The 72,089-nt window shown below is 34.4% G+C and overlaps 2 protein-coding genes across 2 annotated transcripts; one reads left to right on the forward strand and one right to left on the reverse strand.

Moving 5' to 3' along the window:
* Positions 1-31,262: 31,262 nt before the first annotated feature.
* Positions 31,263-35,331, reverse strand: LOC130966010 (auxin efflux carrier component 2-like). The gene is made up of 6 exons (XM_057890755.1): positions 34,374-35,331; positions 33,855-34,083; positions 32,841-32,926; positions 32,591-32,748; positions 31,768-31,844; positions 31,263-31,455 (listed from the first exon to the last, which is right to left on the reverse strand). The coding sequence occupies exons 1-6, from the start codon at positions 35,329-35,331 to the stop codon at positions 31,389-31,391; spliced, it is 1,575 nt and encodes a 524-aa protein (XP_057746738.1). The 3' UTR covers positions 31,263-31,388.
* Positions 35,332-42,814: 7,483 nt separating this feature from the next.
* LOC130966011 (protein FAR1-RELATED SEQUENCE 5-like) lies at positions 42,815-43,318 on the forward strand. The gene has a single exon (XM_057890756.1). It carries the CDS (start codon positions 42,815-42,817, stop codon positions 43,316-43,318), a length of 504 nt encoding a protein of 167 aa, XP_057746739.1.
* The last annotated feature ends 28,771 nt before the right edge of the window (positions 43,319-72,089 follow it).

Raw genomic sequence — 72,089 nt, forward strand, 5'->3', positions numbered from 1 at the left:
TCAGGTTCATACTTTGATCATGGTTCCTATTGATCCATGCATTAGCATAGAACACTTGAACCATTAAGATTCTGACTTGTTGAATGGGGTTGATGAGAACTTTCCAACCTCTTCTTCGGATCTCATGTCAGATCTCCGGATACTCATTTTTCTTGAGCATGAAAGGGACCTCAGGGATCACCTTCATCTTGGCCACAACTTCATAGAAGCGGTCTTGATGGACCTTTGAGATAAATCTCTCCATCTCCCATGACTCGAGGGTGGAAGCTTTTGCCTTCCCTTTCCCCTTTCTAGAGGTTTCTCTGGCCTTAGGTGCCCTAAATGGTTATAGAAAAATAAAAAATAATGTTTTTACCACACCAAACTTAAAAGGTTTGCTCGTCCTCGAGCAAAAGAAGAAAGAAAGAAGGGGAAAAAGAAGAAAATGGAGGAGATGGAGGGTTATAGGAGGTTCGGCCAAGAGGGGAGAAAGGTGTTTGTGTTGTGTGAATATGAAGGAGTAGTGAGGGGTTTATATAGGGGTGAGGGGAGGGTTGAATTTCGGTCATTAAGGTTGGGTTTGGGAGGGAAAAGTGTTTGAATTTTTAAAGTGAGGTGGGTGGGGTTTTTAGGGAAGAGGTATGGAGGTGATTGGTGAAAAGAATATAGGGAAGAAGATATGATTTGATTGGTGAGTGAGAGAGAAAGAGAGGTAGGGTAAGTGGGGATCCTGTGGGGTCCACAGATCCTGAGGGGTCAAGGATTTCATCCATGCTACTTTTAGGCGAGCAAAACGCCCTTATTGTGCAATCCTGGCGTTTAACGCCAGACTGCTGCTTGTTTCTGGCGTTAAACGCTAGCTTTTATTCCTTTCCTGGCATTAAACGCCAGGCTGTAACTTGTTTCTGGCGTTTAACGCCAGATTGTAGCCTGTTTCTGGCGTTTAACGCCAGTCTGGTGGTTCTTTCTGGCGTTTAACGCTCAGAATGGTGCCAGACTGGGTGTTAAACGCCCATTTTGCTACACTTACTGGCGTTTAAACGCCAGTAAGTTTCTCCTCCAGGGTGTTCTATTTTTTATTTTTCTTTAATTTTTGCAGTTATTTTTGTGACTCTACATGATCATCAACCTAAGAAAAAGAAAATAACATAGATAAATAAAATTGGGTTGCCTCCCAATAAGCACTTCTTTAATGTCAATAGCTTGACAGTGAGCTCTCATGGAGCTTCACAGATGTTCAGAGCATTGTTGGGACCTCCCAACACCAAACTTAGAGTTTGAATATGGGGGTTCAACACCAAACTTATAGTTTGATTGTGGCCTCCCAACACCAAACTTAGAGTTTGACTGTCGAGGCTTTGTTTGACTCTGTATTGAGAGAAGCTTTTCTTGCTTCCTCTTCATGGTTACAGAGGGAGATCCTTGAGTTTTAAACACAAGGTAGTCCTCATTCAATTGAATGATCAACTCTCCACTGTCCATATCAATCATAGCTTTTGCTGTAGCTAGGAAGGGTCTTCCAAGGATGATGGATTCATCCTCATCCTTCCCAGTGTCTAGGATTATGAAATCAGCAGGGATGTAAAGGCCTTTGACCTTTACTAGCACGTCCTCTACCTGTCCATAAGCCTTTTTCATGGATTTGTCTACCATCTCTAATGAGAATGTGGTAGCCTGTACCTCAAAGATTTCCAGTTTCTCCATTACAAAGACTGGCATGAGGTTTATGCCTGACCCCAGGTCACACAGAGCCTTCTCAAAGGTTATGGTGCCTATGGTACAAGGTATTAAAAATCTTCTGGGATCCTCTTTCTTTTGAGGTAATGTCTGCCTAATCAAGTTATTCAGTTCATTGGTGAGCAAGGGGGTTCATCCACCCAAGTCTCATTACCAAATAACTTAGCATTCAACATCATGATTGCTCCAAGGTACTTAGCAACTTGGTCTTCAGTAATCTCTTCATCCTCTTCAGATGAGGAATACTCATCCGAGCTCATGAATGGTAGAAGTAGGTTCAATGGAATCTTTATGGTCTCTAGATGAGCCTCAGATTCCTTAGGTTCCTCAAATGGGAACTCCTTTTTGTCCAGAGGACGTCCTATGAGGTCTTCCTCACTAGGATTCACGTCCTCCTCCTCCTCTCTAGGTTCGGCCACACCAAGTAAGGTTATGGCCTTGCACTCTCTTTTTGAATTCTCTTCTGTATTGCTTGGGAGAGTACTATGAGGAGTTTCAGTGACTCTTTTACTCAGATGGCCCACTTGTGCCTCCAAATTTCTAATGGAGGACCTTGTTTCATTCATGAAACTTAGAGTGGCCTTAGATAGATCAGAGACTATATTTGTTAAGCTAGAGGGGCTCTACTCAGAATTCTCTATCTGTTGTTGAGAGGATGATGGAAAAGGCTTGCTATTGCTAAACATGTTTCTTCCACCATTATTAAAGCCTTGTTGAGGCTTTTGTTGATCCTTCTATGAGAAATTTGAATGATTTGTCCATGAGAGATTATAGGTGTTTCCATAGGCTTCACCCATGTAATTCACCTCTACCATTGCAGGGTTCTTAGGATCATAAGCTTCTTCTTCAGAAGATGCTTCTTTAGTACTGTTGGATGCATTTTGCAATCCATTCAGACTCTTAGAAATTATATTGACTTGCTGAGTCAACATTTTGTTCTGAGCCAATATGGCATTCAGAGCATCAATTTTAAGAACTCCCTTCCTCTGAGGCGTCCCATTACTCACAGGATTCCTTTCAGAAGTGTACATGAACTGGTTATTTGCAACCATGTCAATGAGTTCCTGAGCTTCTGCAGGTGTTTTCTTCAGGTAAATAGATCCACCTGCAGAATGGTCCAATGATATCTTAGACAATTTAGATAGACCATCATAGAATATATCTAGGATGGTCCATTCTGAAAGCATGTCAGAAGGACACTTTTTGGTTAGTTGCTTGTATCTTTCCTAAGCTTCATAGAGGGATTCACTTTCTTTCTACCTGAAGGTTTGAACATCCACTCTAAGCTTGCTTAGCTTTTGAGGAGGAAAGAACTTGGCTAAGAAAGTCATGACCAGCTTATCCCAAGAGTTCAGCCTATCTCTAAGTTGAGAGCCCAACCATGTTCTAGCTCTGTCTCTTACATCAAAAGGGAAAAGCATAAGCTTATAGACCTCAGGATCAACTCCATTGGTCTTAACAGTATCATATATCTGCAAGAATTCAGTTAAGAACTGAAAAGGATCTTCTGATGGAAGTCCATGAAACTTACAATTCTGTTGTATTAGAGAAACTAATTGAGACTTTAGCTCAAAATTGTTTGCTCCAATGGCAGGGATTGAGATGCTTCTTCCATGGAAGTTAGAATTTGGTGCAGTGAAGTCACCAAGCATCTTCCTTGCATTGTTGTTGGGTTCGGCCATTACTTCTTTTTCGAGATTCTCTGTAAGGTTTTCTCTGGATTGTTGTGCTTTAGCTTCTCTTAGCTTCTTCTTCAGAGTCCTTTCAGGTTCAGGATATGCTTCAACAAGAATGTCCTTGGCCTTGCTCCTGCTCATGTGAAAAAGAAGAGAACATAAAAGAAGAGGAATCCTCTATGTCACAGTATAGGGATTCCTTTATGTGAGTAGAAGAGAAGAAGAATAAGAATGAAGAAGGAAGAAGAAGAATTTGAACACAGAAAGGGAAAAGAGGGTTCGAATTATGAGTAGAAGAGAAGTGTTAGTAGATAAATAAAATAAATAGAAAGAGATGAGAGAGAGAGTTTTCGAAAATAATTAAAAGGAAAAGGAAAATATTTTTGTTTTTATTTTAAAATTTTGTTTAGAATTCGAAAATTAAGAGAAGAAATAAAATTAAAATTAAAATTTGAAACAATTAGTTAATTAAAAGAATTTTGAAAAAGGATGAAGAATTTTCGAAAATTAAGAGAGAAAAGTAGTTAGGAGGTTTTGAAAAAGATAAGAAATAGTAAAACAAACAAAAAGTCAATTAGTTAATTGAAAAAGATTTGAAAATCAATTTTGAAAAGATAAGAAGTTAGAAAGATTTTTGAAATTAATGTTTGAAAAAAATATGATTTGAAAAAGATTTAATTTTTAAAATCAGAATTAATGACTTGACTCACAAGAAATCAAAAGATATGATTCTAAAATTTAAAGTTTGAATCTTTCTTAACAAGAAAGTAACAAACTTGAAATTTTTGAATCAAAACATTAATTGTTAGTATTAATTTTGAAAATAAAAGATAAAATTAAGAAAAAGATTTTTGAAAATTAATTTTAAAGAATTTTCGAAAATAATAAAAGGAAAAAGAAAAGATTTGATTTTGAAAAGATATGATTTTTAAAATTGAAATCTTGACTTGACTAACAAGAAACAACTTATTTTAAAATTTTTTGACTAATTCAACCCAAAGATTCGAAAATTATGAGAGAAATAAGGAAAAGATGTTATTATTATTTTTTTATTTTTAAATTTTAATGAGAAGAGAGAAAAACACAAAGATGAAGCAAAACACAAAAATCATGAATCAAAACAACTAATGCATGCAAGAACACTATGAATGTTAAGATGAACAACAAGAACACTTTGAAGATCATGATGAACATCAAGAACTTATTTTTGAAAATTTTTCAAGAAAAGAAAACATGCAATACACCAAACTTAGAAAATTTTAATATTTAGACTCTAAGAATTCAAGAATGCATATGAAAAACAAGAAAAGACACAAAACAAGAAATATGAAGATCAAACAAGAAGACTTGTCAAGAACAACTTGAAGATCATGAAGAATGCAATGCATGAATTTTTTTCGAAAAATGCACAAATTTTAAAAACATGCAATTGACACCAAACTTAAAAATTGACACTAGACTCAAACAAGAAACACAAAATATTTTTTTTGGTTTTTATGATTTTATTAAATCTTTTGGATTTTTTCGAAAATTTCTTTTTGGAAAAAACAAAAAGAAAGAAAAAATTTTTGAAAGATTTTTGAAAACTTTTTGAAAAGAAAATAAAACAAGAAGAAAATTACCTAATCTGAGCAACAAGATGAACCGTCAGTTGTCCAAACTTGAACAATCCCCGGCAACGGCGCCAAAAACTTGGTGCACGAAATTGTGATCTCAATGGTGCCAACAACTTGGTACGCACAATTGTAATCTCAACTCTTTTTCACAACTTCGCACAACTAACCAGCAAGTGCACTGGGTCGTCCAAGTAATAAACCTTACGTGAGTAAGGGTCGATCCCACGGAGATTGTCGGCTTGAAGCAAGCTATGGTCATCTTATAAATCTCATTCAGGTGGATTCAAATGGTTATAGAGTTTTAATAATTTAAAAGATAAATAAGCATAAAATAAAGATAGAGATACTTATGTAATTCATTGGTGGGAATTTCAGATAAGCGTATGGAGATGCGTTGTTCCTTCTGAATCTCTGCTTTCCTACTGCCTTCATCCAATCTTTCATACTCCTTTCTATGGCAAGCTGTATGTTGGGCGTCACCGTTGTCAATGGCTACTTCCCATCCTCTCAGTGAAAATGGTCCTCTACGGTTTTCCGCATGGCTAATCAGCTATTGGTTCTCGATCGTGTAGGAATAGGATTTACTATCCTTTTGCGTCTGTCATTACGCCATACAGTCGTGAGTTTGAAACTCGTCACAGTCATCCCATCCCAAATCTTACTCGAAATACCACAGACAAGTTTAGACTTTCCGAATCTCAAGAATGCTGCCAATTGATTCTAGCTTATACCACGAAGACTCTGATCTCACGGAATGGAAGGCTCTGTTGTCAGGAGAGGCAACCATGCGTCGTGGGCCAGGAATCCAAGAGATACACACTCTATCTTTCGCAGGTTGAACGGAAGTGTTTGTCAAGCACGCGTTCATAAATGAGAATGGTGATGAGTGTCATGGATCATCACATTCATCAGGTTGAAGTGCGAATGAATATCTTAGAATAAGAATAAGCACGAATTGAATAGAAGAACAATATTACTTTGCATTAATACTCGATGAACAGCAGAGCTCCACACCTTAATCTATGGTGTGTAGAAACTCCACCGTTGAAAATACATAAGTGAAAATAAGGTAGGCATGGCCGAATGGCCAGCCCCCAATGTCTAAGGACTATCCATGATCAAAGATGTTCCAAAGGCTCGTCCAAAGATGTCTAATACAATAGTAAAAAGTTCTATTTATACTAAACTAGTTACTAGGGTTACAGAAATAAGTAAATGATGTAGAAATCTACTTCCGGGCCCACTTGGTGTGTGCTTGGGCTGAGCATCGAAGCTTTCACATGTAGAGGTCTTCCTTGGAGTTAAACGCCAGTTTGTAACTTGTTTTTGGCGTTTGACTCTAGCTTGCAACTTGTTTCTAGCGTTTAACGCCAGAATATGGCAGAAAGCTGGCGTTAAATGCCAATTTGCGTCGTCTAAACTCAGGCAAAGTATGGACTATTATATATTGCTGGAAAGTCCTAGATGTCTACTTTCTAATGCAATTGAGAGCGCGCCATTTGGACTTCTGTAGCCCTAAAAAATCCATTCCGAGTGCAGGGAGTTCAGAATCCAACATCATCAGCAGTCCTTTGTCAGCCTCTGAATCAGATTTTTGCTCAGGTCCCTCAATTTCAACCAGAAAATACCTGAAATCATAGAAAAATACACAAACTCATAGTAAAGTCTAGAAATGTGAATTTTGCTTAAAAACTAATAAAAATATACTAAAAAGTAGTTAGATCCTACTAAAAACTATCTAAAAACAATGCCAAAAACTTTTCCGCTCATCACTTATATGATTGAGGCCTTGTTTCACTCAGCTTACATACCTATATGACCTTACCCTTTCATTACCCTTTGCAAACCAATTTGAGCCTATTTTATCCCATTTGTTCCTTATTTTACCACATCACTAACTCTAAGCAGAAAATAATAATGTTCCTAATTTGAATCCTTGGTTAGCTTAGACTAGTGAGAGTACTCATGAATTAAGTGTAGGGAAAGTGGGTTTGGAAATATTTGGTTTGGGAATTGAGTATGTTAGACTTTCTGTAAAAATGTGAAAAGTGTTGAGAACATGTTTATGCATTCAATACCTTAATCATATGCATTGGGAAAAACAAAAGAAAAAAATAATACAAGAAAATAAAAAAAAAAGAAAAATAAAATAATAATACAAGAAGATAAAGGAAAAAGAAAAGAAAAAGAGCAAATAAATAAAAAGGGGACAAAATGCCTCAAATTAAAGTAATAATATCAATGCATATGAGTTGTACTTAAATTTGGGATGCATGAATATGTGGTAAACATAGTTAATGGGCAGTTAGATCTTGCATTGTAATTACATGGATCGTCTTAAGTTAGGTGGGAAGTTTAGGTTAATTAAGGATTCAGATTTTAGTCCACTTGACCAAATATAATCCTACATTGACCCTAAACCCCATTACAACCCTTAAAAGACCTCATGATATGTGTATATGTGCATTAATTTTTTGTTGATTGTTAGATGAAGAGCAAGTCTTAGAAAGCAAGGTTAGTAGAGAATTGAGAGAATCGAACCTTAAACACTTGAGCGATTAGAGTGTATACACTTCCAGTGAGGGGTTCGATGCTTGATTCTTTGTTCCCGGCTTTCATGAGCTACTTTCTTCTTGCAAGTTATTTGTACTTCATTTTATGATTTGAATTAGTGAAATCCAGTTCATGTCTGTTCTTGGAAGATTTATTTACCTTAACCAAGTAGGTAAAAGCATTTTTGCGTCTAGTTGCATTCATATAAATAGGTTACATTTTATACATCCTACCATTCCTCTTAACTCTTATAGTTTCTCTTAAGCTTAGCATGAGGACATGCTAATGTTTAAGTGTGGGGAGATTGATAAACCACTATTTTACGATTTATCTTGTGCTCAATTGAGTGGATTTTATCAATCTTTCATACACTTGTTCATACAAAATGCATGCTTTACATTCTCCTTTCTGATTTTGTGCTATGATTGAAAACATGCTTCTTTGGCCTTATATTTGCTAATATTAATCCTCTCTTATTACTATTAGATGCCATGATATGTGCGTTAAGTGATTACAGGGATTACAGGGCAGGAATAGCTTAGAGGATGGAAAGGAAGCATGCAAAAGTGGAAGGAATACAAGAAATTGAAGGAATTGCTGAGCTGTCCAACCTGACCCTCTCGCACTAAATCGATCATAACTTGAGCTACAGAGATCCAAATGAGGCGGTTTCAGTTGCGTTGGAAAGCTAACATTCAGGTCTTCGAAATGATATATAATTTGCTATAGTGTCCGTACAGTTAGGCAATGCACACGCGTGATTCACGCGCACACGTCGCAGTAACGAAAAACCAGCGTGGCAGATTTTGCCCCCAGTAATTTCTGGGCTGTTTTTGACCCAGTTTTTGGCCCAAAAAATATAGATTAGAGGCTATAAAGTGGGGGAATACACCCTTTCATCATACAACTTTCATATTCACAATTTTTAGATTTTAGATGTAGTTTCTAGAGAGAGAGACTCTCTCATCTCTCTTAGGATTTAGGATTAGGATTCCTCTTAAAGGTTAGGTTTACTTCTTCTTCATTCCAGGTTCAATGTTCCTTTACGTTAATTTCTCTTCTACTTTTATTTATTCTATTATTTTAGTTTGTTAATATTGGTTTATGAACTCCATGTTAGGATTGATTTTCTTATTTAATACACATTGAGGTATTTCAGATTTAAGATTGCTTTCTTCAAATTCATGTTATTGATGCTTTCAATTTAATTTATATTTTCCCCCTTTTGCTTTGGTTGAGTAATTGGTGACACTTGAGTTATCAAACTCAGCTGTTGATTGAAAATTAGAATTTACTGATTGATTTGGATCCCTCTAAAGCTAGTCTTTTTATAGGAGTTGACTAGGACTTGAGGAATTAAATTGATTAGTCCACTTGACTTTCCTTTATTTAGTAAGGGTTAACTAAGTGGGAGCAATAAACAATTCTCATCACACCTGATAAGGATAACTAGGATGGAATTTCCGTTCTTATACCTTGCACGGGTGTTCATGATAATTAATTTACTTTATTGTTAATTTATTTCCTTGTTCCCTATTTCAAAAACCCAAAAATATACCTTTTTTCCATAACCAATAATAAATCATACTTCCCTGCAATTCCTTGAGAGACGACCCGATGTTTCAATACTTCGGTTATAAATTTTATTGGGTTTGCTTTAGTGACAAACAAATTTTTTATACGAAATGATTTTTGTTGGTTTAGAAGTTATACTTTCAATGAGAGCTTATTTGTAAAATTCTAGACCACGCAAAAATTCGTTCGTCATATCATTCTACACAAATTGAATACACACAAACCTTTTCTCTATTACTCTCTCTTACCTTTTCTAATAATAATAAATACAATTTAATTTAGTTAGAAGTTCATTGTTTTATAGTTTTCTGTAAACATGACAGAATAAAATTGTAAAAATAATCTTTTTATCACTTTGGATATTTTAACTCTTTTTTCTTTTATTTTTTCTCTTTACGTGTAATTTTGTTTTGTGTTAACTTTGTTTATTTAATGATGAAATATACTCATGTTAATTCTATCATATAGTAGTTTGTTTTTCTCCTATATATTTTTATTTGTATAATTACTATTAATCTTACTGTTTTTGTTTTCTTGAATTATTATTCTTTATTTTTTTATGACTAAATAGTTTAAATAAAAAAGCAGCAAAAGAAAAAAACGATGACCAAAGGCAGAGGCTAAAAGGCTAAAGCAACAACATCATTGCTCAACATCATCATCATTATTATTATTATTATTATTATTATTATTATTTTTTTCTAACATTTTATAATATGAGCTTCATTTCTTTTTTATTATTGTTAATACTTTTATTATTTCCTTCTCTAATTACAAATCTCCTGATACTAATTCTTTAATAGAATATTATTTGGTCTAATATATTTTTTTCTTATTTTTTGTCAAAAATAATTTATATTAGGAGAAAAAAAGAAGATACAAATTAAATTTTAAAATTTAAATTTAAATAAGATGTGCAAAGGTAATTATTGAATTCATTTGATAGATTTAAACTCTTTATATTATCGCCATTGAAAATTTTAAATACCATTATAAAATTCTAGATATTTGTTATCTTATTGTTATTAAATTATACATTATACCGTGTATTTGAAAAATTTGATCTTTTTTTAAAATAAGTGTGACATTGTATACTTTTTAGATACAAATTAAAGTTAATAAATTTTCGTTATTTTAATTCTTGCAACTTTTTATTCTAATAATGTATTTCAATTAATGCATTAATATAATTTTAATATTTATATGTCATTAATAATAAAATAATAATAATAATCTCATTTTAAAGTAAGATTTTATCTCCAGTAAATATATATATATATATATATATATATATATATATATAATTATAGAAAATCTACTATTTCTTTATAAAATTAGATTAGACATATTTATATTCAATTTATTTGATTACTTAATTAGAATTAATTATATTAAAAGATTAGATTAAGATTATGGTAGACTAATTATATTGTTATTAATTAATTATATTAAAAGATTAAAATTATGATGGATTATCATTATTTTGTTACTTTTTATTTTTGATAGTAATTCAGATATTTAGTTTTTTTTATTATTTTTTATTCTCTTATTTTATGTGTTTATTCTCATAAATCTTGCTAAATTAAATAAGGTACTGTATATTTTCTTTTTATTCCTCTTTTATATACACATAAAATTTATTAAATTATTTTTTCTGTCTAATAATTTTGTTTCTCTTCTATTTATATTTTTTTTCTTCAATATTTTATTGGTTGTTATTTTTCTAAATTTTACTTTAATTTATATTTTTATTCTTATTACACCTAACATTTTTTATTAATGTATAATATACATTCTTATATATGTTATAAAAATATGATTTGATTACATTAACTTGTCAATTTTTTTTCGAAATATCTAAAGCTAAAGCAACAAAAATATATTTATAGATATTTTACTTTTTTAACTTAAAATTGTAATTTTTTACCATATTTTTTAAAATTCTAAGTTAAATATATGAATATTGATTTTTGAAATAGAATAAATATATATTAATTTTTTTCATCTAAAAATAATATTCTATCAATGTTAGAATTATTTAGATGGATAAGTAACAGTGAATATAGAATTATTTAGGATGGATACAATTAAGTACATTTTTTTTATTGAAAATATGAATTTAAAAATATTATATTCAATTCTCAATAGTCAACTTCTCATTGAACCATTGTATGTTCAAATGATTTTTGAAGAAATGAAATAATTTTAAGTATATATTTTTTTGTAAAATTTAATCAATTCAAGATATTTATTGTCGTTGATTAAAAAAATAAATTGAAATGACAATTTAATATTTCTATACTCTTAAAATATTATTTATTTATTTATTTTTCTAGCATTTGTTATCATCTAATGATCACATTAATATAATTTAATTCAATAAAATTATTTATCATCATTTGATTGAATAAAAATTATATTTTATTTAAAAATTTTATGATTTCTCAACCTCAAGATCATCCATGTTAAATCATTAAGTAATATAATTGAGAGCACGAAAGCGTCCCTTCATTTGAGAGCATGATTGAGATCAGAGAGCTTGGCTCTTGTGATTCTTTGATCTTCGTCAACCAAAACCTTCTATATCCCTGATAGGCTGAATCACAACTCCACTGTGGAAAAAGAGCTACAAAGGCAAGTTTGATGTGTTGGAGACCAAAATCCTGAAGTTATTATTTATATTTGAGTGTAACAGTCATTAAACCCTAAAACTCAAATAAAATAGTATTTATGGTTTTAATCTCATTTATCCAGATCAAAAGTAATAATGATTTATTTAATTCAATATTTATGACAATAAATGAAATCACCGTTATATAAGTCATTTAATGTGAAATTACTTAATTTGTAATTATAATTACAGTCATGCTACACATTCATGTATCCAAGTTGGCCCAAGTCTAAATTCATTTACGCATATTAATGAAGCGTGATTACACGTGCCCGAAACTCCTCGTTACTCATTCACGCTCATTATGAAAAGATATTACTTCTTCCTCAACACAAAATCACTACACGAAACCGCTCTTTCTCTTCGAATCTCTCTCAAAATTACTCAAACTTCACTCACGTTCTCTGTAGAAACCACTACTGGAGAAGAATCGCGAGAAGATTTCGCAAGGAACAAGCAAAAACGATCAAAAACAGCAACAAAGATTGACAAATGTATGAGAAAAACTACTGTTCATTTGAAATCTTGCAATGTAATGTTTCTCCTAGTTGCATTTTAGGTTTGCTAGATTGATTTTCTTCGTTTAATAGATCGACGTATTCTGTTTTCATTTTTACAGTGTAACTAGGGTTTTGAATAAAATTTGTTCTTATTTTCATTCAGTTCAGTAGATAGTGTAACTAGGGCTTTGAACTTGATTGCTACTCTGTTCAATTTTTCTTTTGCATGCAGAAATACTATTCTTGATGATTGAAAGTTTATAATGATTTATTCACTAGATGAATGGTGTTCCGTTCGTTGGGCTTGGTGATTCTCATTCACTTGATATTTAGTGTGTTCAGGGTTTAGGGTTATTTTGATTGCATTTTTACAATGTAACTAGGACTTTGAATAAAATTTGTTCTTATTTTTATTCAATTTAGTGGATAGTGTATGTGAGTAGATAGTGTATGTTAATTTCAACTTGATTGTTACTCTGTTGAGTTGACTTCTTTTGCATGGAGAAATACTATTCTTGATGATTGAAAGTTTATAACGATTTATTCACCAAACGAATGTTGTTCGGTTCGGTGTCCTTGGTGATTCTCATTCACTTGATATTTACTGTGTTCAGGGATTAGGATTATTCTGGTTGCATTTTTACAGTGTAACTAGGGTTTTGAATTAAATTTGTTCTTATTTTTATTCAGTTCAGTGGATAGTGTATGTGAGTAGATAGTGTATGTTAATTTGAACTTGGTTGTTACTCTGTTGAGTTGACTTCTTTTGTATGGAGAAATACTATTCTTGATGATTGAAAGTATAATGATTTATTCACCACATGAATGTTGTTCGGTTCGGTGAGTTTGGTGATTTTCATTCACTTGATATTTAGTGTGTTCAGGGTTTAGGGTTATTCTGATTGCATGCAGCATAGCTATTTTATTATTTATCATGTTTTATTCAGTGCATCAAGAGGGTTCGGTTCAGTGGGTTGGGACATTTATCATTTCAGTTCTTTCATTTATCATTTCAGTTGGGTTCATTTCTTATGTAACTAATTCCTTTCAATTGAAATGTAGGAAGAGATTGATGGCTTCAGGCACGAATATGGTCCGAATATTCTGTTGCATGAAATAAACCAAATCAGAGACCAAGTGATTCAGAAATCTGAAGCAATAAGACTCCCAAAGCCATCTGCTGTACTCTCCAGCCCTTATTGTAAATTCACATCTGGGGATTTAGATAGTTAATAGGATATACTATGATTGACTGGTTGTAATTAATGTAAAACCCAATCAAACTGTAATTAATTAAATAATAAATTAAATAGAAGTGAATATGGTTAGAAAATTTAGCAATCGGAATTTGATAATTTAAATATGATATTTGGACTCAGTGGATTTTTTTGAGTCGAAAAACATAGTTTTCTGTGTAAAAATGCACACTAGAAATTTGACCGACAATACCGGCTGAGATCTATCCGGTACTGCAGCTGAATAAATTAATTATAAGTGAATAAGGTTAGGAAATTAGAAATTATAATTTAGGAAGCTAGAAATATTTAAAATACGATTTAAAACTCTAATCTTAAAGGTTTTGACCCAAAGTTTGGCCAACAGACTAAAACAAGTGAATCGGGCCCAAGTGGGCCCAAGACCTAATATATATGGCCTAATTAAGACCATTCAGGTGCCACACCCCCTCCCCCCCCCCCCCAATTATTGTGTGAAACACGTTGAAGAGAAGAGAGGGAAGAAGAGAGAAAACTTTAGCCTCCTTGAAACTTCAAACCACCATAACTTTCTCTCCGAAACTCCGATTGACGAGCCGTTTGCGACCACACGTCACTCTTCTCATCCTCTACAATTTTATCTAAGTTTTGTAGTGATTATTAGATGAGCAAATAATTTATATACTTTTTGGCATTGTTTTTAGTATGTTTTAGTTAGTTTTTATTATATTTTTATTAGTTTTTAGTTAAAATTCACTTTTCTGGACTTTACTATGAGTTTGTGTATTTTTCTGTGATTTCAGGTATTTTCTGGCTGAAATTGAGGGACCTGAGCAAAAATCTGATTCAGAGGCTGAAAAGGACTGCAGATGCTGTTGGATTCTGACCTCCCTGCACTCGAAGTGGATTTTCTGGAGCTACAGAAGCCCAATTGGCGAGCTCTCAACGGCGTTGGAAAGTAGACATCCTGGGCTTTCCAGCAATGTATAATAGTCCATACTTTGCCCGAGATTTGATGGCCCAAACTGGCGTTCCAAATCAGCTCAAAACTGCCCGGCGTTAAACGCCGGAACTGGCACAAGAATGGGAGTTAAATGTCCAAACTAGCACAAAAGCTGGCGTTTAACTCCAAGAGAAGTCTCTACATGAAAATGCTTCAATGCTCAGCCCAAGCACACACCAAGTGGGCCCGAAAGTGGATTTTTATGTCATTTACTCATTTCTGTAAACCCTAGGCTACTAGTTCTCTACAAATAGGACCTTTTACTATTGTATTTTCATCTTGGTTCTTCTGGTTCCCTCTCTGATACCGAAGCCAATGATCACTTTTGTTCTTATGTATTTTCAACGGTGGAGTTTCTACACACCATAGATTAAGGTGTGGAGCTCTGCTGTACCTCGAGTATTAATGCAATTACTATTGTTCTTCTATTCAATTCAGCTTGTTCTTATTCCAAGATATTCATTCGCACTCAAGAACTTGATGAATGTGATGATTATGTGACGTTCATCATCATTCTCACTTATGAACGCGTGCCTGACAACCACTCCCGTTCTACAAGCAAACAAGGCTTGAATGTTTATCTCTTGGATTCCTTAATCGAAATCTTCGTGGTATAAGCTAGAATTGATGGCGGCATTCAAGAGAATCCGGAAGGTCTAAACCTTGTCTGTGGTATTCTGAGTAGGATTCAATGATTGAATGACTGTGACGAGCTTCAAACACCTGAAGGCTGGGCGTTAGTGACAGACGCAATAGAATCAATGGATTCTATTCCAACCTGATTGAGGACCGACAGATGATTAGCCGTGCCGTGACAGGGTGCGTTGAACATTTTTACTGAGAGGACGGGATTGTAGCCACTGACAACGGTGATGCCCAACATACAGCTTGCCATGGAAAGGAGTAAGAATGATTGGATGAAGACAGTAGGAAAGCAGAGAGACGGAAGGGACAAAGCATCTCCATTCGCTTATCTGAAATTCTCACCAATGAATTACATAAGTATCTCTATATTTATGCTTTATTCATATATCATTCATAACCATTTGAATCTGCCTGACTAAGATTTACAAGATGACCATAGCTTGCTTCATACCAACAATCTCCGTGGGATCGACCCTTACTCGCGTAAGGTTTATTACTTGGACGACCCAGTGCACTTGCTGGTTAGTTGTGCGAAGTTGTGATAAAGAGTTGAGATTGCAATTGAGCGTACCATGTTGATGGCGCCATTGATGATCACAATTTCGTGCACCAAGTTTTTGGCGCCGTTGCCGGGGATTGTTGAGTATGGACAACTGACGGTTCATCTTGTTGCTTAGATTAGGTATTTTTCAGAGTTCTTAATAATGAATTCTAGTGTTTCAAGGTGATGTTCTTATCATCACCAAAGCTGATTGATTCTCATCAATTTAGCTCTTGAATGCAATGTCCTGCTGAAGCTTGGCTAGCCATGTCTAATTTCTTTAGACTGAAGCTTTAGACTAACATTGCATGATTCCTGGAATTCTCATTAAGAATTTTGATATCTTTATTTTCTTTTTCCACTTAATTTTCGAAAAATCCAAAAAAATTACAAAATCATAAAAACCAAAAATATTTTATGTTGAGTCTAGTGTCTCATTTTAAGTTTGGTGTCAATTGCATGTTTCTGTTCTTCTTGCATACATTCATGTGTCTTAAGTGATCTTCAAGATGTTCTTGATGATTTCCTTGCTCTGATCTTTGAATTCTCTTGACTTGAGTGTTTTGTTATATGTATTCTCATTTTGTTAGTGTCAGTAGTATACAAACTACTAAGTTTGGTGTCTTGCATGCATTGTTATTTGATTTTAGTTGCATTTTGATTATTCCTCATTATTAAAAATCCAAAAAAATTTTTAATTTGTGTCTTTTCAAGTCAATAATACAGAGAATTGAAGATTCAGAATATACAGCAGAGGAATTATACAAAAAAAGCTGGGCGTTCAAAACGCCCAGTGAAGAAGGGCAAATTGGCATTTAAACGCCAGCCAGGGTGCCTGGCTGGGTGTTTAACACCCAAAAGGGTAGTGCTTTGGGCGTTAAACACCAGAATGTGCACCATTCTGGGCGTTTAATGCCAGGATGGCACAAGAGGGAAGATTCTGTTTTCAATTCAAATTTTTTTCAAGTTTTCAAAACATTTTTCAAAATCAAATCTTTTTCAAATAAAATCTTTTCAATCAAATCTTTTTCAAAATCAATTTCTTTCCATTTTCAAAAATACTTGCTATTAATTAATGATTTGATTCAACATTTCAAGTATGTTGCCTTTTCTGTTGAGAAAGGTTTAATGTTTGAATCATATCTTTTCTTGTTAGCCAAGTCATTAATTTTTAAAATCAAATCTTTTTAAATTGTTTTTCAAATCATATCTTTTCAATCATATCTTTTTAAAACCATAACTTTTCAATCATATCTTTTTAATCACATCTTTTTCAAAATAGTTTTCAATCATATCTTTTTGATTTCTAATTTCAAAATCTTTTTCAAAAATCACTTGATTTCTTTTCCAATCTTAGTTTTCGAAAATCAATTTCTATTTTTCAAAATGTTTTTAAAATCTCTTACTTTGTTTTCGAAAATTTCTTCCCCTCTTCTCACATCCTTCTATTTATGGACTAACACTATTCCTTAATGCAGAATTCGAAACTCCATCTTTCTTAATAAGTTCGAATCTCTACTTATTTCTTCTATTTTTCTTTTCCTCTGACACCTCAAGGAATCTCTATACTGTGACATAGAGGATTCCATATTTTCTTGTTCTTTTCTCTTTCATATGAGCAGGAGCAAGGACAAAAGTATTCTTGTTGAGCCTGACCCTGAACCTGAAAGGACCTTGAAGCGAAAGCTAAGAGAAGCTAAGGCACAACTCTCTGTAGAGGACCTAACAGAAATCTTCAAACAAGAAGAACCCATGGCAGCCGAAAACAACAACAATGCCAACAATGCAAGGAAGGTGCTGGGTGACTTTACTGCACCTACTCCCGACTTCTATGGGAGAAGCATCTCTATCCCTGCCATTGGAGCAAACAACTTTGAGCTTAAGCCTCAATTAATTTCTCTAATGCAACAGAATTGCAAGTTCCATGGACTTCCATTGGAAGATCCTCATCAATTTTTAGCTGAATTCTTGCAAATCTGTGACACTGTCAAGACCAATGAGGTTGACCCTGAGGTCTACAGACTTATGCTATTCCCTTTTGCTGTAAGAGATAGAGCTAGAATTTGGTTGGACTCACAACCTAAAGAAAGCCTGAACTCTTGGGAAAAGCTAGTCAATGCCTTCTTGGCAAAGTTCTTTCCACCTCAAAAATTGAGTAAGCTTAGAGTGGAAGTCCAAACCTTCAGACAGAAGGAAGGAGAATCCCTCTATGAAGCTTGGAAAAGATACAAACAATTGATCAGAAAGTGTCCCTCTGATATGCTTTCTGAATGGAGCATCATAGGTATTTTCTATGATGGTCTGTCTGAACTGTCCAAGATGTCTTTGGATAGTTCTGCTGGAGGATCTCTTCATCTGAAGAAGACGCCTACAGAAGCTCAAGAACTAATTGAAATGGTTGCAAATAACCAATTCATGTACACTTCTGAAAGGAATCCTGTGAACAATGGGACAAATCAGAAGAAAGGAGTTCTTGAGATTGATACTCTGAATGCCATATTGGCTCAGAACAGAATATTGACTCAGCAAGTCAATTTGATTTCTCAAAGTCTGTCTGAAATGCAAGCTGCACCAGGCAGTACTAAGGACGCTTCATCTGAAGAAGAAGCTTATGATCCTGAGAACCCTTCAATGGAAGAGGTGAATTACATGGGAGAACCCTATGGAAACACCTATAATTCTTCATGGAGAAATCATCCAAATCTCTCATGGAAGGATCAACAGAGACCTCAACAAGGTTTCAACAATAATAATGGTGGAAGAAACAGGTTTAGCAATGGCAAGCCTTTTCCATCATCTTCTCAGCAACAGACAGAGAATTCTAAGCAGAACAACTCTGACTTAGCAACCATGGTCTCTGATCTAATCAAAATCACTCAAAGTTTCATGACTGAAACAAGGTCCTCCATTAGGAATTTGGAGGCACAAGTGGGTCAGCTGAGCAAGAAAATTACTGAACTCCCTCTTAGTACTCTTCCAAGCAATACAGAAGAAAATCCAAAAGGAGAATGTAAGGCCATCAACATGGCCAAACTTGGAGAGGATGAAGAGGCAGTGAGCGCCACTGAGGAAGACCTCAATGGATGTCCACTGGCCTCCAATGAGTTCCCTAATGAGGAACCATGGGAATCTGAGGCTCACACTGAGACCATAGAGATTCCATTGGATTTACTTCTGCCATTCATAAGCTCTGATGAGTATTCTTCCTCTGAAGAGGATGAGTATGCCACTGAAGAGCAAGTTGCTAAATACCTTAGAGCAATCATGAAGCTAAATGACAAGTTATTTGGTAATGAAACTTGGGAGGATGAACCCCCTTTGCTCACCAAAGAACTGGATGACTTGTCTAGGCAGAGATTACCTCAAAAGAGACAAGATCCTGGGAAGTTTTCAATACCTTGTACCATAGGCACCATGACCTTTAAGAAGGCTCTGTGTGACTTAGGGTCAAGTGTAAACCTCATGCCTCTCTCTGTAATGGAGAAGCTAGGAATCTTTGAGGTACAAGCTGCAAGAATCTCACTAGAGATGGCAGATAACTCAAGAAGACAAGCTTATGGACTTGTAGAAGATGTTTTGGTGAAGATTGAAGACCATTACATCCCTGCTGATTTCATAGTCCTAGAGACTGGGAAGTGCATGGATGAATCCATCATCCTTGGCAGACCCTTCCTAGCCACAACAAAGGCTGTGATTGATGTGGACAGAGGAGAATTGATCATTCAAGTGAATGAAGAATCCTTTGTGTTTAAGGCTCAAGGATATCCCTCTGTCACCATGGAGAGGAAGCATGAAGAGCTTCTCTCAAAACAGAGTCAAACAGAGCCCCCACAGTCAAACTCTAAGTTTGGTGTTGGGAGGCCACAACCAACTTCTAAGTTTGGTGTTGAACCCCCACATTCAAACTCTAAGTTTGGTGTTGGGAGGTTCCAATATTGCTCTGAGTATCTGTGAGGCTCCATGAGAGCCCTCTGTCAAGCTACTGACATTAAAGAAGCGCTTGTTGGGAGGCAACCCAATGTTATATTTTATATATTTTCCTTTGTTATTTTATGTTTTTTGTAGGTTGATGATCATGGAAAGTCACAAAATCAATTGAAAAAGCAAAAATAGAATGAAAAACAGAAAGAAAAACAGCACACCCTGGAGGAAGAACCTGCTGGCGTTTAAACGCCAGTAAGGGGCAGCAAATGGGCGTTTAACGCCCAGTCTGGCACCATTCTGGGCATTTAACGCCAGAAAGGGGCACCAGATTGGCGTTAAACGCCAGGAAAGGGCAAGAAGTTGGCGTTAAACGCCAGAAAGGGGCACCAGCCCGGCGTTTAACGCCAGAATTGGCATAGAGAGCATTTTTGCTCGCCACTTGGTGCAGGGATGACTTTTTCTTGACACCTCAGGATCTGTGGACCCCACAGGATCCCCACCTACCCCACCACCCTCTCTCTTCTTCTTCACCCATTCCCTAATCACCTCAACACCTCTTCCCCAAAAACCCCTCACCTATCAAATCCCACTATTCTCTTCACCACTCACATCCATCCATCTCCTCTATTTCTTCTTCTTCTACTCTCTTCTTTCTTCTTTTGCTCGAGGACGAGCAAACCTTTTAAGTTTGGTGTGGTAAAAGCATTGCTTTTTGTTTTTCCATAACCATTTATGGCATCCAAGGCCGGAGAAACCTCTAGAAAGAGGAAAGGGAAGGCAAAAGCTTCCACCTCCGAGTCATGGGAGATGGAGAGATTCATCTCAAGGGTGCATCAAGACCACTTCTATGAAGTTGTGGCCAAGAAGAAGGTGATCCCTGAGGTCCCTTTGAAACTCAAAAAGGGTCAACTTTGATCAAAGGTTGGACCAAGTCCTCATGGATACCACTAGCAACCGGTCTGAAGTTACTCTAGACCGGGCCATCATGATTCATAGCATCATGATCGGAGAGGAAGTAGAAGTTCATGAGGTTATAGCCCAAGAACTTTATAAGGTGGCGGACAAGTCCTCTACCTTGGCAAGATTAGCCTTTCCTCATCTCATTTGTCACCTCTGTTATTCAGTTGGAGTTGACATAGAGGGAGACATCCCCATTGATGAAGACAAGTCCATCACCAAGAAAAGGATGGAGCAAACAAGAGATCCCACTCATCATGAAATCCCTGAGATGCCTCAAGGGATGCACTTTCCTCCACAAAACTATTGGGAGCAAATCAACACCTCCCTAGGAGAATTGAGTTCCAACATGGGACAATTAAGGGTGGAGCACCAAGAACATTCCATCCTCCTCCATGAAATTAGAGAAGATCAAAGAATCATGAGAGAGGAGCAACAAAGGCAAGGAAGAGACATTGAGGAGCTCAAGCACTCCATAAGATCTTCAAGAGGAAGAACAAGCCGCCATCACTAAGGTGGACCCGTTCTTTAATTTCCTTGTTCTTTATTTTTCTGTTTTTCGAAAAATCATGCTTATGTTTATCTATGTTTGTGTCTTGTGATCATTAGTGTCTTAGTGTCTATGACTTAAAGTTATGCATGTCCTATGAATCCATCACCTTTCTTAAATGAAAAACGTTCTTAATTGAAAAAGAGAAGAATTGCATGAATTTTGAATTTTATAACAGATTAATTATTTTGATGTGGCGGCAATACTTTTGTTTTCTGAATGTATGCTTAAACAGTGCATATGTCTTTTGAATTTGTTGTTCATGAATGGTTGGCTCTTGAAAGAATAATGAAAAAGGAGACATGTTACTGAGGATCTGAAAAATCATAAAAATGATTCTTGAAGCAAGAAAAAGCAGTGAATACAAAAAAAAAAGAAAAAAAAAGAGAAAAAGAAAGAAAAAGAAAGAAATAAAGTTGTGATCCAAGGCAAAAAGAGTGTGCTTAAGAACCCTGGACACCTTTAATTGGGGACTCTAGCAAAGCTGAGTCACAATCTGAAAAGGTTCACCCAATTATGTGTCTGTGGCATGTGTGTATCCGGTGGTAATACTGGAAGACAGAGTGCTTTGGGCCACGACCAAGACTCATAAAGTAGCTGTGTTCAAGAATCATCATACTTAACTAGGAGAATTAATAACACTATCTGGATTCTGAGTTCCTATAGAAGCCAATCATTCTGAATTTCAAAGGATATAGTGAGATGCCAAAACTATTCAGAGGCAAAAAGCTAAAAGCCCCGCTCATCTAATTAATACTGATCTTCATAGATGTTTTTGGAATTCATTGCATATTCTCTTCTTTTTATCTTATTTGATTTTCAGTTGCTTGGGGACAAGCAACAATTTAAGTTTGGTGTTGTGATGAGCGGATAATTTATACGCTTTTTGGCTATGTTTTTAGTATGTTTTAGTTAGTTTTTATTATATTTTTATTATTTTTTAGTTAAAATTCACTTTTCTGGACTTTACTATGAGTTTGTGTGTTTTTCTGTGATTTTAGGTATTTTCTGGCTGAAATTGAGGGACCTGAGCAAAAATCTGATTCAGAGGCTGAAAAGGACTGCAGATGCTGTTGGATTCTGACCTCCCTGCACTCGAAGTGGATTTTCTGGAGCTACAGAAGCCCATGGCGAGCTCTCAACTACGTTGGAAAGTAGACATCCTGGGCTTTCCAGCAATGTATAATAGTCCATACTTTGCCCGAGATTTGATGGCCCAAACTGGCGTTCCAAATCAGCTCAAAACTGCCCGACGTTAAACGCCGGAACTGGCACAAGAATGGGAGTTAAATGTCCAAACTGGCACAAAAGCTGGCGTTTAACTCCAAGAGAAGTCTCTACATGAAAATGCTTTAATGCTCAGCTCAAGCACACACCAAGTGGGCCCGGAAGTGGATTTTTATGTCATTTACTCATTTCTGTAAACCCTAGGCTACTAGTTCTCTACAAATAGGACCTTTTACTATTGTATTTTCATCTTGGTTCTTCTGGTTCCCTCTCTGGGACCGAAGCCAATGATCACTTTTGTTCTTATGTATTTTCAACGGTGGAGTTTCTACACACCATAGATTAAGGTGTGGAGCTCTGCTGTACCTCGAGTATTAATGCAATTACTATTGTTCTTCTATTCAATTCAGCTTGTTCTTATTCCAAGATATTCATTCGCACTCAAGAACTTGATGAATGTGATGATTATGTGACGCTCATCATCATTCTCACTTATGAACGCGTGCCTGACAACCACTCCCGTTCTACAAGCAAACAAGGCTTGAATGTTTATCTCTTAGATTCCTTAATCGGAATCTTCGTGGTATAAGCTAGAATTGATGGCGGCATTCAAGAGAATCTGGAAGGTCTAAACCTTGTCTGTGGTATTCTGAGTAGGATTCAATGATTGAATGACTGTGACGAGCTTCAAACACCTGAAGGCTGGGCGTTAGTGACAGACGCAAAAGAATCAATGGATTCTATTCCAACCTGATTGAGGACCGACAGATGATTAGCCGTGCCGTGACAGGGTGTGTTGAACATTTTCACTGAGAGGACGGGATTGTAGCCACTGACAACGGTGATGCCCAACATACAGCTTGCCATGGAAAGGAGTAAGAAGGATTGGATGAAGACAGTAGGAAAGCAGAGAGACGGAAGGGACAAAGCATCTCCATTCGCTTATCTGAAATTCTCACCAATGAATTACATAAGTATCTCTATCTTTATGCTTTATTCATATATCATTCATAACCATTTGAATCTGCCTGACTAAGATTTACAAGATGACCATAGCTTGCTTCATACCAACAATCTCCGTGGCATCGACCCTTACTCGCGTAAGGTTTATTACTTGGACGACCCAGTGCACTTGCTGGTTAGTTGTGCGAAGTTGTGATAAAGAGTTGAGATTGCAATTGAGCGTACCATGTTGATGGCGCCATTGATGATAACAATTTCGTGCACCAGTATTTTACTGTCCTTTGCCCATTTCTCGTTTTCTCCTTAAATTTGAGTATGGTTATGGGTATTGAGTAATTTTATGATTTTGATTATTTAAGAGTGCTCTAGTATGAGCCATTGGTGAATTTCATCAACCAATTTTGTGGGTTAAGGTAAGGAACCCTCTAACCCTTGTGTATTATCAATTTCATGAATCCTAGGTTGATTATAAGTGTGAAAATTGATTATGTTAGAGTATTGGGTGATTTTGGTGCATAATTGGGAGGTTGATATTGCTTGTGGGGCTTTGGTGAGGCTTGGAGCTAAGGATTGGTGGAGACTTTCAAAGAAGAGGCTCAATTAGTTTGGCTCTAAGAGGTACGGTTTAAGTTTTATTTAAGTATCTTGCGGTGTGATGAGAATTCCTAGGCTAGATGCCCTAGGATTAAGTTTGGATTGTGTAAATGGTTGGTACTAAAATATATAGTTGATATGCAATATAAATTAATGATTGGGTTGAGAATTGTGTGAATTTGTATGTTTGGTATGTTGAGAAATTGATAAATTGGATAATGAATATTAGTTTGTGGAATATGCATTTAAATTGTGAATTTGGGCCAAAGGCCGTGAATCTTGGGCCAGAGGCCAGAAAGAGGTAAGGAAGATAAGTGATGTGTGTATTGTGTGATGTCATATGAGATTGAATGGAATTGTGATTGTTGTTATTTGGTTACAAGGGATTGTATGGATTATGTGGTTATTGGTTTTGAGAAAGGAATTGATGTTTTTGTTGATAATGTATGTGAGTTGTATATGATAACATGGATTTATATGTATTGGGGGTAGATGGAATTGGTATTGTTAGAACTTGAGATGTGGAATGAAATATATGATATGATATTTTGTTTGAAATTGAGTTATTTGATTGAGATTGGTCAAAATGGTGGATTGGTGGATTGTAAATTTAATGAGAATGTTGAAAATATGAGTTGAGGAGGCTTGAGGTTGATTTTGGTAAGTTTTGGTTGGTTTTGAAAAGGCTTGAAATTGGTTTGTGTTGAAAATTTAGTTTTTATTGGTTTTTATGAAAGTTGTGATTTTGGTCTACTTTGACGGAGCATAACTTGGTCTCTGAATCCCTGATTTGTATCAAAATTGTTTAGAAATAAAATTGGATCCGAGATGTTTATGCCATTTGAAGAACGGGTGGAAAATGATTTGAAACGAAAAAGTTATGCCCGACGGAAGTTTGGGGTTTAAAAATGTAATCCTGCAGCTTTTTAAACTTAGTAAAATTTTTGGTAAAACGTACTCCGACGCGCACGCATGGCCGACGCGCATGCGTCACTCACGATTTTTACTCTCTCACGCGTGTGCCTGGCCAACGCGTATGCGTCGCTGTATTGATGCAGGTGCGTGGTATAAATTCCAGAGAGTTGTGATGGTAGCGTGCTGGTTTTGTGTGAGGAGCACAAAACGCATCCATGCATACGCGTGGCTGATGCGCACACGTCACCCTACCTCTCTACTTCTCATGCGTGCGCATCTTTTCTTCGCTTCCCATGCGTGCGCGTGGGCGACGCACATGCGTGATCCCATTTTCAGCAAAAAAGTGATTTTTGAGTTTTTAAAGCCAAATTTCAGACTTCTAAGCCTCCATTTTCATCCTTTAAGTCCTAAATTTTTATAGTATGCCTAGTAATGAGAAGAAGTTAGGAAATGTGACAACTTGTTGATGAAGGAAGACTTGGAGTAATGAATTGTGATTGAGGAAGTGCAGAAATGATGATTTAAAAATGAATATGACGTGTGACCCCTGGGTAGTAGGCAGTGGCTTTGTCCACTTGCTCCGAGTATGAGATGGGGAAGGAGAATTTTGATGAATGAGTTTAATTGTGAAGTTTTGAATGAATGTATGTCTGTGATACCTGGGTAGTAGCAAGGGTCGTGGTTCGTCCCGCTTGCTCCGGGTCATTGTTTTAAAATTGGTAATAATGAAGAGTGATTATGAATGAATGTGTATTTGTGATACCTGGGTAGTAGTAAGGGTTGTGGTTTGTCCCGCTTGCTCCAGGTTAATGTTTGAGATTTTATAACAATGATAATTGATTGAGGAAGCTTTAACATATGGCGAGTATGCCGGAGATGCATATATGATTAATGAATGAATGTGGTAAATGAATAATGATGGAAAATATTGAATGTGAGTATGCTTGTGTTTTCTCTCTGGTTGTAAGGGTGACAGGACACCGATACTCTCTAATGGTGACATGGCACATATACCCTCTAATGGTGACAGGACACATATATACCCTCTAATAGTGATAGGGCACGTATTCCCTCTAATGATATTAATGCACAACAGAGAGACTATGCCCGGGTTAGCTACCAGACACGTTGGGTTGGCTTGATAACCGACAGATGATATCATCAGCCATAGGGCATGCATACATCATTTGCATATGTTTGACTTGTTTGGGTTTGCTATTTGTTTTGGATTGCTATATCATATATGCTATGTTACTTGATTATGTGCTACTTGTTCTACTTGTACCTTATTGTGTATTACTTGCCTGTATTGCTTGTGTTTGTACAACTGAGAGGTCCCTCATGCTGGCGTCGGTTGACGCTGAGGGTTGTTCTTGATGAGATGAGTTGATGATGTGATTGAATAATGATGATGATTATTGTATGAGATAATTTGAACTCCCTGGGTATAAATGCAGTGAAGTAATTTCACTTGCTCTAGGTGAGGATATGCGGTAATGATATAGAATTACTGAGACAGAATAACTGGTGATGGGTTTGGCTTATGATTCTGATTCTGATTTGTTGGAGAGTTAGAAAGTTGGAAAGCAAGCGAAAGAGGAATTAGATTTAGCATTCCCTTATGACAGTTGCCTATTTATGGATTAGCGAGAATATAGGATGGATATTGGGTGAAAGGAAGTGTAGGATGCTTAGTGAGTTTTTATTACAATGCATCGTATTTATTTGGCACTTTTACCGTACTGGAACCCATGGGTCGCGGGTTCTCATTCTATATATATCTCTTGTTTTTCAGATACAGGTCCAAGGTGCTCAGAAGTGAGCTATGGTTCATCTGAGAGATGACGACGATCTTTATAATTCTCTACTTTATATTTTGCTTAGAATCTCTCCATCTTTATTTTGAAAAGCTTATATTATGTATTGAACTCTTTTGAACTTGCCTATAGAGTCTCTTATATGAATTTGGGAGAACTTAGGAGATACGGTTGTCAACTACTTTCATACTATACCCTAGCCGGTCTAAACTTTGTGAGTCGTGACTAGTGGCTATTTACTTATGTTATATATCTATATAACGTCATTCTCTTACTCTCCTTTATGTCTTTATCTATACATCGCTTTCGACTTCATGCTTTATCTTTTAGTTGTCAATACGTGAGTGATATGACTTCGCGATTTTATTTTTACTCTTTTCAGACTTCTCGATTAATACTCCTTTCAATTGTACTTATAACTATGTATTAAAAATCCCCCTTGCGAGTTGTACCACCTTATTATCATTGACTTATGACTCGAGTATAAGGATTTGATTATTAGAGTGTTACAATTAACAATATTTTGTTTATCTTGTTTTAAAAAGCAAACAATGCTTCTTTCAATATATTCATGTGAATATTAATGTAAATGTAAATCTATATATCTAATCTTAATATCAATGTATATATCTAATGTTAGTATTTTTATCTGATTCAAGATGGATTATTCCTTGTCCCGTCAGTCTGAGATGTTAATTTATATATCTGTTGGAACTGTCTGGCTACTGTTTTGTTTCAGGTTCACAGTGAATGGAATTAGGGTATTTATCAAGACATTAAGAACCCCAAAAAATACAGGGAACCAAATTAATATACTGGATGAACAGAAAGAATTGCATATATCAATATAGCAGAGAGCTAATTATAAAAACATGTTTCTATTAGTATTCAGTTTTAGAAACACCTGAACTCTCTGACATAGCACAATAAATTGACTATTGAATAAAGAAAAAGTAACTTTTGAATAAAGAATTTCACAAAAGTTAATATCAAAAACAAAAAACTAGCAAGTTTGGAATAATGTTTGTAGAACTTTCTAGGTTCTTCTAGTATCTTGAAAATCATCCCCATCTTTGGGACAAATTTTTCATCCACAACACACTTTATCTGCATAATGAACCAAAAATGTCATTATGGTGAAACAATTATTTAATACTCAGTGAACGAAACATAATCTATTATATATATTCAAATTCAAACTCCTTTCTGCATAACGAACCGAATACGTAGTTATGGTGAAATAATGCTATAGTACTGAGTGAACAAAACATAATCCAATATATAAAATCAAATTCAAAAAGTTTTTTGCACAACGAACCAAAACACGTACTTGTAGTGAAATAATTGTATAATACTGAGTGAACGAAACATAATTCATTATACAAAATCAAATTCAAAACACCTCTGTCTACAATTTAGATATCATCAATTTAATTCAATTCAATTCAAATTCAAAAACACCTACGTCCATTGAATTCAATTCAAATAAAATTAACAATTGCATTCAATTCAATTCGATTAAAAATTGAATAATCCAAACCTCATTAGCATGATTCGTTTCAGAACAATAATCCAAATCGTTCTCATTCAACTGATTTAAACTTGAATCATTCATTGTTTCAATTGAGAAGTGAATATCAAAGAACAAAACGAAGAAGAAGAAGAATGACGAAGCTTATTACATTGAAGTCGATGCAGATCAATAAGGAAGTACGCGAGCAGAGAAGAAGAAGAAGAACAATAAAGAAAACGCGAATAGAGGAGAACGACGAAACTTATTACGTTGAAGAAGAAGAATGCAAGCAGAGAAGAAGAAGAATGAAAACGTGAGCAGAGAAGAAAGTTTAGGTTGCAGCAGAAGCTTTACGTTGAGCAAAGGTTTATCACGTAGCAGAGAAGGTTTGCATTATATGTGGCGCGTGTATAACAAACGAGTGAGGGGATGGGGGAGGCGCGTCTGGGAAAAGGAACTTGGATAACTTGGATGAATTATTTACATGGATGTAGAGCTTTTCTGTTATAATTAATATATGTATTGCCCATAAATATATTAAGAAATAATAATTTTCTAACAATCTTGCACTTGGACTATACATATATATTTTCCTGAAATAATCACATTTTATAAATTTTATGCGCACATCTGAATGTTATTTCCCTGACTACTTTAATAATCTGGTCTGTCTCATTATTAGTTATGAAATTACTGCAACTTTTATCACATTAGTGTCGCTACGAAAGCATGATGATTGCCATACTAAAATGCTCAACCACATAGATCAAATTTAGATGAGAAAATTCAGAAATTACATGCAAAAATGATCTCATGCATGCCTATTTCCAACTGGTCCAACTTAAATAAAAATTCTATTTTATTCAGTGACAGACTCAAATGAAACTGCAACGACAACGCCCGGGCTCATAGCGATGGCGACTAAGTGATGAGTTTGTGGAAAAAGAAGAGAAGAACTTGACAGAGACTCATAATGTGTGTCTGTGTGTGTGTGTGAGAGAGAGAGGAATTTACCGAGAAAAAAGGGACTCGGTAGGAGAAAGGTGGTGATAGACTCAACAACGACGGTAACGTGATAAGCATCGATGGCGACATGAGCTGTGAAGGGGTAGGCGGCGATGGGCTCAGCAATGACAATGACGGGAGCTATGAGGTTTTTTGTGAAGAAGATTTTGGGTAAAGATGACTGGGTTTCTCTTGGATGGCTATAGAGTATGGACTGAAGTTGTATAAGAATCACTGAATCTGTAATGTGAGACAAATCCTAATTCCTAAAAAGTATTTATATGTATATATCCGGGGCGGGTATACCTTAAACCCGACCATGCCCTGTCTGAGCAAAATCTGCCCCGATTCGGGTCAAGTTATTACCCTCCCCAACCGGGTTTGGACGGGTCGGGTACCCGCGTATTCGGGTACTCCTGCCAAGTCTAACCACACGTATTGATGCTCCATTTATTAAGGATTTACTGTTAGCCAATAGATTGCTACACACACAAAGCGAGATTCTAATTCCTAATAGTTGTTTAAGCGGACGAGTGAGATAATCACTCAACAAACTCAAATTGATTAAGACAAATACTAATATTTTTAATATTTTAATATTAAAATCCTAAAAATTTGATTTTAATTATAATTTTGTAAAATATTTATAATAATAATTATTATATATTTTATTTAATTTTTTAATAAAATTTTTTATATAATTTTATGTATTATTTCGTACAGGATACGAAAACATACACTAGTTAATAATAAAAATTAAGTTATACAAGTATATATACAACTATAATATAATATTATTGTTACAACTATAATATTATTGTTAGTATTAATTCTATTATTTTTGTATTTTTAAATATTTATTTAAATATTATTATAAAAATTTGAATAAAATAAATAAAATCATTTGCTAAATATAAAAAATTTGTTTGTGACTTATAAAATATATAATATTTATTAATTATTTTTATTATATTTTTGAATTATTTAAAGACTTATTTTTCGTTCACATTTTTAAAAATTATTTATGTGAAATTATAAATTTTTAGGTACTATATTAATAGTTTACCCAGATAGAAAAAATAAAAATAACTGCATTAGAATGAATTAATACAATAAAGAAAATTTACTAACGATTTGATTGACAACAATATGTTTATGAGGTATATAGAATGAATGAGATAAAAAAAAAAAAGATGTATAAAACACGGTTTAAGTCATTAGAAAATCTAATAATATAGTCGGTATATCAAAAACTAAGACATATACTTGATCCACACTTAAAACGAATTTTCAAAGAACGTCCCAAAATAATACACTTTTTGAATGAAATGAATATGCGTAATATGCATAGTTCTAGACTTTGCAGACTTTGTGAAGGCGAAGACTACAATCAAAATAGATGTCCTCATCGTGTAGAATTAAGTGCTGGCGATGTGCACCTATGTGTTAGTAAAGTTGGTTTTTTCTTTACAATAGCAGTCTTAATTTTAATAGATGAACAACAGCAATAATTATTATTGTTATGAGTAATGCTAGGGGCCAGCAATTTTTGTGATTGTTAGCCATTAACTAGCCATCAATGATGATTTGATGGTGTGAGATTGGTGTGAGATTTCATCCAATGGCTCACATTCCTCTGCTGGTTACATGCTGGCCAAAATTCAATAAAACTGCTGGCCCCCTAGACTTTTCCTCTTCAAAATGTGTCTTGTTAATAATAAAAATTAAGATATATAAGTATATATACACCTATAGTATAATATTATTGTTAGTACTAACTTCGTTAGTATTAATTTTATTATTTTTGTATTTTTTAAATATTTATTTAAATATTATTATAAAAATTCGGATAAAAAATAAATAAAATCATTTGTTAAATATGGATGATTTTTTATCACTTATAAAAATATAATATTTATTAATTATTTTTATTATATTTTTAAATTATTTAAGAATTTATTTTTCGTTCACATCTTCAAAAATTATTTTTATAAAATTGTAAATGTTCAGATATTATATTAATAGTTTACCCACATAGAAAAAACAAAAATAATTGCATTAGAATGAATTAATACAAAAAATTAAATCCATGACATGTAAAAAACAATCCCATGCATGTTTCGTTGCATCGATTCTAGCCATTTTAGCGTTAGCAACGAACTCATGAACAATCTGGATTGAATATATATATTGGTTAACTTCCCAAATATTAATTAAAGCCCAAGAAGCACGTAGTATATTATTGTTACGGGCAATGCAACCACCATTCCGAAGATAACCCTGCAAAATTGGTGAATCGTATAATTAGAATCGTTGTTGACGTTGATCACTTTTTTTTATAAATTAGATGATTAAATATTGGCTAATTAAAAAACCATTGGTTACTTAGATTTTCTTTTTTTAAAACAGATGCAAACTATTAATACTTTGATCCATTAATAAGTATTTGATGTATTGGTATATCTAAAAGATAACGTATTTATACATTAATTATGTTGAATACATCAATATTCTGATGTTTCAATTTTATTAATCTAACGCTAATGAGTAAAGGTAAAGGTGGAAAACAAAACAAAACAAAACAAAACTTACGCAGTACTGAAGATATCTGGATAAAGATTGTATTCTTTAGCAAATATAAAGGGAATGATACCTTGGGGTAGAGCAGCCTGCAAAATCATACACGCCATCATAATCGTCCCTATATATATTATTTCATATATTTTTTAATTAAATAATCCAACTACAATTAAAATATTTTTAAAAAAATAATCAAACTTATTTAAAAATTATAAGTAAATTTTTTTATGATACCATAACTAATTAGTAATTGATATTTTTGTTTATGCAACATAGTTAAAAAAAAAGTAAAAAACACTATTTTGAGTAAAATATTTTTAGAATATTATATAAATTTTACAAAATAATTATAATGGAAATAATTTTTAATCAACATAAAAACCCAAAAGAAATATTTTCAAAGTTTTTTTTTTAAAAAAAGAATGTTTAATTATTTTGTTAGTTTCTATAATTTCACCGAATTTTCAATTAGGTCCCTATATTATATTAGATTTTGTAAGTAAGCTCCTACCGTGACAAAAACGTTGAAATTAACGGAATATTCTGTTAATTAAACTATACAAAATATTCAGTAAAGTGTTAGGCATATTTAGTTTGTTTAACGGAATATTTTGTCAATTTTATCATTTTTGTTACGATAAGAACTTAATTACAAAATTTAATATGGTATAAGAACAAAAAAAATATAAAAATTTAATTGAAAATTCAGTAAAATTATAAAAATTGATAGAATAATTAAACAAAAAAAATATTAAAATAAAAATTAATTTTTAATTTTCTTAAAAAAATCAAATAACAGTAATTTTCTCTTAAAAGTGATGAATTTTCATGTTACCTGAATAATTTCAACTCGTAAAAGATCTCCACGGATACCAATTGGTGCTGAGGTTGCAGCAATCAGTGCCGGACCAGCCAAGAACCTAACACCCATAGAAATCGCTGCCCACTTTTTTCCACAAGCAATGATCTTTGGTTGTAATGCCATGAATAGACCTATTTATATAGAAAATTAAATATTTTAATTGAACACATTTATAATGGCAGAAAGGAAAGTAAAGAAATTAAAGGTGTAAGATAATTAGTACCTAGACTAAACATAGCCATACCCAAACCGGTATTTGACACTATTGTAATGGAACCTTCAATTATGGACGGCATTTTGATGTGACACCTACAAGCGCATAAGCAATATTTTTATGAAGGAAAAAAATATATTATATTATTAGTAAATCTTGAATATCACTAGCTAGAACTTCAATTTATCAATATAAAATATATGCACTTTTTAATTGTTAGTTAAAGACTTGAATAGTATTTTTTTTAATTTGATATATACATACATACATATATTTTAAAAATAAAAATAAAAATCATTTTCAGATAATATAAAATTAGTGTATTGTATAAAAGAATTAAGAAGGTTAAAATTATAAATTGTTTAAATGATATTTGATTTACCTTTTTGTTTTGGTTTTAAACAATTAGAAAGTCACTACTCACTATGCAACCAAGCAGTAAATAAAAAGACATCTTTTTTTGCTTTATTTAAAATGTAATGGTTTTAATTCAAACGATGTTGTTAGGTAGATAATAAATTTTGTAAATAATATGAATAATAGGTTTTATAATTGACCCAATAAAATAAAAAATTATTTAACTCCTAAATTATCTTCAAAATTTTAACATTAGGATAACTATCTGTATACCTAATGAATTGAACATATAGCCATTGTTAACTATGTACGAGTAAACTGAATCAAAAGGAATAACCACCATCCAACTAAGAATCAACGTAATCATCTGCATAACTATTGAATTGAATATTTGATATATCTATTATTTACATTTTTTAGTATTTTTATTGTTTCCTTATACTTTTTCATATTGAAAACGGTTTTTCTTTTTCTTTTTCACGATCTGAGAATTCCAATTTTATAAAAAAAAATTATTATTAAATTAGAACTGTTTTTGGTGACTAAATTAGCATAAACTGTTTGACACTTAATATTAAAATTTAAGAAACAAGTTTTTAAAAAGTAAAATAAAATTCAAATAAAAGCCCAACAATAGATTTAATTAGTAGTTAGTTATGCAAATACCTGTATGCTATGAGGGACCACGTGATGCCAACAACACTTGCCCATGTATTAGGGTTCCATGAGAGCTTCCTATAAGCCATTACTGTAATGAGCTTCGTCATGACCCTCGCAGATGGCATTTGTTTCTTCTTGTTTTCAACATTTTCTTCGATATTCTCCATCTTCTTCCAGCTCCCACTTAAAGAACTTCTCGAATTTTCTTTAGTTTCAGTCAATTCATCATGCTCATCTGATGAAAAACGAAATAGAGATACAGTTTAAAGAATTTATCTATAACAAATTGAATCAAAGTTTAATGGGATATATAGTTTTCACTTAAAGTTTTTCAAAACAGAAGTAAAAAGAATAAAAATTTACGGGTAATTATTTTCATGTAAAGTTGGCTCTTAAAGATTATATATTTCTATTTAATCAAACATATTAAATTATCTAATAATTTAAAACTATTTTCTTTATATAAAAATAACTACAAGTAAATTTTCATCCAGTAAAATACATAGTTTGTGATTAATTATTTACCTCTGGAGGCAGCACTGTGGTGTGGAAGAACAACAACACCGTTAGAAGATCCAATACTGTCGTCATTGGTACAAATAGAGGAAACTCTACTATTATTTTTGCGACTTCCACCCCAGAATTTCTTTGGCCTCTTCAAATCCTCTTCCAAAATAGTACCAACGGACATGCTTTTTGGCAAATTAATAATATGAGGACTCTCAAAGCTTGGATATCTTAATGGGGTTTCTCTAGCGGAGTAAATAGAATGGATTTCACTAACACTTGAAGAAGCCCTAGATAAGCCTGAGGAAGGCAATTCAAAAGACTTGTAAGATGTATTATTAGATGATACGGATGCTGATCTTCTCACCACCACATGAAGCTTCCCGTCATGTCCCACGTCCGTGTCAGCTTGCAGGGGCTCCCCGCCTAGGGACTCCACGTCCGGATCTATTGTCACTGTGGCAATAGCGGCCGTGTTGTCGGGAAATTGCTCTTGGATGAGGATTTTAGCCGCCCTATACTCGAACAGAATCAACAAGACGGTGTTCCATATGACGCTTTGCAAGACAACAATTTGAGTAATGAGAGGTGTAGAGAATTTTCCGTACATTGCTTCCATTAAGGGAATACCCATGACTAGGGTATTAGGCAAAGCAAAAAGGGCATAGATAATTATGCCTGTGTCCATATTCCCGAATCTCGTTAGATTCCATATATAAAGCACAACCATAACGAAAACCTTTTGTAACGAGTCTCCCGCCAAGAACTTGAAGTTCATCTTGTAAGGGTTGTTGGCCGATATGAACTTAAATGCCAGGAAAGGGGCCGCGAACATCGACACGAAACGGTTGACGCCGGAGCATTGCTCCGGCGTTAAGATCTTCCACCACCGAACTGAGCCATAACCTAAGACCATGGCCACGTACAAGGGCACAATGCCTGCAATAACATTGTATATGTCCTTCCCCTTGATCATAACGACTTAGGGCAACGACCTGAAATTTGATGAAATTAGAGATGAATTAGAAAGGTGCCGACTATATGTTACATTGAAAAATTGTAACCATATATTGCTTTACTATGTCACCTAATAATATATACATATTTACTCATGTACAGCGATGTCATTCTCTCAGATAAATAAGAAAAATAACTGAATAAGCGTGTCTCTCTTGAAGGAATGGATTTTCCATGCTCGATCTCTCTCTATATATGTATATGAGTATAAACAAGTGAGCATAAGCGTGTTTATATGCATGAATTGATTAATATAAAGTGCATAACTATATATGTTACAATAGATACAATGCGACAGTTGTTGATCAGCACGTATATAGAGAAGTTTTTAGGTGTTCTAAAACAAATGAAAATTTTTATTCTATTTCATTAATGTTGTGACACATCAGCAAGGTTGAGAAGAGAGATTACTTCAAAGCATTTGAAATTTTTAGTCGAGTTTAATTTTGATATATTAGTGTAAAATAATCGTGTAAAATATTTTATATAATATTTAATTAAATAAGTTTTTTTAAATAATTATTTAAGTAATTAATATAAAAATAATTATTTTTATTGACATAATATTACGTAATTAAATATATGTATATTAAAATTATTTTAAAATTTTAAAAATTTAATTTTAAATAATAAAAAGTGACCCAATATATCATAACATAAATAAAATATAATACAAATTTCAATTTATTTTTTTTAAAGTAATTAAGCAATTTGCTATATATATATATATATATATATATATATATATATATATATATATATATATATACGGGTAGAAATAGACAAAGTTGAGCTGAATTTTGGCTTTAATAAATCTGATTCATGTTGTAAATATATGGCTTATAAATCTAGGTCTGATACTTCTCTTTGACTTTTTTTTTTTTTAATTCAAGTCCAGTATGTTTAAAGCCCAACAAATCTATAAGCTTATTTGAATAATCTGTGTGTCTGACCAAAAAAAAAAAAAATCTGTGTCATAAATTAAAACTTAAAATATCTAAATTGACAATAAATAAATTATAAAATTTATAATTTATAATTTGTGAAAAGAACATTCATTTATATATCAATCCTTAGTTACATATTATAACCATACTTATAATCTATAATTTTTTTTGAAAAAAAAAACTAAAATCTTAATTAATATTAATTTTTTTAATTTTATTTTATGTTTAATATAAATGAATAGTTAAAAGTTTAAACTAAGAATAACTTGTTTTAAAAAAAATATTTTAATAAATCGACTCAATAAATTTTGTAGGCTTTTTTTTAATTTATAATCTAATATTTTTAACTAATATATTTTATAAAAAATCTAAACCTATTTAATAAAACGAACTAAGTCGAGTTAAGCGGAACTATGAGCCCTTGTCAAGTAGCCTGACGAACTAATGATAAGAAAGAACAAAGTTACTTAATTGCAAGGTGTGATAGCTTGTTACACAAGGTATTATATTGTTGAACTTCATTAGCGGCGAAGTGTTTTCAGCATTAGTTCATTAATATTTAGCACTTAGCAACACTTGCTGATCCATCTGTATTGCTTCTAAATTGCGAGGTTGTTTGAAATCAACCGATTTGACTGTATAATTCCAGAGTTGAATTTAGTCAAAATTCAAGTGTCAAATTATCTAAAAGAACTCATGTTCACCTTAAAATAACAGTGAAGAAATCCAAACACCAAATTATTATAATTTCTAAAGATTAATGTCAAATATTTTTAGCCTTTTTTTTTTATTGGAGAAGAGTAGAATATGTTAAAGATATAATTATTTATATATTTTTTATTAATTTAAATAAAAAAATAATTTTATAATATGATATCAAAATTTCTATGATCGAAAAATTTAAAATTTAATTCTTATTTTTTTTCAAAGTATAAAGTAAATAAAAGGAGAGAAAATTTATGAAAAAGATTCACATAAATTTAAAAAAAATTACGTAAAAAATATATTAAAAAAATAATTGTTTATATATTTTTTATGAATTTAAATTAAAAAATTATGACAGGATTATTAAAAAAAGAATGTGCGAATCTCATCTACACGAAAGGATAAATAAAAAGATTATCTACCTAAACCTAATAACTAATAAATGATAGAGGCATATACAGATTAATATATAAGATAATGACTTTTAGTGCAAGTGGTAACATATAATTAGATCAATTTACCGGGATAAATATTCTGCACAAGGCTTCCGGAATATGAATAAGAATAATCTAATGATCTATGATGGTTTCAAGAGAAACAGTAAAGCCGCACGCACCGAAAGAAGATCGATTTTTGGATCAATGTAGCATGTAAAAATATTTGGATTCCTATTTTTCGTAGGTTTAGAACTATATTTATAGTGAGATCAGATATTTAATTGGGCACACATTTAAATATAGATTTTATTTCCTTTGTTAAAGATTATTGTGATATGATTCATAATGCACAAAGATTTCATTTTTTGTTCCTAAATTTTGAGAGAGAGATATATATGTTCATGAATGAGATATTCTATTTTCTTGTATGAGTCTGTATTCACTTAATATATAGAGACATTTCGTAACAACTCCATAAGTATAATAGAATTACCATGCTTAAATTAGTAAATTAGATTTAATATAGATAATCTAAATTTGTTACCATACCTAGCTTGTTTTATTATTTATTACTTAAAAGATTTAGAGAAACGTATTAATTTTTGGTAATATTAGGAAGAGAATATCTAAGTTACTTTATATAATATATATAATATTTATAATTTTATACGTATAATATTTATAATTATATATTTATTATATCTAAAATTACAGAATTATTTTGTGATATTCTAAACTATTTGAATTAATTTTTTATTATTCCCAAATATTATTGGTAATTTTTCCATCATACTGCGGAAGCACTTACATCATGGATATATATCACTCTTACTAAAGCACACCGCATTAGAAAAGTAGATTCTCTTATACAGATGCACAAAGAGATATGTATTGAAATAGTATAGGAAAATTTTTACGTGGGCTTTACTGATGCATTGGTATGATAAGTACTGTTAGGTAGCTAATTAAAAAGTTGTTATGTATAATATTGTGTAAAGACAAAAAAAACCATCAAAGAAAACTTATTTAATGAGGTAAAGCTGGTGGTGGCTCTTGGCTAATGGGTTTTGTTTGTATGGCCTTTTTTTTTTCTAGACTAACTTACTTCTTTTAATTAATAGTTGAGAATTTTTAGCCCAAACTGTATGATGGGTTTGAAAAAGAAAAAATATGTGAAATAAAAAAGTTATAACTAATCAGATTTGTAATTAACCAAAAAAAAGAGTAATCAGATGTGTACTGTATTGGGTATATGATATTTTCCACCATTATGGAAGATTGGAAGGTTACGAAAGTGTGAGGAAGAAGAAGGTGTAATTTTGGTGCCCCTAGGATGTTCGATAAAGGAACGCAATGTTGAGAAGCGTAATGCTATGCTGAGTTCTGGCATCTTCCCAAGGAAAAGAGCCGATTTAAAGATATTCCAGCAGTTGACTTCTCTCCTCGGCAACCTTCTTTCCGGTGGCTCACTTCTTGCGTCGTCGTGTCCCTCCAATATTGAAGCAGCAAGGTTTACATCTGGTAGGGCCTTGGATTCATTCAAGGAGTGCCGTAGGCTTATGTGCATCGGGATTGGGGATGGTAAGTTCCACTAGGAGAGAGTGTAGTTGCTGTTAGTATTTTCTTTTTAAATTGTATTTATCTTTTGGGTGTGATTCCAGGTCAGGTCGATCTTCGGCGACCCGCCAAATGCTTTAATAATAATAAAAAAAACGTGTTTTCCAAAGAATATGATTGTTGGAGTAATAGTAGATTAGCTTACAAAGAGGAGGGAGGGGGTTTACCGACATGGTGGCTTTTGGGGTCTTCCATTACTGTGTTTGTGTCCTATGAATGGGTTCATGAGTGGATGTAGTTAGGTATTGAACGGTTCCTTGCGTGGCGGGTGCAGTGCTGGGCAGACGAAGTTGGTGGGATAATACTCAGTGCGACTAAGTGCATTGCATTTAAAGTAATAGGTGAGTTTCACTTTAAAATTTGTAAAGTAGATGTTGTTAGCCTGGTGAAATGAGAGAAAAAGTGAACGACACATTAAGTACACCCAATTGTGCTAATTGTTGTAATGATTCCAATTTATTAAGAGAGGATGGGGTCTTGCAGTGGTGTTGTAGAGGAAACGTGCCAGTGGAATGTGAGGAGTAAGGATGATTGGGTTCAACGCAGTAGTGTAGGTTTAGATGAGTAGGTACGTTCTTATTAGTATTTGAAAGTACGCTTTAATCTCTGAATGTGACATGGTTGGTGATATATACTGTGGTTTAAATGTTAGCTTTGAAGAAAAAAATGGGTCAACAACTTTGTAGTAAGATTTATGAGAATGTTCGTGGGAGGAAAAATTAGTAAAAATATGCCTTTTAACACAATGTGTTGTTATAGTTGTCAATTTAGATGGTAATATTAGTTCTGACGATGCAGCAGCTGTGTGAGATGCATTTGTTGAAAATTTGATGTGTATAGTAAATCAGGGTTGGGAGCAGTGTTGTTAATGAATCAAATCAGTTGTTATTAGTTTAACATTAAATTTTGACGTGTTTGTAACATTTGGTGAATGTGGTTAGTCTTTTCAGGTGTTGTGAACCATACGAGTGCAATGAATTTAATATTTTGTGATATGCGTTGTTTTTTTTTTTGCTTGAATAAGGGGTATTCATGGTTCAGTTTTTTCACAAACGGAACTGAAACTGCGTAAACCATGTTGAATGGTTTAGAAATTGAACTAAACTGCTTTTTCACATAGGAATTGGTTTTAAATTAGTTTATCATGTAGTGCATAGTTTAAACCAGTTCATAAAAATAAAACCTATCTTAACTTATTAAAGTAGTATAAACTGGTTTATATGCTACACCTATTTTTTAACATACCCAAAATTAATTTTAACATTTTTCTCATTTTTCGTCCACCTCTCTGTCGCCCATTTTCTTGTTGTCCACCTGTGTCCTCCCTTTATCCCTCTTTTGACCTCTCTTTTTTGTCTCTCTATTATCATTTATGTTTTCTTTAATACAAGTTAAATAAATTCTTTCAGTGTAATAATTCGATAATAGATTTTAACTCTACAATTTTAAATGTTGCTAGCTAATTAATAATAGAAAATAATAAATTTAGTTACGACTAGTATGTCTCAATGTATATGAACTACTAAAAAGATAAACAAAAATTGAAAGCCAGTCTAAATTTTTATTTTTAAGTATTTTAATGAAGCACATTATATATAAAGAGTCAGTATTTTAGAAAGATTTAATGGGTATTCATTAATTACAAAGATTCAATGAATACTTATTAATTAAATCTTTTAACTATTATTCGTTAATGAGTACTCATAAATTAAAAAGATTTACTGAAATTTTCTTTTATCCTTTAGTAGTTTACATATATTGAGGAACACTAAAAGGTAATTTTCTTCTAACATAATGTGTTGTTATAGTTGTCAATTTAGATGGTAATATTAGTTTCTAATGATGCAACAACTGTGTGAGATGCATTTATTGAAAATTGTATTGAAAATTTTATGTGTACAGTAAATCAAGGTTGGGAGCAGTGTTGTTAATGAATCGAATCAGCTGTTATTGACAAGTTTAACATTAAATTTTGGCTTCAAGTGTTTCTAACATTTGGTGAATGTGGTTAGTCTTTTCTAGTGTTGTGAACCATAGCAATGCAATGAATTTAATCTTTTGTGATTTGCGTTGTTTTATATTTGGCCTGAATAAGAGGTGTTCATAGTTCTATTTTTTCATAAACTGATGCACATACCATGTTAAATGGTTTAGAAATTGAACTACACTGCTTGTTCACATAGAAATTGGTTTTAAACCAGTTTATCATGTAGTGCAACAGTTTAAACTAGATCATAAAACTAAAACCATTAAAATAGTCTAAACTGGTTTATTTGCTACAACTATTTTTTAACATACCCAAAATTAATTCTAGACTTTCTCCTATTTCTGGTCCACCTCTCTGTTGCCCCCTTTCTCTCTCTCCATCTTTCTCTTGACCTCTATTCTTTATCTTTTCTATCATCATTTATATTTTCTTGAATATAAGTTAAATAAGTTTTTTTAGTAGAATAATTCGATAATAGATTTTAACTCCACACTTTTAGATGTTGCTAGGTAATTAATAATAAAAAAATAATAAAGAGTACTCATTAGTTACAAAGATTCAATGAGTATTCATTAATTAAATCTTTTAACTAATATTGTTAATGAGTACCCATAAATTAAAAAAATTTATTAGAATTTTTTTTATCCTTTAGTAGTTTACATATATTGAGGAATACTTATATTTTTTTTATTATTATAAGTCCCATTCTATTGAACACCCAATGTTTCAGGCTAAGTCAAATTAGACAAATTTAATTAATGGAATTGGCTGAACGTTATAGTAAATGGAATGAATTAGCAATGATCTATTTTGGCTTATCAAAGCCGTAAAACGAAGCAATTAGCTTCGAATTATATCACCGTACACTTTATTGGTAAATTGAATTAAGTTACTTAGATTTATCAATGCATCACAGAATGGCTGTAAATCAAATTTGTTTGCTTCGATTTACATAGTTATAAACAAAATAAGACAGGCATGTAAGCTTTTTACATGTAGAACATTGATGTAATATTGGAAGCAGTTTATGTTGTTCGTGTGAATTATCCTTGCATATATATTAAAAACTATTAAGACCTGAGACATGAAATTAAAGCACAGACTATGGTACCTGTATATCACGTCATAATCATTTTACGCTACCAACAATCGGAAAAATGTTTAGTTTTGATATTACTGTAGTGAAATTAGATACCAATTTTGTTGGGTTTAAACCGAATTGAACCATAAAAACTAGTTTTTAGCAAACTGGTTTTTATTCAAAAAGTGTAGTTTCAGTTTACCGATTTTGTTTAAAAATTTTGGTTTATTTAAAGTAGTTTTTGTTCAGTTTTGTTAAACTGGTTTTCTTGACCACCCATGTCCCCGATGATGAATAATGGATTTCCTTAATTATACAGGAAGCATTATATGACATGGAAATTGAAGCGGAGGAATACTTTGGTGACTATGAAAGTAAGGAGACGGGCGTAACGATGGGTTCGATTCGGATGAAGGAGTGGGGCCAGATGATGTCCTTCAAATGGAATTTAACACTCCAGATGAAGCCAGATCCTTTTATAATAACTATAGTCGATTAAAGGGTTTTCTACGAGGCAAGGGAGGAAGGTAACAAATAGTGCATGGGATGATATTGTGCGATACACATTTGTGTGCAATAGGCAAGGGTATCGAAAAAAGAAATGGCTAGAGATGGCTAATCAAAAATAGGAGCACAAGATTGTGACTCATTGTGGTTGCCTTGCCGAGATGAGGATAAAGAGAAATGATGGGAGTGGCAAATGGTACGTGTCTCGGTTTGTGGATGAGCATATTTATGAACTCGCATCTGGCAAGTTCGTTGATTACTTGAGGTCACACAGGCGGATATCTGAAGTAGAGATTGCACAAATGACTAGCTTGATGGAGGTTGGTATCAACATTCCTAAAATATATGAATTCTTTGTGGCACAGGTTGGGGGTTTTAACCTTGTGACATTCACAAAGCAAGACATGTATAATGAGGTGAGGCGACAAAGAGGAATGCAAAATGGAGATGTAAGCGCTGCAATTCGATACTTGGAAGGTGTTTCCCGTGTAGACAACAGAATGTTTTGGAGGTACAAGGTTGGATCTGAAAACAATCTTTGTGACCTATTTTGGAGTGATGGGCGCAGTCATTTCGACTATGCAATATTCAGAGATGTTCTTGCCTTCGATGCTAATTACAGCCGAAACAAGTACAATTTGTCTGTTGTTGTTCTCGGGAGTTAACCACCACAACCAAACATGTGTCTTTGGATGTGCAATGGTCTGTGCAAAACACAAGAGTCCTACATTTGGGTTATGCAGCAGTTTTTGGAATGCATGGAAAGAAAGGCCCCTAAGGCAATCATCACAGATGGAGATACCTCGATGCAAAAAGCTATACGTCATGTATTTGTCGAAACCCATCACAGGCTATGTGCTTGGCATTTGCTTCGTAATGCGACCTCCAATATATGTGACTCACGATTCACCTAGCTATTTAGACACTGCATGCTTGCGGACATGGAGGTTGACGAGTTCGAAGCGCAATGGGAGGTGATGCTGGATGAGTGTGGGGTTCGTGAAGTCGAATGGGTGAAGGATTTGTACTGCAAAAAAACCGCATGAGTGACAACATACATCAGAGGCCGATTTTTTGCAAGCATAAAGACAACGTCCCATTGTGAATCTCTACATGCCAAGTTGGGCAGGTTTGTGGAGAGTAGATACGGGGTCTTTGAATTTGTCACGAACTTCCAAAGATGCATTAATTTCTTGCGAGACAATGAGGACGAGCTTGAATTTCGTTCATGGTATGGAACTCTAGTGTTGCAAACTAAGTTTGTTGAGCTTGAGAAGGATGGGTGGACAAAGTACATACGGGAGATGTTTTGGAGATTTTGTGAAGCTCTTAAAAGGTGCGTTCGAATTCACATATGCGGATGCAAAGAAAATGTTGAGGGTGAAGTATATGTTGTTCAAAAATATCGCAGGCCGAAAAAGAAGTGGGAGGTTTCGAGGCAAAATGTGGGTAATAAATTCAGTTGCACCTGCCTGAGAATGGAATCATTCGGACTGCCTTGTGTCCACATACTAGCTGTGTTGGTGCGCTTGGATTATACTATCATTCCCAATATGCTTGTGCTCCGCAGATGGTCGAAAACAGCAAAGTTGCACTATGGCTTAAATTGCACTTGAAATGAAACACAGGAGCAAACAATAACATATAGGTCCCGGCTGGGAGCTTTTGCTCACCTATGCACAGACTAGGCCGGGTTGCATGCATGAGCGATGAGGACTTCAAGTACTACTCACATAAGGTACTAACTGACACAATATGCCTGGAAATTAAGAATGGCTTTAGGCCCCCGGAACACGTTAGAGTAACGGCGGAGGAACAACGAGTGAAGGACCCCATCAGCGTGAGAACAAAGGATACCGGTCGACTCAGCTAGGCATCTGCATCGACCGGGAAAAAATGGCGCAAGTGCAGCAACTGTGGCCAACTCGGTCATCGAAGGACCCGTTGTCCAAATCGTGCAGGTCAGGAGGGTGGCCAACTGTGTGTGGGCGTGAATAAGAGATTTCGAGGCACACAAGTAAAGATGATTATGTTTTTGTTTCTTTTCTGATGCTTGGGACCGTTCTTTGATGTAGCATATTACATTTAATTCCATGAATACTTGGTCCACGTCCTCGGTTAAAAGGTGACTAAATGTTTTTCATGCAGGTGGTGCAAGAAGATGCTCCTTCCAACAACCTGTAGGCTGTACTTGGTGACTTTTGATATGCTCCGGCATGGCACATGTTCATTTTAGTGGTACTAGTATATTAGGGGGAATGTTGTCGCTTCTTGCGGCTCCAGTTACCGTTGACTAGTTGTAGTAAGTTTGTTATATAGCACTTGATGTTGAAAACCTTTAAATATGGGTGTTGCTCAGTTGCATATTACTAGTGCATATAGTTAAGTATCTGTGAATTCGGTCACAAACATTTCAGATCCGTGAAGTTGGCATTTATTTACTTTTATTCTTTACATTTTACACGTTACATGATGTTTTGCTTGTCAGCACATTTTTTATGAGTAAGATCAGAAACTAAAGAAGTATCTTAGAGGAGTAGCTACTTCTTTTGAGGTATATAGTATTATGATGGTAGTTAGACAAGATGATAGTTGCAGTTTTCATTCTCACTTTTTCACTCATCATGACACCAAGCCTCCTAGGGTCAAGTAACCCATCATTCAACAGCCAGTAAAGGCACCACACAGCAGAATTGTTGCTAGTTTTCACAGAAATGACTTGTTAAAACCCTGAATTAGCAAACTAAATACTGGTTTGGCAATAATAGTTGCACATGATATAGACTATCACTAAATAAATCATTAAAGCACCTGTTTGGTAGGTTGGGAACTCCTTTGGGATAATTAATGGGTCCTTAAATTGTAGGATCAGGAGAGATCTTTGTGAAACTGCTAAGATTCTGCTCTTGCTTAAAAATTTGTGACAAAGTTATCATCTGCATGAAACATGTTATCACAGTTAGTTGCTTGGCAAAGTAGTTACACACCACACGGAAGTCACGAAGTCATTAGAAAACTATGAGAAAGGCCAAGGAACTTACGATTGTACGCATGTTGCGCTCTCTATGTTCCATGGTTTCTTCAGTCTTGGTGATATCAAGAGCGTAAACCTTGCCCTGTTTGACGTGGACTACCATAATATACAATGAATGACTGGGTTCAGATATGGGAATAATAACCTGTCATGATCACAAAATAAGGTTTTCCTACATCCACCTACCACCCTAACATTACAGAATCTGAATTTGAAAGCAAAGATCTTTAAGTTATACCTTCTCCAGTTTAGTTGTGGCAGGCATCCACAACACATGTATTTTTTGACTATCATGTTGATGGGTCTCAGCTGAAGCACATCAACAGCGAAGGGACTTAGGAGGAACCAAAAAAGAATGTGAGTTTCTCTTAATGCTCTTAGAGAAACAAACAGGACAACAATGTTCACAATTTGCCATTTCCAATACGAGGAACCCATTTACCAACAACTACATGCTAGTCATCACCAACAAAGTACGTATATCAGCAGATCATTTATGTTTAGTTGGAGTCACTTACATCAGAGTGGGGAACAAATTTTGGGATCAAAGAGTGGAACATGCCCCTAGCAACCTCCAACTCATAAAATTTGAAGACTACCTCACTATGACAAAAAATAAAATTAATTAAGATATTCAGCACTGGTTTGGCTATATAGACTGGCAATCAGGAGACAAAAATAATATCAAATTATGGAAGGACTTACTTAAGGTTTTCTGCCTTGCCGTAAACATACGCAGCGATGCAGCACTCGTCGTAGGTTAGATCCATATCCGCAGTTGGGTCAAAAACCATCTCATAGCTCTGCAATCAACAGAAAAATTGCATAGTATGCAGACCCTATTTACACCTAAATTAATAAGGTTTGCATAGTTTTCCTTTGTTACCATAGGTATGAGAAAGATAGGGGAGTCAAGCTGTGAGATCAGTCCAGGTCGCCTGACCGCGCTCCCACCCTGCCTCGGCAAATCTATCGACTTTCCCGCCAACTCTGGTTGGATCTCGTTTGTATTATCAACCGTAGATATCGGCGATTTGGGATGGTTTGAGATGGGACCTGCTTGCTCCACCTTAGGTATCTTGGGTGGAGGCATCGGTGTAGCTGAATGCAAGAATACCTCACACATGACACTTGTGTAGTCAAGTTGTTGAAAACCAGGAAGGTCATTAAAGGCCTGCAAGATATGGGAACAAATTAGCTTAAATCAAATGTTAGAGATGTTGTATCAAAAAGTTGGTGACACAATTGTAACACATGAAAAATTTTGGGAGTTATATTTGTACACCTTATCACTTGACCGTTGATCGGGACAGCGGCGCGTAGTGTACCCGCCAACGCTCAACTTAGGTGTGCCAGTTTCCCAATGCATCATAGACCCAGTTTGCAGTCCCATCTGTCGCCTGCCAATAACTGGAGGTGGGGTAGATAGGTTCTCGTTGATGACAATGTCATCATCGTAACCAGGGGAGTTGGGGATTATGACATCGCACAAGTACCTGGAATTGCGTTCTATAATACCTTTTCCTTTGTTGGCTGCATTGATCAGGTGGGTGTAGGTGTGGATCTTCTGATCCCTTTGACATCTTGTTGTGGTAGTGGTTTCTGTGTCTGGGCCGGCATGTCGTAACCCAACACTGTGATTGTTTCCCGCAAATGTTGTCACGGTGGTAATTTCTGTAGTAACGATCAAGGGGGTCACACCGCTTGAGTTTCGGACCTTGAGCAAACGCTGAAGTTCAACCAGGTTTGCTTCCAAAGTAACTGATCTAGCATCGATCATCTGCATACAAAAAGAAAAAACTAAAACTTTTCTGAATGGGTTCCACCAACTATTAAAGCTACAAGGCCACAAAACAAGACATATTTAATTGAGATTGAGCATCTTCGCAGACGACAGATATACTTGATGAAGACTTTCTTTGGTTGTCTTTGATAAAAAAATTTGGTTATGCTTAAGAGGGCCTTTCAAGGTCAGACTCCCACATCATGTACACTACATGTGTCGGACCCCAGTGTTGACCAAAATATATGCTAACATTTATAACTTTTGTGCTACCCCCATGTACACTTCATGCATAATTACCGTTTATATTTTGTTTCACCAAAACCCCATCGACTTTACTAAAACAAGTGATGAAATAATGGTGTCAGGCACGAACCTCAACTACATCAAGGATGCTTCGGAGAACGTCGGAGATGATGTCGGCTCAGCCCTGTTAACCCTAAGTTATCGTCATAACTCCCTCAAGTTGCTGCTGTGTTAAACCAATCACACACAAAAGGTCTTAGGTCCATTATCCAAACAACATCTTCTACAAAAATAACAAATCAACACGGGTTTCCAAGGGTTTTGGATACTTACCGCGTCGACTGGCAACTCTGGGTTGACGTTGATGTTTCCAACGTCGGTGGCTAATTGTGCCTTGGTAGGACACTAAGTCGAGAGAACCCACCTACAGAGAACAAAGAGAAGGTTAATTCAGAGTTAACAATCACATCTAACTGGGAGTGGAAGTGCAAAATAAGAATCCCTATTTCGTTAGAGAATGTACCCATTTCCTTCTTCCGATAGTTGAGAATCATTCGGCACAACTTGTTCATCCCATGGCTAACGACATTGTTAGGAACATAGCAGCGGGGGTTTGAAAATATGGAGTGAGGAGATGATATGGAGTTGGATGAACGTGGAGGTGTAATGAGGGATCCCTATATAAGCAAGTTTTTCTCTGTGTACCTTAGCTTTTTCTTCTCCAGACAAGACGTGTACGACAGAGTATGGCCCACAGAGAGGGCGTGATGACTATGATCCGATGTGCACTCGCTTTAGGTTACTCCGTGCCCACTAGACCCGGCAAATGTTAATTCCTCCACCTTTTCCCAGTTTGAATGTTGTGTTTCAAAAGCTACAAAAGATTTTATCATAGTCAGGGCAAGCCATACATCGATTCAATAGATACCATCAAGCCCTTTACTTGGAAAACATTGGCTATTTGTAAAAGTTAAAACAAAATCAGTAGCGCAAATTTTTTTCAACAGTGTATTACATAAAAAATCAAGCTATTTAATATTTTTTAGCCTCTGTTATAGTTGCAAGAAACTTATTCGATTGGTATATATAAATCTAAACTTTATTTTACAATAATATGTGAAAAAACTAAATCTCATATGGTATTGTAACTCCTTCGTATAATAACAAATTCCTTAAGATTATTATTAAGACATACTTTTATTCGTCTCAATAAATAACATGTTATCACATTCTATTCTTTTTAACATTAGTCCATTAGTTAATTACTAAATTTATGCTTAGTTTTCTAATATAAGTAAAACTCACTCTTAGTTATGCACATCCTCATTTTTTAGACAATCGGGGGTTAAAATTCTAACATTAATAGAATAAATTTAAAATAACTTACTAATATTGATTGAAATTACTTAAAAATTGTGTTAACTTCTTACTCGAATTGTAATTTACATGCTTTGTTTTAAATGTTTTACGTCATTATTATAAATATAAGTAAAATTATTAAATTTGTTTTCTATATTATAAATCTATTTTTGCTCCTTCAAAAAATTAAGAGTAAGTTACCTAGCAACTAAAATTACTTAATTACAACTTTCTGTAACTACTAACTTGAATAAACGATTTCACAATTTCATGTAAATTGGTACGGGGTGTAGCGATGGAGGACAAATATAAAGTCGTTGAGTGCCATTCTTAGCAATAGAGAACAAGGAGAGTTTTCTATTTTTACGACATAAGCTCCAAATTAAATAATTAACATCTTTTGTCCTATCAAGTACTATATAATTTCTTATATCTTAATATAACAAAATAAAAAATAAAAAATATTGATTTGATTGCTATATCAAAATAAGACTATTTAAAAAGTTCATACGATTTTTTAATCAAAATAAAACCATTTATAATACGGTTTATTTTTTAATATTTTATCACTCTATTTTTATTATTAAATTTGTATTTAACATTGTATGTGGTATGAAATTTCAGTTTTAATTTTATTCTTTTTCACATATGGTTTTATTTTTATATAGTTTGCTATTTTTTTATACTACAGCAAGTGCTAGACCCTAACACAATATATGTGAGACACATTTTACATTCGTTTTCTCTTTTCACCTACCATATCATACACAATAAAATACTAAACACTAACTATACAATTATTTTTTTCACCTACCATATCTTACACAATAAAATATTTTATTTTATGTTAATTTTTCTACATTACCTATATACGTGAAACAAATCATGAATCCTCATTTAATTGAGATAATTAAGTTTAAAATACAATTTTATTGTTCCCTCTATGATATAGTACAATAATTGTACTTTAAATATAAATTTTCTGTATATTATTATATATAAGAAATAGTCTGCTATAATAAAGTATAAATTAATTTTATTATTTCTTAGATATAATAAAATACAATTAATTTATATTTGAAGTGTAATTATTATACTATATCAAAGAGAGAAAATAATAAAATTGTATTTTAAACTTAATTATCTAAATTAAATGAAGATTAAGGATTCATTTCACATAAATTGGTAGCTTAAAAAAATTAATATAAAGTAAAAATATTTTGTTATATAGGATATGGTTGGTGAAAAAATTTATTGTATAGTTAGTGTTTAGTGTTCTATTGCGTATGATATAGTTGGTGAAAATAGAAAATAAATGTGAAATGTGTGTCATCTATTTTTTGGTTGGGGTCTAAAACTTCTTTTATTATTAGAAAACATTGCAAACTATATAAAAACAAAACTATATGTAAAAAAAAAAAAGAATTAAAACTGAGATTTCATACCACATACAATGTTAAATACAAACTTAATAATAAAAATTGTAACTGAGCTATTTTAGTTGCATTTTAATTTATTTAGGTAATGTGCCCAAAAATTAATATATTGAATGTTAAACAAAAAATCATTTTAGTGTATTTTTGTCGCGATTTTTAAAAAAAATTTTGGTTCATAGGTCACGATTATTCTACAGATCTTATATGTATTTAATGTATTGATGGTAGGTTGAATGGAAGATGAAATACAACGCATAAATCTACTTAAATTATTTATGACAGAAGACAATGACAAAGACGCATTTATATTTTAATATTCTTAATTATTACGAATTTTGTAGTCATTTTTTTATATAATCCTGACACAGGACATGAATACAAAAATTTATAATTGATAGATAAATAATATATAAAATTAAATTTTTTTTATTTTTTTATGTCTAAGTTATAATTTATTGATATAGAATTATACATTATATTCTTGTTAATTAACTTAGACGTGAGCTTCTGGTGTCCCCAGCTTCAACTTTGAAAATAGGCTCGATTATTAATGGATCGACCCGTAAGCCAAACTCATCCTTAATTAGGATATATATTATGAATGAATTAAATTCGATACAACGTAAATCAAATTACGTTGTTTCGATTTAGCTTGGTCACCTACTTAGTCGAATTAATCTATAGTATTAAGCAGCATATACACGGTAAACCGAACCAAGTTGATTTGACTTACTACTTACACAGCATATTGACATTTACTACTTTTAAGTTAGTTGTATTTATTACTTTTAAGCTGCTTTGTCGATTTACTATGTGTATATCGTATAGTATTAAATTGAACCAGACTAATTCGATTTACATTGTATTGAATTTCATGCATTCATAAATCGAAGATACCCATCTCGATTTGCCTGTACTTCTACTAATTTGAATCATACTGATTCAATTTAGCACCAGAGAAGCTAAATCAAATTTGGTCAATTCAATTTATGTAAATTTTTGCAACAAATTTGTGCATGGGACATGCACTCATAACTTTTTTTATTTGGGACTTTTTGATAACACTAAATCCTACTTGATTTATTAATGTTATTTATCAGAAAAAATATTCTATCTTTTAAGCTTAAGCTTAAACTTAAAATAATATTTTTATTTTTTTTATTCTTTTAAAATTTTTCTTACTTATAATCATTTAACATCAACTCAAAAATAAGGTAAACTCAAATAAAGATAACAAAATGAAAAAGATATTTAGCCTAAACAGAATTTTAATATATTTTTTTCCGCTTTCTTTTTAATTGTGGAACACTAAAATTACATAAACAAACTTCTTCTTTTTCTCTTAATAAAACTCCCTTAAAACTCCATATAATTTTAGAACACCAAATCACGTGTTAACTTAATTAAGTCATTTATTTAAATTGATTCTTAAATATGTATTAGTTTCTTTCTTTTATTTAGTTCTACCTTTTTTATTTTCTGATTTAACATGTATTTATTAAATTCCTTTACCCGGCAATTTGTTAAAAGTAATACCATATCATTTAAAGAAATAATTTAGCAATGGAAATGATGTTTTAAATCAACAATCATTCATGAAAGTATCTGTAATTAAATTTAAAAATATCAACAACAAACTTGATTCTTATTTTAAATTTTATTTCCTTACCTTTAACATTTGTTCATTTATTATTTTGTTAATAAATTTTTTGTTAAAAAATGTGTTAATATGAAAAAATTGTAATACTAAATGATTAACTCATTCGAAAGTAAATCTAAAGAATCAACAACAAAATGAATTTATTATTTTTCCAATATTTTTTGTTTACTTTTATAGAATGCCATGAAAAAAAAAACAAATATATATATATATATATATATATATATATATATATATATATATATATATATATATATATATATATATAACATACCAAATTTTTTAAATTTGCATGATAATACAGTAATTTATTTCATGTTAATCGTATATAAAAATTAATTATTAATTTAAAAAAATTTAAATACCAAAAATCATATGCTTAATAAAAAAAATATTTTGTGATTCTAAAATATTTAAAATATATTTTTAAAACAAATCAACCAAACATATTTTTAGTATTTTCTATATTTAAAAATCTATCTTCTTTTTTTAAAAAATAGTTGAAATTTTTATAATGTGAAAAGTTAAACATAAAATTTATTTTTGTTAAAAATAAAATAAGAAATCAAAAAAGAAAAAAAAAACCAATTCGCAACCGAATGCTTTCAAAACTTCCATTCCACACGTGCTTCCCATTGCTGTCTCCAATTAAACAAACCGTCGTTATCTCACCTGCAATGGAAGAGCGGGATTTACATTCCCGCCCATGACGATTTTCCTTACATTGAAAAATGGTTTGCTTGTACATCACATAACGTAAATTTCTTTATATTTGTAATCATTATCTTATTCTAGAAGGACATAGCATGCCATTTTTGCAGAAGATGAAATCTGCACAAGATTTGTTACCTGCCCCCTACAATAGGGAGATTGCTTTTGGCGTTAAAGCCAGTCATCAATAGTAAAATTCGCCGCTACATCTTCGTTGATGTATCTATACACAACCCGAGCATCGAGGTCCGAATGGAATAATACTAAAATGCAAGTTTCGTTTGATCCCATCCATGACGCAAAAATGGCCACGATCTAACTATAAAATCTAATGGTGGAAGACACTTCCAGACGTTTCTGAATCTTTTATCCTCACTCCTGACACCACATGTTGGAACGAAGGATTTGTGCACACCATGGTTAGAGTTGATTGGTCCGTAAAAAAAACTAAGAGAAAGAAGATGATGGCAAGATAAATTAAAGACACAATTATATGTTTCAGAAAAACATAAAATAACATATCAGTAGACAAAAGATAAAATTAACGGTTAGTGAAAATTACACACATAATCCTATTTTATGTAAAAATATAAATATTACATCTATGCGTATCTAAATTTAATGTCAATAATTTAAAATTTATTTTCATAATTCAAAAATAATATTCAATATTGTCCACTATATATTTACGCTAGCAAAATAGATATGCACACCAACTTTTTTAAGGTGCTCACGAAGTGGATACTAGACATCACAAGAAATACATTGCATGCTAAATGAAGGAGTTACCAATTTCTCACTTGGTGCAGACTGTAACACCCTACTACATAGTGTTTTACGCTTAAGTCGTAGAACAGAGGTAGTGTGGTATTTCAGAACTCTAAACAGTAAAAATATACATATAATACTGAAAAAAATAACATACTAGGAGCCTTGAAACAAACGGATAAACAAAAGTCCCAAAATGAAAAGCGCAATGCTAAAGGAATAGGATTACTTACGTGCTAAGAAACCTAATAGGAACACGATAGAAATTGGCAAAAGAATAAGGAAAAGCCAAGAAAACAGCTTAACTAACCCCCTGACTTAGCCTGCTAAGCTAAGACTAGCCGGAGGATGTATATATACATATAAACATATATAGATATCCCCAAAATACATCAAAATATCAAAGTAAACTCCTGACTCTCCTTCAACCTCTAAGAGGAGCTGCATACATAAGTTACTTGGAGAGTAAGCTAGACATATATATACATATATACAACCAGAAACCAAAATATACCCAAGGACTACTTCGCTTCCCAAAATCCAGACGCCTAGCTAGGAGCCTCTCGACCTGCATCTGAAAAACAACAATACAATATGGAATGAGAACCGGAGGTTCTCAGCATGGTAAAAGTGCCACGCGCATAATAAATAAGGTCCTGAGAATGCCATAGGCAATCCTAGAACTCCGTTATACAATTATCCAACTTAATACTAAACAGAAGCTATAAACAGGGTAGGTATTCTAAATCTATCTAACTTACTCAATTTCAATCCTAATCTAACAACAAACCATTTCTCCATTTCCTCCTTTTCCTCCATCAATCATAATGCAACAGAAACCAGCAACCAAACAAGTTCACGCACAAGTAATGAGCAGATAGTACAAATAGCAAGTATAACAGATAGTAGGTGATATATATCAATTGGGCATACCAAGGAAATGCATAGCAATCAAAACAAATAAATGCATATAATGCATGCCTGTCCTATGGCTGATGGGGCCCATCTGTCGGTTATCCAGTCAACCCGACAAGTCCAAAAACCTTAGACTGTCCCCCGTCGCGCATCCCCAAGAGTCTATGCATAGAGTTCACATTCAATCATCATATAAATCACTCAGTGGGGGTTATCCATACCTGAGAATTTATACGTGCCCGGTCACCGTTACGACGTAGGGTTAAAAGAGTATCAAGAATCAACCTGGAATACGTGGTGGCGAGCCACGGTTTTTACCCAGGAAAACTCATATCTCAGATATCATTATTCATAAGCCATTTCATAGTCATAATCATTATTTAATCATTCATCAAGCCATGGCATGTTAACTCCTTTTATTAACAACCTCCCTTTCATATTTTTCATCATCATTCCCTTATAATTCATCTTGATTACCCTTTCTGGGTCCTGACCAAACTATTTATCAAACTCTTTTCAACCTTCTTAATATCGAATAATCTTGAAACCAACCCAACTCTAACATTAAATCAATCACATCACACGAAGATTAAACTTTAACTTCTCGAACCCATGACTATCACTAAGACATCCTCGACACTCTATTTGCTTTTCTATTTTTAATATAACAAATGAACTCGGAATTGTGCAAACTTTATGTCCAGGCGTTCATCTTGAAATAAGCTTTCTAACAAACCAAAGATCATAATTTTCTGATTTCTCTTGCTTCAGGAATAAAGGAAAAACCGTGACTGCTCTGCAGTGCATAAAACCATAAAAATAGCAGCAGCATGTGATATTCAAAATTCAATATAAAATCCAAGTTAAATCCAATGACTTTAAAAATTAATATAGTTAAAATCTACTCATCTATGTTTCTTTCTCAAATGATTCTGAGTTAATACAATTTTTAATCAAGTTACATTACCTGGAAGTTAAGAAAAAATGAGTCAAAATCTGTTTTAGAAACCAACAAGCTTAGTGCCTTTCAATTTGAATAAATTTTATTATATAACTCCAATTAAGCTAAATTTTGGTTTGGGAACTCCTAGCTCATCTAGAAACAAGTGTGTCTTGGTTGCAACCCAATTTCTATTCAATTCTAAGAGTTACAAGCATTGGAAGTTGATGCATAGCTTGCTGAAATCTGTTTCTTTTCAACTTTGACCACCAATATTCAAAAATTCACAACTCCCAGTCCTAAACTCTTAAAATTTTGAAGTTTTATAGAAATAAACCAATTTAATCAAATTTTATAACAAAATTGGTTTTGCTCCAAAACTCAACTCGTAGAAGTCGCAGCAAGACAAACAAGTTGCTGCTCTGTTTGACCTTTTCTGCTGCAGGGCAGATTTAACAACCTAATTTTAAAATTTTGCCATAAATTGTATATTTAATAAAAAGGTCCCAAATTTTTCAGTTTAGTTCCTTATATTCCCAAGTTTATCCCAAACTTAGTCTCATGCAATTCCGATCATTACATAATTAGTTACAGCATATGCAATACCACTACAACACAACTCTACATCCTTATTAACAAACACCAATCCTAATCCATCATAAATAAATATAAGAGCACACCATTAATAACTTCCACACCTCATACTTCCAATATATATCCACCAAAAAATCTATTCCAACAACATTACAAGGCTAATCATTAAATACAACAAACAATTCAACTTATTCTATGGTTCCTCTAACCTAAGTTTTCACAACACCGTAAATATTAAACGTGCGAAACTTAAACCATACCTTGGCCGATCACTTAATTCACCCAAGGCAGCCTCTCAACACAAAATCACAGCCCCTCCAAACTCAATCAAATAGCTCCAAAGCAAGCCTTGTCACCAACAAAGCTCCAAGTAATCTAAATTCAAGTCCAATGCATAAACACCCTCTTAAACTACACCTAATACACATATATATGTTCCAATTCAGTTTTCTATTACCAAAAACAAGATTGAGCTAGGGTTAGGGTGTTCTTACCATACCCATATGCTCAATAGCTTGAGTCCACATGTTCCGGAAGCTAACTTGAACATAGAACATAGAAATTGGACAAGATTCACCATAGGTTTTCAAGTTTACCAAAGAAAGAGGGATATGGATTCTGAACTTAATAGGAGGCTTTCCAGTGAAATTGTTCAGATAGAAAGGTAGAGCTCAATGCGCTAAGCGCGTGGTCGCAAACGGTGCGGCAATCGGAGCCCGTACGGAGGAGTTATGGTGGTGAGAAGGAAAGGTGAGTGTTAGGTTTCTTCTCCTCCCCCCTTGCTGTGTGTTTCATTGCTTTTGTGAAATGGAGAAGATGAAGCTGCTGCTTCATTTATGTTATGGGTCCGGTTGAACCAACGGGCCCGGTTTGGACTCTGGTTCAACTGGTTCGGCCCTTTCGGTCCGATTTTGGGTCAAATTTTCGAAATTGGTATCAAAATTTTTGTTTCGACTAGCTCTATCCTATTTTGATATTAGTTTTGTATTTTTAGCTTTTCTAATAAAAATTCAATTTATTAGTTAATAATTTACCAATTTTAGCGGGGTTTACATCCTACCCACCTAATTAAGAATTTTGTCCTCAAAATTCAGAGTGAGTTACCTGAACAGAGGTGTGGGTAGTCCTTTTGCATCTCTGATTCAAGCTCCCAGGTATGTTCTTCAATACCAGCCCGACTTCAAGCTACTTTCACCAAAGAAACTTCCTTTCTGCGGAGACGTTTGGTGTTGGTATCATCAATCCTAACCGGAGTTACTGGAAGCGTAAGGTCTTCTTTCACTTGGACTGATTTCGGCTCTAGGACATGACTAGGATCAAAAGTGTATTTACGAAGCTGCGACACGTGGAACACGTCATGCAGGTTCGAAAGATGTGGTGGTAACGCAATCCTATACGCTATTGGTCCAATTCTCTTCAGGATTTCGAATGGCCCAATGTAACGGGTATTTAACTTCTTGGTTTTGATGGAACTCCCTATTCCAGTGGTCGGAGTAACCTTCAAGAAGACGTGTTCTCCTTCCTCAAATTCTAAGGGCTTCTATCTTTGGTTAGCATAGCTCTTCTGAAGGCTTTGAGCTTCAAGCATTCGACTCTGAATTCTCTTTATTTGCTCAGTGGTTTCATTTACTATTTCTGGTTCTATCAAGCTCTTTTCTCCTACTTCGTACCAACATAATAGAGACTGGCATTTTATTCTATATAAAGCCTCATATGGAGCCATTCCAATACTTGCATAATAGCTTTTGTTATAAGCAAATTCTACCAGAGGCATATATCGATCCCAGCTCGTCGGTTGATCCAAAACACAAGCTCTTAGCATGTCTTCCAAGGTTTGGATCGTTCTTTCTGATTGGCCATCTATCTGAGGATGATAGGCAGTGCTTAGGCTTAATTAAGTGCCAAAAGCTCGCTGAAAAGCACTCCAGAATCGTGATGTAAAGCGAGGATCTCTATCTGACACAATGGTGGAAGGTACGCCATGTAACCTCACAATCTTCTTTATGTATATGCGCGCTAACTTCTCCATAGAACAACTTATCCGAATAGGCAGAAAATGAGCTGACTTGGTCAATCGGTCTATAACCATCCAAATGGCATGACAACCTGTGCGAGTCCTTGGTAAGCTCAATACAAAATTCATAGCAATGCTCTCCCATTTCCACTGTGGGATTTCCAAAGGTTGAAGGGTTCCTGCTGGTCTTTAGTGTTCAATCTTGACTTTTTGACAAGTTAAGCATTTGGAAACATGTAACACCACATCATTTTTCATTTTTAGCCACCAAAACATCGTTTTTAAGTCTTGGTACATCTTAGTACTTCCAGGATGAATGGAGAACCCACTCTTATGAGCTTCCTCCAATATGCTCTGTCGCAAATTCCCGACATCTGGCACGATTATCCGGCCCTTGAACCTCCACAACCCATCTTTATCTTCTGACACTCTCCATTGCTTGCCTCTCTCAATCACCGGCAAAATCTTATACAATTCTTTGTCATTCTGATGAGCCCTTATCAGTTCGGCCTTGAAGTCACTTGAGATCTGTAACTGGCTTAGGCATAAAGTCCCAAACTCCTCTCTGATTCCCAGTTTCAATCCTTGGAAGGCTCTCAACAACTCTTCCTCTCTTAGCATCATCTAAGCAGCACATAGGGATTTCCTACTCAAGGCATCTGCCACTACATTCGCCTTTCCTGGATGATAGTTTAGCTCGAAGTCATAATCCTTCAGGAGTTCTATCCACCTCCTCTGACGCATATTCAAGTCTTTTTTCTCAAATAGGTACTTTAGACTTTTATGGTCTGAGAAGACTTGAAATTTCAATCCATAAAGATAATGCCTCCAAATCTTCAAGGCAAAGACAATGGCTGCAAGTTCCAAATCATGAGTTGGATAGTTTCTTTCATGTGGCCTTAACTGACGTGAGGCATAAGCTACAACCTTATGATACTGCATCAACACGCATCCTAAACCTTTCAAGGATGCATCACAGTACACCTCAAATGGTTCTCTCGGCTCAGGCAACACTAATACAGGGGCGGTAGTCAATCTCTGCTTTAAGGCAAGGAAACTCTCCTCACACTCAGGAGTCCACACAAAAGGAACATCCTTCCTGGTCAGCTTAGTCAAGGGTAAAGCGAGCTGTGAAAACCTTTTAATGAACCTCCGATAATAACCTGCCAAGCCTAAGAAACTCCTAATTTTTGTCACTGAAGTTGGCCGATCCCAATTCATCACCGCCTCAACCTTAGCAGGATCCACTGCTATTCCTCGCTTACTCACCACATGACCAAGAAATTTTACCTCAGACTTCCAAAACTCACACTTGGATAGCTTGGCATACAATTTCCTATCCTTCAAAATTTGTAGCACTGTTCGCAGGTGTTCTGCATGCTCATCCTCGGTCTTAGAATAGATAAGAATGTCGTCAATAAATACAACAACAAATTTATCCAGATATGGACGGAAAATTCTGTTCATGTAATCCATGAATATCGCCAGAGCATTAGTCAGTCCGAAGGACATCACGGTATACTTGTAGTGGCCATATCACGTTTTGAAGGTAGTCTTTGTGATATCCTCATCTCTAACCCTTATCTGGTAGTATCCGGATCGTAGATCAATCTTGGAAAACACATCGGCTCCCTGTAATTGGTCCATCAGGTCATCAATCCTTGGCAACGGATATTTATTCTTCACTGTAACCTTATTCAGCTGCCTATAGTCAACACATAAGCACATGGTTCCATCTTTCTTCTTCACCAATAATACTGGTGCACCCCACTGAGATACACTTGGTCGGATAAAATTCTTACCTAACAGATCCTCTAGTTGAGACTTCAATTCGGCCATTTCTAGAGGCGACATCCTGTAAGGAGCACTCGAGATTGGTCCGGCCCCAGGTACTAAATCAATAACAAACTCAACTTTCCGTTTTGGTAGAAATTCATCAATATCATTAGGGAACACCTCCGGAAACTCACACACAACCGAGATTTGTTCCAAGTTCTAATCATCTCCCGAAACACTCGCAGCTAACAACAATATCCCCTGACATTCGGCCCCAGAACAGTTCACTGTCATGGAACTCAAGTAGTAGTTATTCATTACAACCGGCCCTTCAGTGCCTTCAGGCATGAAATACACTGTTATCTCCGAGCAATCTAGTAGAACGCGGTTCTTGGATAACCAGTCCAATCCCAGAATGAGATCGAGACCAGTCATCGGCAAACAAATTAAGTTATGCACGAAATCACGCCCTTGTACTCAAAAAGGAACTTGGGGGCACCCTAATCTAGTCACCATAGCCTCGTGTGTAGCATTATATATCTTAAAATTATACCCCAACACTACTATTTTCAATCCTAGCTCATCAGCCTTCTCAAATGCAATAAAAGTATGTCAAGCCCCAGAATCTAACAAAGCATTCAAAGTTTTACCTGCCATTTCATAGTTACCTCTGATCAATGCCTCTGACCCCTCAGCGTCTACTGAAGAAGTAGTGTATACCCTTCCTGGTTGCTGTACTTTGCCTGTCTCATACCTCTTCTTCTCTGAGCAACTACTAGCCAAATGTCCCGGCTGCCCACAGGATTAACAGACCCCAATCCCAAACCTGCATGGCCCTGAATGATACTTCCCACATCTGTGACAATTCATATCCTGTTGTGGCTGCTTACCCTGTCTCCTTCCCTGATTAGCATTGGTATTAGGCCTCCTGGAATTGCCTTGCCCCTGATTGTTTTGAGGGACAAAGCCACCACGCTTGAACTGTCTGCCTCTGGGTGCAAAGTTTCTCCCTGTGGCCCTTTAGAATAGCATCCTCAGACTCCCTTTTTCTGCTGCAGCCCTTCTAACACAATCCTTTGCCACCCTGGTCCTATTCACCGGCTCAGAAAATACCCGAATCTGCATAGGCGCCACAAAGCTCTAAATTCACAACTCCCAATCCTAAACTCTTAAAATTCTGAAATTTTAGAGCAATAAATCAAGTTACTCAAATTTTATAACAAAATTGGTTTCGCTCTAAAACTCAACTCGTAGAAGTCACAGCAAGACAAACAAGTTGCTGCCCTGTTTGACCTTTTTTGCTGCAGGACAGATTTAACAACCTAACTTTAAAAATTTTCCATAAATTGTATATTTAACAAAAAGGTCCCAAATTTTCCAGTTTAGTTCCTTATATTCCCAAGTTTAGCCCAAACTTGGTCTCATGCAATTCCGATCATTACATAATTAGTTACAGCATATGCAATACCACCACAACACAACTCTATATCCTTATTAACAAACACCAATCCTAATCCATCATAAATAAATATAAGAGCACACCATTAACAACTTCCACACCTCATACTTCCAATATATATCCACCAAAAAATCTATTCCAACAACATTACAAGGTTAATCATTAAATACAACAAACAATTCAACTTATCCTATGGTTCCTCTAACCTAAGTTTTCACAACATCGTAAATATTAATATAAACGTGTGAAACTTAAACCATACCTTGGCCGATCACTTAATTCACCCAAGGCAGCCTCTCAACACAAAATCACAGCCCCTCCAAGCTCAATCAAACAGCCCCAAAGTAAGCCTAGTCACCAACAAAGCTACAAGTAATCCAAATTCAAGTCCAATGCATAAACACCCTCTTAAACTACACCTAATACACATATATATGTTCCAATTTAGTTTTCTATTACCAAAAACAAGATTGAGCTAGGATTAGGGTGTTCTTACCATACCCATATGCTCAATAGCTTGAGCCCACAAGTTCCGGAAGCTAACTTGAACCTAGAACAAAGAAATTGGACAAGATTCACCATAGGTTTTCAAGTTTACCAAAGAAAGAGGGATAGGTATTCTGAACTTAATAGGAGGCTTATCAGTGAAATTGTTCAGATAGAAAGGTAGAGCTCGACGTGCTACGCGCGCGGCAGCGAACGGTGCGACAATCGGAGCCCAGACAGAGGAGTTATGGTGGTGAGAAGGAAAGGTGAGGGTTAGGTTTCTTCTCCTCCCCCCTTGCTGTGTGTTTCGTTGCTTTTGTGAAATGGAGAAGATGAAGCTGCTACTTCATTTATGTTATGGGTCTGGCTGGACCAACGGGCTCGGTTTGGATTTCGGTTCAACCGGTTCGATTTTTTCGGTCCGATTCTGAGCCAAAATTTTCAAATTGGTATCAAAATTTTTGTTTCGACGAGCTCTATCCTATTTTGATATTAATTTTGTATTTTTAGCTTTCCTAATAAAAATTTAATTTATTAGCTAATAATTTACCAATTTTAGCAGGATTTACACAGACGAAATGGACAATGGTGGATGATAATAACACTAAATGGTCACAATAGTCTTTAAAATATCACTAATTTTTTAAATTAGTGCTTGAAAGATTTTTTTTTATTCAATTAGTTATGTTAGTCCTTCTGTTATTTTATTTATTGATGGTATCAAAATTTACTAATGTGACATGTTGAAATTAAACCCCAACACATATCTAAAAGTTTTAATTAACTATTAACATGACTAATTTATGAAATTAGATCAAATCAACCTCAAATTGAAGAACTTCAATGCCTCAAGTTCTTTCTCCAATTACATTTTGATTTAATCTAATTTCATAAACTAATCATGTTAATAGTCAATTATGATTTCTAGGTGTGTATTGGAGTCTCACTTGACGTGTTACGTTAGCTAGTTCTTATACCACGACCAAATAAAGTGACGAAAGAACTAACACGACTGATTTAAAATCTTTTAAAGACTAACTTACAGAACAAATAATCTTTTAAAGACTAATCCGACCATTTGCTCATAACAATAACAATAATAATTATAATTATAATAACACTAATAGTAAGTATAACAGTAGCGAGTATTATTATTTAAATTAACAATAACAATAATAATAGTGTTTAAATTAACAATAACAATATTTAATTTATAAGAAAAATAAATCAATACAAAGTATATTTTCATTCTGAGTCAAATGTGCAAAATAATATACTGCTCTCTTTGCGATTAAGATGTTGCTTGACGAATGTTCTCCTCAATTTTTTATACCCCTACGTGGCTTCATCGTTATCAAATCATTCTAATCCTAAGATTTTTTAAAAATATTGTAACCCTGTCATGTGTGCCTCTTGGTCCCACCACCATATATGTGAAGGGTAAATTATTGAAGTATTTGGAACTTATTTAAAAAAAAGTGAAAATAAAATAAATAGTAACTTATTTTTCAATATTTGTTTTGTATTTTTATTTTTTAATAATTTTTGACCTTCTAACATCTTATAAAAACAATGAAAATGCTAATTGCAATGATCCATTAAATACACTCCCTACCTATCACTCCTAATTGATCATGCAGTTAGTAAGACCACCATTTATCTCCTATTCATTCCGAATTATATTATTTTTTTGTATGATATTTTGATTGTATTTACGTTATAATAATATATCACTCATATTTTAATTATTTTTTTTAAATTTAATTTTGATTAAAAATAAAATCGTGTTAATGTGACTTATGTTTAGCAATTTTTAGATTAAAATAGATAATAATAAACTAAATATTATTTAAATTATATTACTGAAAATTACTTTTGCAAGAAAAAATACTAAAAAAACATGAATTTAAAAAATTAATTTATCTTATCTTATCTTATAATGTTAATTTAGATTTTTTAAATGAATCTTATTAACCAACTTTATAATAACAATTAATATTTACTTGTTAAATTAACAAATACATAAAATATCAAAAACCAAAAACATATATGAATAATATATCAAAATATACTTTATTAAATTATATTATCTATAATTTTTTTATTACTCTTAGTATTCTTTTATTTAGTATTATTTTATACTGTAAATTTTTATTACTTATAATTCTATTATTATTTATAGTTAATTTTTTATTTATTTAGTATTCTTTTTTATTTATTCGCTAACCCCTCCATTATTCATAACTATATCGATCCACTATTACAACCACTAACACATGCTTATAAAAAAGCAAGTTATACCAATCAAATCCACATCGGATTTTCACCGAAATTTTTTTCTTTTTGGCCTGCTACAAAAATATTTTTTATTTTTGATCAGGATAGGAGACAAACAAATTTATCCTAACGATACAACCCAATAATTCGATCCAACGGCTATTCAAAACCAAAATAAGAAGACCCACTCCACTAAGTAAAGCTCACAACAACAAGCCCATCCAACAATTCATTGGCTTTGAACAAATTGAGCCACAAAGCCACTGCGCTACGAGCCATTCACAAAGGGCAAAACTCCAGGAAACTCAACTCAACGTTCCTCGGTTAACGGGAGATCAGGTTCTTTTCTACCCTTGCTCTGCAATTTACTAGCGCCACCACATAAGCTACCTTGACGATCTTAGCCATCCACATATTTAATTCAATATATGCACGGTTCAGAATCATGTCATACCAGTATATCAAAAAAGTACACTGATACATTTTGAAAATCTTTCAATAGTATAATAGTGTGGGTATACAAATATGTGGTATGATGAATCATCAATAAATCAAACAATCCAAAGAATGAGTGTATATGAATGGGCCTACTGTACAATCACGAGTCACTTGTAGTTGAAAGAAGGAGAAGTAAGATGAGAAAAGAGGTTTAGAAGAGAAAGAAACAGAATAAACCGAGGAGAAAAAATGCTCACATAAAACATTGCCTCTCATAGCTCTATTTCTCAGTTTAAATGTCTTTATCTGGTTGTTAGTTTGTTTGGGTTTGTCATGTCCTTTGCCTTCCATGGCATTTTTAGATCTGAGTTACCAGCAGTATCAATACTGTTGCTATTAAAAACGACTTTGCCCTCGAGGTTAAAGTTCAGGAATTGAGATTTCATATATTTATAAGTCTCCTAGGAAGCCTCCTCTTCCTCGAGTGAGTCTTACTTGGTCAAGACCTCCTCATGCCAGCTGTCATTCTACTTGATCATGCGACAGCCTAACACAAATTACGGCTGCAATTAGACACTAGTATTAGAAAGAGACAGGTCAACAGGAACAAAAGTGGAAGTTGGGCTGCTCACACACTTCTTAAGGACAGAAACGTGGAAGACTAGGTGAATGGCAGCAGTAGAAGGAAGGTCTAATTTGTAAGCCACGCTACCAATTCTAACTACCATGCAAAAGAGGCTGAAATAACACATGGATAGCTTCTGATTCGAGCAGCCAAAGGCAGAGTGTTGTCGATACGGTTGAAGTTTGACATAGATCGGCCAATTCTCCCACTTAGAATACTAATTCTTGTCACTTTAAGTCTGCTCAATCTTTCATTTGATGTTGAGGTCACTCCAAATTCTGCCAGAGCTCTGTTAAAAGCAAATCACGATGTTGTAGCTATTCTTATAGCAAGGGAGGGTCCAAAGCTTGTGGTTCAAAGGGCATAATAGGAAGGGGATCACTACCAAAATAACTTTGTATGGGGACGGGCCAATGGCCGAATGCCACGAGGTGTTATAACTAAAGGCAGCCCAAGGCAAGAGCTACAACCAATCCTTGGAATTATTCTGTGTGTAGCACCTGAAATACATTTCCAAATAGCGATTGAGTAACTCCAATTGGCCATCAAACTCAGGATGGAAGGTAGAACTATGTGCCAACTTAGTTCGTGATAAATCCCACATTTCATGGTATTTATTTGCTCTAATTGGGTGGATTTTATTAACTTTTTCTATAGTTATTCAATGAAATAGCATGGTTTTTTGTAAATTCTCCCTAAATTGTGCTTAAAAGTGAAAACATGCTTTTTAGGCCCTTATTTGCTAAATTTTTATTCACTTTAATTCTATTTGATGCCTTGATTTTTTTGTTGAGTGAGGCAAATATGGATTGAAGAAGTGAGGAAGGAAAACATGCAAAATGGGAGAATTCAAGAAATGAGGGATTTGTAAAGTTATCAATCTTGACCTCTCAGTACTAAATTGATCATAACTTGAGCTAAAGAGGTCCAAATGGGGTGGTTCTAGTGGCATTTGAAAGCTAACATCTGGGGCTTCAAAATGATATGCATGTGTCTATAGTGGACAAGAGTTTAAGTGTGCGTACAGTGTATGCGTACACTCGAATCAAGATTTAGCCAGTGTGCATACGCACAAGTCCTAGCATGTGACCTCATTAAATGCACAATGTTAGCAGTGAATTTTGGGCCCCCTAAAACCTAATTCAACTCATTTCTGAAGCTATTTCAACCCTAATTCAAGAGAAAACAAGGGGAGAGCAATTAGATTTAGTTTTTAACATGTCGTAGGTAGTTTTTCTAAAGAGAGAAGTAGTGCACGAAAATTACACTCACACTATGTAATTTCGCACAACTAACCAGCAAGTGCACTGGGTCATCCAAGTAATACCTTACGTGAGTAAGGGTCGATCTCACGGAGATTGCCGGCTTGAAACAAGCTATGGTTATCTTATTATTCTTAGTTTTAATTGTAAAAAGTGAAAGAGCATGAAATGAGTACTTGTTACGCAGTAATGGAGAATGGGTTGGAGTTTCGGAGATGCTCTGTCCCTTGAATTTCTGCTTTCCTACTGTCTTCTTCTTCACGCACGCAGGTCTCCTTCCATGGCAAGCTGTATGTTAGTGGATCACCGTTGTCAATGGCTACCAGCCGTCCTCTCAGTGAAAATAGTCCATGTACATGGCTAATCATCTGTTGGTTCTCACTAATGTTGGAATAGGATTCATTGATCCTTTTGCGTCTGTCACCACGCCCAACATTCATGAGTTTGAAGCTCGTCATAGTCATCCCTTCCCGGATCCTACTCGGAATATCACAGACAAGATTTAGACTTGTCGAATCTCAGGAATGCTGCCAATTGATTTTAGCTTATACCACGAAGACTCTGGTCTCACGGATTGAATGCTCTGTTGTCAGGAGAGGCAGTCAAGCTCGTGAACCTAGAACTCAAGAGATATACATTCAATCTAAGGTAGAACGGAAGTGGTTGTCAGGCACGCGTTCGTAGGTCGAGAATGGTGATGATTGTCACGGATCATCACATTCATCATGTTGAAGTATGAATGGATATCTTAGAATAGAAACAAGCGAGATTGAATAGAAAACAAAAATATTTGCATTAATTCATTGAGAAGCTGCAGAGCTCCTCACCCCCAACCATGGGGTTTAGAGACTCATGCTGCCAAAGGTACAATTTCAGATGTAAAAATATCATGAGGTACAAAATAAATCTCTAGAAGTAGTTTTTATACTCAACTAGTAACTTAGGTTTACAGAAAATGAGTAAACTAAGATAGATAGTGTAGAAATCCACTTCTGGGGCCCACTTGGTGTGTGCTGGGATTGAGTATTGAAGCTATCACGTGCATAGGCTATTCTTGGAGTTAAACGCCAGTTTGTAACCTGTTTTTGGTGTTTAACTCTGGTTTGTAACTTGTTTCTGGCGTTTGACGCCAGAATAGGGCAGAAAGCTGGCGTTAAACGCCAGTTTGCATCGTCTAAACTTGGGAAAAGTATAAACTATTATTTATTGCTAGAAACCCTGGATGTCTACTTTCAAATGCAATTAAGAGTGTGCCATTTGGATTTCTGTAGCTCCAAAAATTCCACTTCGAGTGCAGGGAGGTCAGAATCCAACAGCATCTGCAGTCCTTTATTAGCCTCTGAATCAGATTTTTGCTCAGGTCCCTTAATTTCAGCCAGAAAATACCTGAAATCATAGAAAAACACACAAACTCATAGTAAAGTCCAGAAATGTGATTTTTGCATAAAAACTAATAAAAATGTACTACAAAGTAGCATGATACTACAAACTATGTGAAAATACACCCAAAAATGTATAAAATATTTGCTCATCACAACACCAAACTTAAACTGTTGCTTGTCCCCAAGCAACTAGATACATAAAATAGGATAGCACAAGGATCAAGAGGCAATCTTAGATTTTTTCATGAAGCTCAATTCTAATTAGATGAGCGGGACTAGTAGCTTTTTGCTTCTGAACAGTTTTGGAATCTCACTTCATCCCTTGAAGTTTAAAATGATTGGCATCCATAGGAACACATATTTCAGATGGTGTTATTGATTCTCCTAGTTTAGTATGTTGGTTCTTGAACACAGCTACTTTATGAGTCTTGGCCGTGGCCCTAAGCACTTTGTCTTCCAGTATTACCACCGGATACATAAATGCTATAGACACATAACTGGGTGAACCTTTTCAGATTGTGACTCAGCTTTACTAAAGTCTCCAATTATAGGTGTCCAGAGTTCTTAAGCACACTCTTTTGGATCACGACTTTAACCACTCAGTCTTAAGCTTTTCACTTTGACCTGCATGCCACAAGCACATGGTTAGGGACAGCTAGGTTTAGCCGCTTAGGCTAGGATTTTATTCCTTTAGGCCCTCCTATCCATTGATGCTCAAAGCCTTGGATCCTTTTTACCCTTGCCTTTTGGTTTTAAGGGCTATTGGCTTTTTCTTTTTCTTTTTCTCTTTTTTTTTCACTGCTTTTTCTTGCTTCAAGAATCAATTTTATGATTTTTCAGATTATCAATAACATTTCTCTTTTTCATCATTCTTTCAAGAGCTAACATTTTTAACATTCATAAACAACAAGATAAAAAATATGCACTGTTTAAGCATTCATTCAGAAGACAAAAAGTGTTGCCACCATATATAAATAATTTGAATTTTTCTTATTAAGAACTCGAAAAAGATTGCCTCCTTATTCTAAAAATATCTGCTATTTTATTCATGTTTAATGATGATGAGAAAAATAAATTATAGCTTACTTGGAGATGATAAAAATAAAAATAAAAATACTAATTACTACTACTCATATGACTCCTAAGATAGATTTCTAATAGCAGAAGTTATCACAGAATTAAGATTAGAACTCAACAACCTTTATTTTGGGAGATGGATGCTCCTTCAATTTGTGGGTTGTCTGGACCTTCAAGAGAAAGCTTTTGGCGCTTCAGCTCTTATAGTTCACGCCCTTGTTTCTCCTGTTCCTTAAGCAGTTTGCATATCATAAAATTTTGATTCTACTGTTCTTCCTGGAGTTGATCCATAATTTCTTGTAGCTTGGTGACAGATGCTTCTAGGCGGGTCCAGTAGTCAATCTAAGGGATTTCTGGGAGGAACTCCTGCGCCCTCCTTTTGATGGAGTTTTCTTGTACTTGTTGTCCCTCCATTATCTTCTTGGTGATTGGATGTTCGACGGGAATGAACTCATCTACTCCCATCTTCACCCCAGCCTCTTTACATAGCAGAGAAATCAAGTTTGCGTAAGCCAATTTGGCGTCCTTGGAGTTCTTATTTGCAATTGTGTAGAGCTCACAAGAAATTAGTTGATGAACCTCCACTTTGTTTCGAATTTGCTCTTGGATCTCTGGATATTTGTCTTCTTTTAGATCGACTTTTACTTCCGGGATCATTGACCTTAGACCCATTATTTTATGGTAATGGTCCGAATGTTCCTTGGTTAAGAACCTCTCTTGATTCCAAAGTGGTCTTGGATTATTCTCTTTCTTGCCTCTTGAAGTGGTTTATTTTCCCTTAGGAGCCATGATCTTAGTGAGTCTTAACTCAGTGATCACGCAAAACACACCAAACTTAGAGGTTTGCTTGTCCTCAAGCAAAAGAAAGGAAAGGAGAGGAGAAGGAGGAGAGCCAAATTCGAATTGTGGAGGAGAGGGGGTGGCCGAATGTTAATTTAAAAGGAAGGGGTGGGTGCGAAATTTTTTGAAAAAGATATGATAGAAGATATGATTTGTAAAAAGATAATTATGATATGCAAAAGATGTAATTTTAAAATTGAAAAGATAGGAGAGAGTTTTGAAAAAGATAAATCTAAATTTGAAAAGATAGTAACAAGATATATAAATTTTGAAAAAGATTTGAAAAGAAATTAAAAAGATATATGAATTTTGAAAAAGATTTGAAAATAAGAAAAGAATTTTAGGATTAAGAGTTATATTTTTTTGAAATTTGAAATTGAAGAGATGAGGATTTGAAATATGTTTATGCAAGAAATTATGGATGAAAACATAAAAATTAAAAAAAATTGGGTTGGAAAACAAAATTACCTCCCCTCCACATTCCTGGTGTTAAACGGCCAAACACTGCTTGTTTTGGGCGTTTAACGCCCATTTGCTGCTTGTTTTGGGCGTTTAACGCCCAGCCAGGGTACCTGGCTGGCGTTAAACGCCAGAAAGTCTTTATCACTGGGTGTTTTTCTAAACGCCCAGGATGCTGTAGTTCTGGCGTTAAACGCCCAGAATGGCACCCATTTTGGCATTTAAATCCCAGAAGTTGCTTGTTTTGGGCGTTTAATGCCTAGCCAGGTACCCTGGCTGGCGTTAAATGCCAGAAAGTGCCTCTCACTAGGTTTGCGTACCAGTGAGCTTTTTTTCTCTGCTTTCTGCTCTGAATCCTTCTGTAACTCTGTGAACTCCTGTAAATGAGAATTAGTTCTAATGATAATTTATTTAACTCCTATAATTATTATTTAACTAACAAATAAACTATATTAATGGCTGGGTTGCCTCCCAGCAAGCGCTTCTTTATTGTCTTTAGCTGGACCTTACTGTGCTTTAATCTAGTCTTAGTTTTGAGCATTCTTGCTCAAAATTGCTTTCAAGATAATGTTTGACTCTCTGTCCATTAACAATGAACTTTTTGTCAGAATCAATATCCTGGAGCTCTATATATCCATATGGTGACACGCCTGTAATCACATATGGTCCTCTCCACCGGGATTTTAGTTTCCCAGGGAATAGCCTGAGCCTAGAGTTAAACAGCAGAACCTTTTGTCCTGGCTTAAAGACTCTGGATGACAGGTTCTTATCATGCCATCTCTTTGCTTTCTCCTTGTAAATTTTGGCTTTTTAAAAGCATTGGGTCTGAATTCCTCTAGCTCATTCAGCTGGAGCAATCTTTTCTCTCCAGCTAATTTGGCATCAAGATTTAGGAATCTGGTTGCCCAGTAGGCTTTATGCTCTAGTTCCACGGGCAGGTGGTAGGCCTTCCCATACATAAGCTGGTATGGAGAGGTTCCTATAGGAGTCTTGAATGCTGTTCTGTATGCCCATAGAGCATCATCCAAGCTCTTTGCCCAATCCTTTCTACGGGCAATTACAGTCCGTTCCAGGATTCTTTTTAGTTCTCTATTAGAGACTTCAACTTACCCATTGGTCTGTGGATGATATAGAGTTGCCACCTTGTGGCTAATTCCATATCGGACCATGGTAGTATAAAGCTGTTTATTGCAAAATGAGTGCCTCCATCACTGATCAGTGCTCTAGGGACACCAAATCTGCCAAAGATATATTTCTAGAGGAACTTCAGTACTGTCCTAGTATCGTTAGTGGGTGTTGCAATTGCCTCCACCTATTTAGATACATAGTCTACTGCCACCAGAATGTAAGTGCTTGAGTATGATGGTAGGAAAGGACCCATGAAGTCAATACCCCATACATCAAACAACTCAATCTCTAAGATCTCTTGTTGAGACATGGCGTAACCATGAGGCAGATTACCAGCTCGTTGGCAACTGTCACAGTTACGTACAAACTCTCGGGAGTCTCTATAGATTGTAGGCCAATAGAAGCCACATTGGAGGACTTTGGTGGCTATTTGCTCACCTCCGAAATGTCCTCCATATTGTGATCCATGGCAATGCCATAGGATCTTCCGTGCCTCTTCTCTAGGCATACACCTACAGATTAGTCCATCTGCGCATCTCTTGAAGAGATATGGTTTATCCCACAAGTAGTACTTCACATCAGAAAGTAGTTTTTTCTTTTGCTGCCTGCTGAACTCCTTGGGAATGAATCTTGCAGCTTTATAGTTTGCGATGTCTGCAAACCATGCAACTTGTTCATCCCATGGCTAACGACATTGTTAGGAACATAGCAGCGGGGGTTTGAAAATATGGAGTGAGGAGATGATATGGAGTTGGATGAACGTAGAG

This window comes from Arachis stenosperma, chromosome 3 (genome assembly GCF_014773155.1).
Source record: "Arachis stenosperma cultivar V10309 chromosome 3, arast.V10309.gnm1.PFL2, whole genome shotgun sequence".
NCBI classification, from domain to species: Eukaryota; Viridiplantae; Streptophyta; class Magnoliopsida; order Fabales; family Fabaceae; genus Arachis; species Arachis stenosperma.

Excerpts from the sequence above, each read along its gene's own strand:
- LOC130966010 (XM_057890755.1), bottom strand. The coding sequence starts at position 35,331 with ATGATCAAGGGGAAGGACATATACAATGTTATTGCAGGCATTGTGCCC. Across the intron at positions 32,749-32,840 it reads TATGGCTATGTTTAGTCTAG|GTCTATTCATGGCATTACAA; the intron begins GTACTAATTATC and ends CTATATAAATAG. Across the intron at positions 31,845-32,590 it reads TACGAGTTGAAATTATTCAG|GCTGCTCTACCCCAAGGTAT; the intron begins GTAACATGAAAA and ends ATGATTTTGCAG.
- LOC130966011 (XM_057890756.1), top strand. The coding sequence starts at position 42,815 with ATGAGGATAAAGAGAAATGATGGGAGTGGCAAATGGTACGTGTCTCGG.